The sequence below is a fragment of the Haliotis rubra genome, unplaced genomic scaffold, assembly GCF_003918875.1.
Source record: "Haliotis rubra isolate DU_JTF1 unplaced genomic scaffold, ASM391887v1 Scf1112, whole genome shotgun sequence".
In the NCBI taxonomy this organism is placed as follows: Eukaryota; Metazoa; Mollusca; class Gastropoda; order Lepetellida; family Haliotidae; genus Haliotis; species Haliotis rubra.
The window spans coordinates 78,416-139,363 of NW_025765018.1; the positions used below are offsets into that span (position 1 = coordinate 78,416).

Here is a 60,948-nt window from a genome sequence, read left to right on the forward strand (position 1 = left end):
TCCGACCAAAATAGATCGTCATCTGATAATGAAGCTAATGAAGAGCCTTCGCACAGGCTACCTACATCACAGAGAGGCTTACACCTCCAAGAAGATACAGAGAGACGTCTCAGGACTCAGACCCTCAACAAAAATCTCTCACCTGCGCGAAGGTCGTCAGATAGATCATTAAGAATGTCACCATCACCATGCAGGTCGTCACGGGATTCAACACATAGGAATATATTGCCTTCGCGAAGGCAACCACGGACACGTAGACGCTCACCTCCACGCAGGTCGCCATACAGATCTCCTCTTAGAACTACACATAGTTCTACGTACGCATCTCCACACAGATTGCCACGCAGATCTCCATGCAGGGAGGATACTCAACGATCATATCCAACTGGACATGATACAGAGGACGATGGCGGAATCATATTTTCGGACTCAGAAATAAAATATTGGATGGCTAATGGACTGGACCTAGCGTCACCCGCTAAAGAAAAGAATGAAGCATTCACGTACCTAATGAAGGACGATGATGTAGACACAATCACCCTACCTCCAATTGACCCGGTCTCGGACGTACCTGAGGACCTTGACGCAGCCTTCAGGAAGGCAACAAAGTTCCAGTCTCCAAATATCCCTCAGTTCAACGCAAAAAGCCGCAACACTCTCAGATGCGTCACTACATCTGCAGTCGTCGCAGACCTTCAACACGGGTATTTTTATGCAGCAAATGATGGACCTAATGGACGGTTCGCGCAAGCCTAAAGGACGAAGCTGCGGGAGGTAATCGGCATGAAGAAATGTGTGAAGGATCACGCACTTGACAGTCATGCTCTGCAGTTTCGACGATTAATATAGACGTCTTTGGACCATCCAACTTCACCCTCAGACCTTGATCTCCGTTGTGAGCCTATACGAAGGAACTCTTCAGCATGGAGGAAGAGATCTTCGCCTGCGCAAAGAGAGAGGGACACGTGTTGAAGTTCAAGAGGGGTACTCTTGTCCGAATTCATCACCTGAGCAGATCTTCAGACTGAATCCGGGACGGGATTCACATCGTTGAGAAATTTTAGATAGATATATCTACATCAGAAGATAATAACGGGACTCATGTCCATATAGAGATCTTCACTTGCGTACAGATCTTCAGGTATTCACATTGGCATGGTTAAGCACAGCCTTGCTAAGCCTATGAAGTTACAAAGTCAACATATTCCCAACGTCCAAGCTTGGGAATTCCAACACTCAGCTTTAGAGTCCATATGCACGTCTAAGACAGACTAGCATGAGTGATAAGACCCAGTACTTGTAAGGACGTACTAGTACATAAGAAGGGACGCTTCTCCACTTGATGCATGCATCAAGAGATGGAGTTGTTAAACTCCACATATAATGTTAACAGAAGCAAGGACCAAAAGTTGACAATTGTGGTCCCCCCATCAGAGAAAGCTGGAAGTAAAGGGTAACAGCAGCAGCAGAGCCTAGCAGTAAATTGAAGTGCTACCAGGAAGTTCCTATAGGGGGTTATGCAAGACGTAAATCACCAAATTGGAATCCAGAAGTGGCTTGACCCACCACCAAATCCGTAGGATTCTACAAGCAATAATGCATGAGTCAGGATAAGGAAAAATATGTAATTTTCTGAGTAAAATTGATATTTTATACTTATCCTGACTCATGAGGTAAGCCCTCCCAACCTCCCCGCTAGGCACTTTGGATTTCCCAGCAAATCTAAGTGTCGGGCTTGCAAATCAGAGAGAGTGAAGAGTGGGAAGACGGGTGGCGCCGTTTTCCCGCCAAAACGGAGAGGGAGACAACTCGTGGTGAGTAGTGATTTTACGTCAATGTAAGATTGTAGTGGTATGAGAGCTATGAACCGCTACGGTTGTAAATTGTCCCATTGAGCATTGGATTGTCTGGTCCAGACCCGATTATTTACAGATAGCCGCCATATAGTTGGAATATTGCTGAGTGTGGCGTTAAACAACAAACCAGCTAGCCATAATTTTCACATTGGTGATTTTCGATAATCCATTTATAGAACATTCACAGCAATTTCGCTGTATGCCATCGTATCGCAATTGCGTAGATCGATGTTCATGATGTTGATCACTGGACCAGACTCGATTATTTACAGACCGCCGCCACATAGCTGGAATATTGCTGAGTGTGGCGTTAAACAACAAATAAACAGAACAAATGGAATCACAATGTTGAGGATAGTCAAGACTGGGTGTTCCTTTTTGTACTGACGTTTCTTGTTTAGGTTGAGTTGAGTTGAGTTGAGTTGAATTGGGTTTACGGGGCCTCGGCATTATTTCAGCCATGTAGCGACGAGATCAAGTATTCATTCGTAAGCATTTCAAGTACAAAGTCCATGTTAAAAGACATATAATTTAATTACATTATTATTTAAAAACAGAAAATGTTTCATGTTTAACAGCATTATTTCACACCACACTTCTCTGAAATACATAATGCAATTCTTTCAATAATACCAACCTTCAGCCCCCAACGAAGCTACAATATAATTTATTTTTTAAAAATAATACGTATTTAGAGTATTTACAATATTAACATAAAATGTTCGAATGAATTAATGCAACGTTGCATGAAATCGACTCTCGCGCCCTCTACCGGTTGAACATTATTTAAGCGAACCCCATTAGTCGAGTTATGTCCCTTGGAGTGCATTTTACGAATATCCTAGAACGCCTTGGAGACAGAAATCAGTCCTAAACAAAACATACGCGCAACTTGTGATTGAAACCAGTACGGCTAACACCGACAATATTTACCGTGTGCGACAGTTTTCGATGTACGGAGTAATTGTTTACATTCCATATATGGCAAGTTTTCTGTTTGGAAGCTGTTCGCCTCGAAGTTTCAATTATCGATTTCAGGAAAGTCGTAAGGAATAAGTAAGTATTATATTGCATCAATAGGAAGCTAAAGTGAGTGCATATGCCCCAGTATTTATAATACAGGCGAAACTATTGTCGAAAATGAGTGAAATTGTGTCTTTGAGCAATAAATTGTTGCCGACGATGTAGATGACGCAGACGATGATGCTGTTGATGACAACTGTGTAATGCTTACATGTATATGTTTTCTGTGTACAACCGCCACCCCTCTCACTGTACCTCTTGAGACAAATCGTAGCAAAACACATGTTAACGTCACATTGCTGTAGCTGTAGCCGCGACAAGATCCAGAGTTCAAGCACTTCACACCGCACATTTTGACTCCCATGTTATGAAATATTTCCAAGAGATGAGATTTCATTCCCACCGTCCTCAGACACATCTTGTAGAGAAAGAACAATATCGCTGTACCTTTCAGAGCATGCTTACAACACATGATCCTCACACAGCTGCTTTAGAAGCCAGGGTTGGTACTTGGTACAAAGCACATGTGAATCTGTATTATATCACTTTGACCCGTGAAGATCCGGGTTAGAATTGATCTTCAGTAATCTGTGTTTATCGTAAGAGGCGACTAATCTGATCGGGTCGTCAGGCTCGCTGACTTGGTTGACGAGCCTTGGTTGACTTGGTTGACACATGCAAGTGTATCCCAGTTGCGTAGATCGATGCTCGTGAGGGTGATCATTGGATTATCTGGTCCCGGTTACGGAATAAATCGACGACTGTCAATTCGGAATCCGTACACTGTACCTAAGTGGGGTATCCATGTTTCACTGCGGGTAAACTGATGCCTTGCCCTATAAAAGTGAGTATGGTGCGCAGACATACACACACACATGCATTCACGTCAAAATAAATGGGTACTAATGCCAAATGGGATATTTGGTCAGATTTTCAGAAGCATAATTACTCATAAAGACCTCAGATTATAACTGCCTTAAGAATTATGTGTATTTCCAGTGTTTCATATAAGATAACCTCATTATACTAGCTCGTCTGATTACAAATTGCTCCCTTTTAAGCTAATCGTGGATAAATTATGCATTGTGAACGTATCATTTCTACAGCTATTTCTTTTTATGAGACAAGGATACGGTAATGTCACTTTTAACCCTTAAGTCCATTATGACCAGCTTATGTTCTACTCTCCCCATGGAGTCGAGAACGAAATATCGGGTGCACACTGATCTATTGCTATGCTGTTTCGGGAATACACAAATGGTGTTGATGGTGATTATTATGATGATTATTTACAGATTAAAAATATATGAAGGAAAGCGTCGGGTGACACATGCACAGTTCGGCGCATCGTCAGCTCATGGTCTACCGCCTCTACCCGCAGCTCAGACATCGTCTACTGGAAGCCCCCAAGAACCAAGGAGGATTTGAAGTCTCCTCAACACTGCAGCCTGCGGCATTATCCAAGAGTCTCCAAAGGGCTGTATTCCCCCTCGAGACCAGAGAACAACTTACAGAGTCTGGACCAGACAACCTAGTGATCAACAGCATGAGCATTGATCTACGCAATTAGGATACGATGACATGTGTCAACCAAGTCAGCGAGCCTGACCACCCGATCCCATTAGTCGCCTAAATCTTCACGTTTGGGCAAGGTCTTGTACAGTGTCATAACATTTAAATGACATAATCTACATGTCTCTGTTACGTTTTGATGCAAAACCACACATTTACAGCCTTCATCCTAGCCCACTTCATGCAGGACCGCCGCCATATAGCTGGAATATTGCTGACCCACTCACTCACTCACACATGCAGGACCGCCGCCATATAGCTGGAATATTGCTGACCCACTCACTCACTCACACATGCAGGACCGCCGCCATATAGCTGGAATATTGCTGACCCACTCACTCACTCACACATGCAAGACTGCCGCCATATAGCTGGAATATTGCTGACCCACTCACTCACTCACTCACACATGCAAGACTGCCGCCATATAGCTGGAATATTGCTGACCCACTCACTCACTCACACATGCAAGTCCGCTTCATCCAAGCGAAGGGGTCTGTAGGGTTGCAGTCCTTCTCAATAAACAGCACATACACTCGACGTCGTGGTCATTCAGTGAGCCTTCCCTTGACCATTTGACCCTCTCCCGACTTAACAGGACATCTCACTTGTCTGACACTCATTTCTGTACCGTCCATCCAGCACAGCTCCATCAACAACAACAGCAACAACAACAGCAACAACAGCAACAACGACATTCATATTGTTGAGAGACGAATTCAACCTACCAACACACAACTTTCCAACCCAACATCTCCAGCCTTTGGGGTCTGCTTGTTACAAATTGTGAATTCTACCATGGCTACGTGAAATGCTCGAATTTGATTGGTCAATCTATTAAATCAGACGGTATCAATTTTGGATTGACAATGCGTCTGATTTCACGGCGCTTCACTGCGCACGTATACAACACTGCCGCACTACTTCAGCTTGACCACCAACATTGCTAATATCAACACATCAGACGTGATGTAAATGCTTCCAAAACATTTATTAAAACTCGAAAAATACAATTATATGATTTTTCTCCGCAATTATTAGGGAAATTCACTATCATATTACCTTCTATTATAAAAAAATATTCAAACTCAATACAATACACAGCCCCAAACATAAACAACAATATATAACTTATAAATCAGAAAGCCTTGTAAAAAAACATCCCTATCTATACAAAATTTGCAGCCAAACGTTTGTACACATTTGCCTACCTGGTAAATGGTATATTTGTTTCCGTTTAGAATGGGAAATATTCGCAAGATAACGGCTACGCGTTCGGCTTCAAATGAAATTTAGAGACTATCAATTCGGTGTATCATTCATCTAATTTCCAAACACAGTACGTTTATCTCCTAAGTAGAATCTAGCCACGATTTCAAAGAAAATAACACCTAACTCTTGCTGGAAACAATCAAGACACAGGTAAAGCTTTCACAGTTAACATTTGGAGGGCATTTCCAAATTATTAGCATCAGTAGCTCACAAGGGCCAAATGCAATTCCGTATTTCTCTGGAAACATATGCTCTTCGCTTTTTCGTGCGAACAGTTGGGTAGTATTGGCATGCAGGCTACACTCATAGAACCAGGTACCATCGCTATATATTAGTGGTTTATAAAGACTACCACGGTTCGCGCGCATCAGACACCGAGACCCAGTCTGTATAAAGACCTGCTAATAATATAGTTCGAACCGTTCCCCGCCTCTGCTTAAACGGAGATTTCTTATAAATATCAGTGGGGGCGTCATCTTTATTTATACTATACTTTAACTAAAACAACAAGAAACAGTCTGTCCCCATACTTCAGTATGATAACGGGACCCCTCGGAGCGACGGTCAGACCGATTCAGTTTCGGATACTTCTGTAAAACCTAGAAGTTATTAAAGCTCCATTAAGAAAACGATAAACTTTGTATTATCTACTTTGATGAAGGAAAGTCACATATGTCTAGTTAAAGTATTAGTGATAACCATACTACTCTCAAACTAGCTAGGGTAAAACTCGAATTATTTATTAGCAGCTGAAAATAGTTGAGTTGATATTATATGATACATATAGAACACACGGCCATGCCACCGCTCTGTATTAATATACATGTATTATCTTTTAAGCATCATGTTTGTTTTATGGCAGCGGGTGATCGGTATAATGAATGAGTGAGTGAGTGAGTTTAGTTTTACGCCGCACTCAACAATATTCCAGCTATATGGCGGCGGTCTGTAAATAATCGAGTCTGGACCAGACAATCCAGGGATCAACAGCATGAGCATCGATCTGCGCAATTGGGAACCGATGACATGTGTCAACCAAGTCAGCGAAACTGACCACCCGATCCCGTTAGTCGCCTCTTACGACAAGATAGTCGCCTTTTTTATGGCAAGCACATGGGTTGCTGAAGACCTATTCTACCCCGGATCTTCACGGGTCCGGTATAATGAAACTCTCAAAAAACTGTTTAGTTGTATTGTTTTGTATTGTTTGTGTTCGTTGTGTAACGTCACAAAATATCCAAGCTATATGGCGGCGGTTTGTAAATTATCGAGTCTGGACCAGACAACCCAGTGATCAACAGCACGAATGGTGCTTTCTGTCACAATGTACTGCAACGTGTTTCAGGGAAAGAGGATGGACTATTCAGCCTCAAACAACGAATCAGAGGTGGCATCCTCAACTTCAACCGTCTGCATGACAAGTAAACTCACTGACGCTAGCTTTAAAACTCAGGTCACAGTTCCAAATTTGCACAGAAGTGAACACACTTCACAGTTCCACACCGACACAGACGTCAACACACACGTCACAGTTCCACACACTGACACAGATGTCAACACACATGTCATAGGTCCACACTGACACAGATGTCAACACGCACGTAACAGCTCCATTCCGACACAGACGGCAACACACGCGTCACTGTTGCACACTGACACAGGCGGCAACACACGTCACAGTTCCACACTGACACAGGTGTCAACACACACGTCACAGAACAACACTGACACAGACGTCAACACACAAGTCACGGTTCCACACCGACACATATGTCAGCAAACACGTCACAGGTCCACGCTGACACTGATGTCAACACACATGTCGCAGCTCCACACTGACACAGACGTCAACACACATATAACAGCTCCACACACTCACACATACGTCAACACAGACGTCACAGTTCCACACACCGACACATACGTCAACACAGACGTCACAGTTCCACACTCACACAGGCGTCAACACACACGTCACAGTTCCACACAGAGACAAAAGTCAACACACACGTCACAGCTCCACACTGAAACAAACGTCAACACACACGTCACAGCTCCGCACTGACATAGACGCCAAAACAAACGTCACAGCTTCACATTGAGACAGGCGTGAACACACACGTCACAGCTCCACATACCGAAACAGACGTCAACACACACGCCACAGTTCCAAACAATGACACAGACGTTAATACACGTCACAGTTCCACACCGGCACAGACGTCAACACACACGTCACAGTTCCACACAGAGACAGACGCCAAAACACATGTCACAGCTCCACACTGACACAGGCGTCAACACACACGTCACAGCTCCACACTGACACAGACGGCAACACACACGTCACAACTCCACACACCGAAACAGACGTCAACACTCACGTCACAGTTCCACACACTGACACAGACGTTAATACACGTCACAGATCCACACTGACACAGACGTCAACACACATGTCACAGCTCCACACTGACACAGGCGTCAACACACACGTCACAGTTCCACACTCACACAGGCGTCAACACACACGTGACAGTTCTACACAGAGACAAAAGTCAACACACACGTCACAGCTCCACACTAAAACAGACGTCAACACACACGTCACAGCTCCACACTGACATAGACGCCAAAACAAACGTCACAGCTCCACACTGACACAGACGTCAACACACACGTCACAGCTCCACACACTCACACAGACGTCAACACACACGTCACAGGTCCACACTGACACAGACGTCAACACACACGTCACAGCTCCACACACCGAAACAGACGTTAACACACGTCACAGTTCCACACACTGACACAGACGTTAATACACGTCACAGCTCCACACTAAAACAGACGTCAACACACATGTCACAGCTCTACACACCTATACAGGCGTCAACACACACGTCACAGCTCCACACTGACACACACGTCAACACACACGTCACAGCTCCACACCGACACAGACGGCAACACACACGTCACTGTTGCACACTTACACAGGCGGCAACACACATCACAGTTCCACACTGACACAGGTGTCACCGTTCTACACTGACACCGACGGCAACACACGTCACAGTGTCACACTTACACAGATGTCAACACACACGTCAGTGTTCCACACCGACACAGCCTTCAACACACACGTCAGTGTTCAACACCCGAGACAGACGGCAACACATACGTGACACTTCCACACTGACACAGACGTCAGCACACACGCCACAGTTCCAAGCTGACACAGACGTCACAGTTCCACACTCACATCGACATCAACACAGTCGTCACAGCTCCACACTGACACAGACGGCAACATCACAGTTCCACACTCACACAAACGCCAACACACGTCACAGTTCCACACTGACACAAATGTCAACACACACGTCACAGCTCCATACTGACACAGACGTCAAAACAAACGTCACAGCTCCACACTGACACAGACGTCAACACACACGTCACAGTTCTTCACCGACACAGACATGAACACACGTCACTGTTCCACACAAACAGACGTCAGCACACACGTAACAGCTCCACACTGACACAGACGTCAACACACGTCACATTTCCACACTACGACACAGACGTCAACACACACGTCACTGTTTGACACACGGACACAGACGTCAACACACGTCACAGTTTTACACTTACACAGATATCAACACACACGTCAGTGTTTTACACCGACACAGCCGTCAACACACGTCACAGTTTTACACTTACACAGATGTCAACACACACGTCAGTGTTTTACACCGACACAGCCGTCAACACACACGTCACACTTCCACACTGACACAGACGTCACAGTTCCACACTTACATCAGCGTCAACTCACACGTCACAGTTCCACACACCGACACAGACGTCAATATAGTAGTAGCCATGGGGTGAATGTTGGTGGGTGGGTGTAGAACACACAACATAACGCTACTTGTGGTCACAGATGGCAGCCATTTTATTCATCCAATAAAAAGGAATGTTTGATAATTCTGAAAATATACAAAAATATAATTAACTATTTGAGCATAAAGGCATAACATGCCTTACATATACACGTATTACACGTTCTACATATTCTTAGAATACAGCTAGCCCTAACAATGCATTAGCATAAATATATCTTTAAATATAAATAATAAGATGAAAACTATTCCTTCATATGTATGTATATCATTTATGATATACATGAAGAATATATAGAGAGTTCATTACATACAAGATCATATGTAGTACACTAACCACAGAGTGTAAACAAGGTCTCATAGCAGTCACGGATCATCAATCATCACGGGTCATTCTAAGAAAAGTTAATATACAACCTTGATAATACTAACAATGGTATATAAAACAAGTTATGATAAAAACAATAACTATCACATCCACCCTCACTATTTCTTACTATATTCACACATCACGGTTTTTCACAGAAATTGATACTTCACAACCGTACACGGACACTGGCTGTTACACATACAAAAATATGTATATATAAAATATCAAACAAAACAAGAACGAATAATAGCATCAAAGAACTGTATTCGACGTGAAACACGTCAGCCATCATAACTGCAATATACATCTAGTGATACAGTCGAAGTTGTTATTGAAACGCTAACCAAGAATTGGTGATAATGTCCTGCTTGTACATTGTCAGATCCAAAGGAATACACATAAGCATCTCATATTACAGCATATCACATCATTCACGAGATCAGTTGCTGAAAACCAAAACCAATTGCATGTGACAGTGGTCTTCACTATGAATCAGTGTTTAAAGTGTGTAATTAAGCTCCTGCTCACATTCAGTAAAGGGCAATGGAATGCATTTTTAGACTTGTTCTGTTTTTAGACAGGGTTCTGATAGGTACAACAATCGCATGGGCCTTTCCAGTGTAATCTGACCCAGAGGGTTCGAGAAAGGTTTGGGAGCCTAAGGGGAGCTAACCTTTGTCACAAGCAGGTTACATTATAATTGCAAAATTTAACGTTAGCACCGTTTAAAACACAGACAAAGACTTGGGTCATTTTCGATGTGCGTATGTAACCATGCAATTTTAACCAGCTACCTCCCATAGAAAAGACATTTTGATGGCCGTATCATACTGAAGCACAATATCTACAACTGCAGGCTGTCTGTTTCGTTCCCTGTATGATCTACATATAACTAGCTTTCACATTGTAAAGAGAATATATATTGCAGAACTAAAAGGAATGTACACAGGTTTGTATGGGCTCCATTTGTTTGGCCATACTGCGCATGCCTATATCTATTTGTCTCTATAAACCCTTTACATGTAATAACTCTAGAGGACCAAGGAACTTAATTTATCTATGAGTGTTCCGAAAAACCCATGCAGACGCTGAAGAAAACTTTAGTTAAATCTAAAGCTTAATATGAAACAGTTCAAGATTAGTGAACAGCACATTGATAGACTGTCTCACTGTCCCTTGACCAAGTTATTCTGTCTTCAGTCCTGACCTTTCTCCAATGCTAAAGCCGTATATGAAGCAAAGGTAACATTTCCACACGGTCACGGTACTGTCGGCTCACTTGGGCTTGTTTTCAATATGGAGTTATTTGGTTCACACCAGAAATTAGCTTCATACATTGTACCCATGTTGGTAATCTAACCCAGTCTTCTGGGTGATGACCTAAAACTTTAACCACAAGGCTACCCTACCGCCCAGTGCTACTATATAAATACCGCCCAAACCCTCCCGTTCCTTCTTCCCCCTTTACGTCTGGGTTCCATTGTCTACTTTACAATAATCCAGAATGGCCACAATTGTTCTCGACATCCCCGTGCTCTTCTCTAATTCTGTGCCGAATGGTGTACCGTCTCCAGAGAAGTCACGGATTGATATCTGATAGTTCTGTAGCATACTGCTCAGCTGTTCTCCCATGTCTGTCTCGAACAGTTTTGTCGACGCCCCGTCTGAGTAGCAGCTTCACTCGTTCACACCTGTTGTAGCTGCGGTCAGCAGCAGCCCGGAAAAAGGCCCTGTCCTGGTCATTTTGCTTATGTACATTGACCCCAAGTTCTAAAAGAAGCTCTAAAGTTTCATTTCGTGAAGCCTGTGCAGCGTAGTGTAAAGCTGTCCTTCCTTCGTGATCTTGTATTTTGGGGTTGACCTTCATGACAAGCATCTCCAGCATTTTCATCCTTCTATACTCACACAGTAGTGTTCCATAATCATCTTCGAATTCACAACGGTAAATAGATGTCCTACGAGCAACTGGTTTAGTGATATTATACACATGCATCATGTCTTCAGGTCTGGTATAATCAGCTGTTGGATGAAGAGGTATATCGGCAAACAAATTCTGTACTTCTGTGTAAGCACCGTGTTGAACCGGCTTTATGTTTTTGACTGGCGATTGTTCTAAAGCATAGAGAAGAGCTGTCCTTCCTTTCTTGTCAAGAATATTTGGGTCCACACTCTTCTCCAGCAGTATCTCCAAAATACCACAGCTGTTGTCTTTGGCCTTTGCTGCACAGTGGAGAGATGTCATGCCATGAAAGTCCTGCACATCTGGATCAGCTTCGTGATTTAGAAGAAGCTTGACACTCTCTTTCTTCGAATTTTCTGACGCATAATGAAGAGCTGTCCTTCCTTTCTTGTCAAGAACATTTGGGTCCACACTCTTCTCCAGCAGTATCTCCAAAATACCGTAACTGTAACGATTCTTAGCAGCAAAGTGGAGAGTTGTCATGCCATGTATGTCCTGCACACCTGGATCAGCTTTGTGATCTAGAAGAAGCTTGACACTCTCTTTGTTCGAATGTTCTGACGCATAGTGAAGAGCTGTCCTTCCTTTCTTGTCAAGAAGATTTGGGTCCACATTCTTCTCCAGAAGTATCTCCAAAATATCGTAACTGTAACGATTCTTAGCAGCACAATGGAGACATGTCATGCCCTGTAAGTCCTGCACACCTGGATCAGCTTCGTGATCTAGAAGAAGCTTGACACTCTTTTTGTTCGAATGTTCTGACGCATAGTGAAGAGCTGTCCTTCCTTGCTTGTCAAGAAGATTTGGGTATTTGCCTTTCTCTAGCAGTATCGGCAAAACATCACATCGGAAACGATGCAAGTGTACAGCACAGTTGAGAGCTGACATACCCTGTAAGTCTTGTACACCTGAATCAGCACAGCGATCAACCAGAAACTTCACTGAGTCTGCAGAGTCACATTCTGACACAGAGTGGAGAGCTGTCAATCCCTTCTTGTCAAGAATATTTGGGCCCACACTCTTCTCCAGCAGTATCTCCAAAATATCACAGCTGTTGTATCTGGCCTTTGCTGCACAGTGGAGAGATGTCATGCCATGTATGTCCTTCACACCTGGATCAGCTTCGTGATCTAGAAGAAGCTTGACACTCTCTGTGTCCGAATGTTCTGACACATAGTGAAGTGCTGTCCTTCCTTTCTTGTCAAGAAGATTTGGGTCCACACTCTTCTCTAGCAGTATCTCCAAAATATCATAGCTGTTGTCTTTGGCCTTTGCTGCACAGTGGAGAGATGACATGCCATGTATGTCCTGCACACCTGGATCAGCTTCGTGATCTAGAAGAAGCTTGACACTCTCTTTGTCCGAATGTTCTGACACATAGTGAAGTTCTGTTCTTCCTTTCTTGTCAACAATATTTGAGCCCACACTCTTTCTCAGCAGTATTTCCAAAATATCACAGCTGTTGTCTTTGGCCTTTGCTGCACAGTGGAGAGATGTCATGCCATGTATGTCCTGCACACCTGGATCAGCATTGTATTCCAGAAGAAGCTTGACACACTCTTTCGTCGAATTTTCTGAAGCATAGTGAAGAGCTGTCTTCCCCTGCTTATCAAGGCAATTTGGGTGTATGCCTTTCTCTAACAGTATCGGCAAAACATCAGACCGGTAATGACGCAAGTGTACAGCACAGTGGAGAGCTGACATGCCCTGCAGGTCCTGTACACCTGGATCAGCACAGCGATCAAGCAGAAGCTTCACTGAGTCTTCAGAGTCACGTTCTGAGGCATAATGAAGTGCTGTTCTTCTCTTCTTGTCAAGAATATTTGGATCCACTCCTCTATCGATCAGTGTCTGTAAGGCTCCATAACTATTCGTAGCAGCACAGTGGAGAGATGTCATGCCTTGCAGATCCTGTACAGAAGGATCAGCACCACGATCTAGAAGAAGCTTGATGCTCTTTTTGTCTGAATTTTCTGATGCATAGTGAAGTGCTGTCCTTCCTTGCTCATCAATGACATTTGGGTCAACACCTGATTTTAACAGCATTTGAAAAGCTTCCATATTACATCTATGTTTTGGAGAAGCACAGTGGAGGGCTGTCATGCCCTGTTGATCCCGTAAACATGGATCAGCACCATGGTCCAGTAGAAGCTTCAAACCGCTACACCTGATTTCAGAAGCATAGTGAAGTGTTGTCTTTCCACGGCTATCTTGAACATTTAATTTTAACGATTTCTCAAGTAGAAGTGGAAGTGTATCCTTAAATACTGAGCCTTTTTTGCTAGAAGCACAATGGAGGGACGTCATGCCCCATAGATCTTGAACATCTGGATCAGCACCGTGATCAAGCAGAACCTTGACACTGGAGTTTTCCGAATGATCTGAAGCATAGTGAAGAGCTGTCCTACCTAGCTTATCCGGTATATTTGGGTCAACACCCTTCTCTAAAAATAACTTGAGGAATTTACAATGACCCTGACGAAATATCCCTGTATAATCAAAGTCTGCTTCTAAGTTCTGTAAAGTGCAGCCTCTCTCCGTCACAACTAAATGAAGTGCTGTCATTCCCTGATTGTCTTGTATATTTGCATCAATTCCACTGTCTAGCAAGGCACTTACAGTCATGTATCTTTCGTGTAAAGCAGCCATATGAAAGGGCGTCCATCCCATTCCATCCCTTACATTTGGGTCAACGCCTTTTTCCAGAAGAAGTTTCACAGTCTTAGGTTTACCACAGCCTGCAGCGTAATGAAGAGGGTTTCTACCCGTTATATCTTGAGGGTGTGGGTTCACATCTTGCTCCAGAAGCATTTTGGTCAGCGCGTAGTTTTCTCTTGCATAATAAAACATACAAGGTCTTAGAAGATAGCAATACTGAGAATATGAATATGATTCAGGATCTGGTATATCATAGCGATCCCAAAGTTCAGATTCACTCTGTTCGGTGGCATAGTGAAGACATGTTTTTCCGAATTCATCTCTTCTATTTGGATCGAAATCTCTGTCTGTATTTCCATGCTTGAGAATTAGCTCTGCTGCATTATAATTCACATCCTCAATGGCGTGATGAAGGGCTGTTCTACCACAGACGTCCGTTTCATTCAAATCAACACCCATTTTTACCACTAAATCAACCATTTTCATGATGCTGTCGTGTGTGAAAGGTGTTTTGAGTAAACATATCAAAATGTTGTCTTTACTGGCACCTTTGTGATTCACACTCACCCGTCTGTTCAGTAGGAATTCCAATATTTCAACTCCATAAGTATCGACATGAGTGTCGATTGCTGAAAATATCGCTGTTCTGCCATCCTTGTCTTCTGCATCAGGAAGATGCTTTTTGACATCAATGAGAAATGTGAGTTTCTCTAAAGCATCAACACGAGAGCATGCTGTCATGTGAACAATTGGTCTCTTGTCAGCATCTACTGCTTCAATCCGTGCTCCTGAGATGCACAAGTGCTTTAGTATTTCTATGTCAGCATACTCACAGGCTAGGTGAACAACACTTCTAGTTTGTGAACCGCATTGTGAAAGAATATTCACATCAGCTTCTTTGCTGCAAAGGAATTTTACAGTCTCCAAATCATTACATAGAACAGCCTTGTGAAGAATTGTTCTACCCTTTCCATCCATTTGATTTAAGATACTTTCTGCCACAACTAGAGCTGTCACTATTTCACGATTCACGATTTCAATGACCGACAAAGGTACGAGTCCTTCACGATTTTCCTGGTTGACAGGTGCCTTATGCTGGAGAAGTATTTTCACACATTCAAGGTGACTGTTCTGAACAGCCAAATGTAATGGGGTATTGCCATCATTGTCTTTCAAATCTACCTGAAAACCTTTCACTAATAAGAAATCTGCACATTTATCATTTCCATGTTGTGCTGCCCTGTGTAGCAAGAAGGTGTTTGCGGCAACAACCCTAAAACGCTTGCTTATGTCTTGGGAGTATTCCAACAATATATCCAAGGACTCAGTGCTACCATAAGCTGCTGCCTGTTCTTGAGGTGTTGCGTATTTGGTGGAGTACTTGTTATCATCGACGTAATTCCTCGTCTGCAAAATGTCTGTCTCAAGATTCAGTAAAAGATTCAGAACTGTGGCATCTGAGTGAGCTGAGGCTGACAAAAGGAGATGTTGACAATGAAGTTTACATCCAGTTGCAAGTAGTATCTGAATCATTTCTTTTAAACATTCCCTGCTGCTAAACACAGTGCATTTGGGATGATGTGTTTGCATCTGATCACAGAGCCATGACAATATCTCTGAGATTACATTGAGGTTGTCGTCCTTGTGTTTTAACATGTGCACTGTCAACTTGACAATATATGTGTGTCCCATGTGTACAGCATACTGTAACAATAGTGTCAGGATTGGATCAATTGCATATCCTTTTCCTAATTCTGGACTGTAGCAGAGTTTTTTTTCCCTCAAGTAAGCAGTGACAAAACCATTAAAGATTCTATCAATGACGTCATTCTTAGGACTCGGGCCAGAATTCACAAACAGAGCTTTAAAGCAGTTTTCGTTTGGCTCAGCACCATGATCAAGACACCATTTGACAAAATTGTTACTTCCAACAGAAATTGCACAATGCAAACATTCCTGTATTGTGTCTTTGAATTTCTCAGGTGATGGAATCGAATTTAAAACAACCTGTACCAGATGATCATTACTTTCCATTACAAATTTACTCAATAAATAATCACATTTGAACATCCTAATCTTCTTATCTTCCGAGTTATATGAAACAAATCCTACAAAATGTTTGCACTGCATAATGCTTGTCAGTTGCCCCTTTTTCGCCCACCTTTGCACCAAGAATGATATAAATTCCTTGTGCTTGAGTGAAGGATGTCTCATTATCATTCCACTGCTCTTAGGTTCAGCTGACAAAAGCAACTCTGTGATGCGGTCAGCAAATGCATCATAATTTTCCTCAGGTATCAAGACAATACGTATGTCTCCATCCAGCCTTTCGGTTCTTACCACTTCTCCAAGGACATCACTTGGGCATGTTCTGATGCAAGAGCTGGGATACTGCTCTGAGATGCTTATGAAAACAGACTCATATATAGACTGATGCTGAAAAGCATATCCTTTCTGGCCTTGCTCTAAATAAACACCACAGAGTGAAACTGCTTTTGTTTTGATGTCAAATAAGCTTGGACGTGTGGGTAGATTTGAACAATATTCTTTCATCATCTCAACCATTTCTTTAAAATCAGATGTACATTTTCTTGGATCAAGAGAGGATGCATTAAGAAGCCCATCGCTCATCAATACCAGCAAAAGAACCAGGTAACTCAAACCATCACTTTCCTTGAGTGCATCAACTTCCTTTTGGACGTACTCATTAGGTTTCTTGAAAAAGCTTAACCCCTTCTTTTGCACTTCCTTGCTACTGGCAAAGAAAGTGCAAACCTGTGGGAACCCAAGGGCTGTTTTTATTTTGACAATTTCTTCTATTTCTTTTTCAGAAAATTTGCCATGACAAATAACTTTCAACATTTTTTCTTTTTCCTTTTTCTGAAGAGCATACTGGCCGTCATCGATTAGAAAATGACGGATATTTTTCATGAGGCTGTGTTTGTTTAGTCGGCACTGACACTGTGCGGTGATTTCAGATCTGGATGTTAAGATCAGGAAGATATGGCCAGATTCAATAGATGGCCACATTATATCAAACTCCTTTGTCCAATCGTCAAAATGTGATTGTGAAAAGTTTGTCAGGCCAAAAATGTCATCAATCATCACAATGTAACGTTCACTTTTACTTCTGGACTTCTTCGGAATGAGTGACCATTCATCCGCTGAAGTCAACAGAAGAGGAGTCCTCCCATCCGTCTTAGACATCTCTTCTAGTAACCGCCGACCCAGCCGTGATTTCCCAGATCCTGATATCCCCTTTAGGAAGATACATCCACAATCTGTCAACAGTCTTAGGGCAGACCTCTGAGCATAGGTAGACACGTATTCTGTTTTGTCATGCTTGAGTGAATACTCCGTGGCATCTGAAAGATAATCATAATGCTATAACATGTAGCTGAGAAAACTATTTCAGAAATTATCCAACATATATGTGAGATGGATTTTGTTATGACCTGAGATCAAATTAGAACAGATTCGTGTCCTGATTGGGTCCCGTAAACAGTCACTAACTGCTGACAGAATTTATAGGTATGAGTTATACTTACCGCGGATATTTTTAAAACGATTATCTGGAATAAAAAAATATAAGTTAGAATATGGGTGGCATGTAAATACTTGGACACACTTCTTACAGTTAATGTATTTCTAAATATAAAAGGAATGAACATTTATATAGTACATTCTTCCAAAAGAAGAAACGCACAGTCGTTTTCAGCAGTTAATTTTAATATACTTTGACAGCAATCGTCAAAACAATTCCTATGTTTGAATCCTGTTAAACATGTTGTGGTTGTTGTCTTTTGTGGGAATGATACATGAAAAGTGCAAGCAGGAAAAGGTTTCCAAGTGATAGACGGTCCAAACCATCAGGGAATGCTTTCCGTCCGTAACCCCCATTTTTTATTATTCTATGCGTTTCCTCCTTCAACAACAGGATGGGAGACAACATGTCTATCGACGTCGACACGAACGTTTTACGCGGAGCTGCGTTCGACAGGTTGATAGATTTGATAGAGAAAGCGTCACATGTACAGTAAGTAAACTGAATTAATGCTGGCAATGACAACAATACATGTGTTCATTCGTGTGTCGAATTTCCTTCATCTATGTTCAAGCCTAACGTTTGTTTTTTTAAGAGTTTCTTTTTCCTGTTAGAAGTTGTTTTTTGATTTTTTTTTAATGTCATTTCACCGTGCCGTTTCTAGAAAAGTATGCAAAATATTCAGAATATTACTCCACGATCGAGCTGTTTTCCAACAAAATTAATGGTGTTTATGTCAAGAAAAGATGTATACATCACCAATGTGTTGTGGCGTCACTCCTGATGATCTGGGATGCTGATGTATCATTTCCAATGATCTGGGGTGACATGGCATAACTCTTGATGATGCTGGCTGCTGATACGTCACTCCTGATGAAGCGGGCTGCTGATGCGTCACTCCTGATGATGCGGGCTGCTGACGCGTCACTCCTGATGATGCGGGCTGCTGACGCGTCACTCCTGATGATGCGGGCTGCTGACGCGTCACTCCTGATGATGCGGGCTGCTGATGCATCACTCCTGATGAAGCAGGCTGCTGATGCATCACTCCTGATGAAGCAGGCTGCTGATGCATCACTCCTGATGATGCGGGCTGCTGATGCATCACTCCTGATGATCCAGTGTAGTGATGCGTCACTCCTGATGATCCAGTGTACTGATGCGTCACTCCTGGTGACTCGGGATGCTGATGCGTCACTTCATTTGGTCCAAGCTGTTCCCCCATCATTTCAGATGGTACACTTTGATGTATCACTCCTGATGGCTGGACACGCCCATCTGTATGAATGACTGTGACACCTAATGCACCAGGATCTCTAACAATCAAACCATATGGTCCATATTCAATAACTGGTGCGCCAGGTGGTGATACCAGTGAAGACACATTTGTATCTGGTGTATCCAGTGCTCTTCCATCTTGAGTTGATGTACATGGCTTCTTCACATCCACGTCCTCATCATCATCATCTGGGTCTTCGGTTGAGCCCACGCGGAATTTTCTTTTTTGTGCTTGAGACATTTTCAGTACCTGAAAAAAGCATCACATACGATGACAATAGCTCAACACTAGTCTACTTCATGTTTACTCCACGATATGATCTTGGTGTGTATGATCTTACGCTGGAATACATTAACTTGCTTCTGTGTCATCTGATGACCTGAGCGAACATCGTTTGCGACGGAAACTTGTTTCCACGAAACTTTTTTCACAACAGCTTTCTTATATTTGAAAATATTCAGGACTCCACCAAAAAAGTTCTTTAAGAAACTATCATTAAAATTTTGACACAGTCCACTATTTGTTACGAGGGAGGAGTGCAGAGAAAGGGACAGCCAGGTGTGCGAGAAAGGATGGAGACGCCACAGCACAGGCTGATGAATCAATAACTTGGTGGGCACTTGTGCACGTGCTTCTCTAACACCTGGCTGTCCCTTTCTCTGCACTCCTCCCTCGTAACAAATAGTGAACTGTGCAAGGACCTAGCCCGAAATTTGAAAGTAGAAACTAAGCAAAAGATTAAAAATAGATGAGAATAAGATATTGTCGGCATGACACGGGTTTCATCGCGAAGCTGCTAATTTGATGATTTTGTATCAGGCCATAATTTTGCATCATTTAAAAGGGTATTACAACTTAACAAGTCTGACAGAGTGATATGTTTCAAAAATATATTTACCCCATGACCAGTGACTGTAGAGATTTACTGGCCCGACTGGATGTTTACTATCCACGGGCCAGCGGGCCGGTGGCTATTGAAACGTGGCAAGGTAACTAATGGTGGATTGGTCAGGTTACAGGGGGGAGGAGTTATTGAGCATCTTGTGAAAGGTCAGGCCTACACCTATCTTGGAATGCAAGTTCGAGACAAGCTCCCAGATCCAAGACAAATTTCGGGCCGAGTATAAATCTCACTTAAAGAAAATCTGGAGCTCAGAGCTAAATCCTCGAAACAAGGTCAAAGCTACCAATACTTTTTGCCGTACCAGTCCTTTCCTATTCCTTTGGAGTAGTTGGTTGGATAAAACAAGACATCCAGAGTCTTGACCGCCTGACCAGAAGGATCATGTCTGATAACAGAGCTCACCACCCCTGTTCCTCTCTTACCCATTTATACATGTCAATCAATTCTGGAGGTCGGGATTTGATTAATGTGGAGGCTCTTCGTGATAGAATTTTATTGTGCACCTGTGCACATTTATTTATCGGAAGATCCTCTGGTGATGCATGTGAAGAAATGGAATTACACAGCAAGGAATTACACAGCTATTTTATGCGTGCCATGGCTGTTGGACAAAATCTGAAATTTGAGGTTGATTTTGTTGATGGCGATGTACTGCTGGACGGTACAGCGATGGGAGTAAACCAGGTGAAGTCCTTCACCAAGTCTGCCCAGAGTCGGTCATTTGTGGAGAAGATTTCTGAGAAACCATTGCATCATGTATATGTTAGCGTCAATAAGGAAACTCCGTCAGTAGCGTGACTGCCTAGTCAATAAGGTACAGCCAAGTCAATAAGGTACTGCCTAGTCAATAAGGTACTGCCTAGTCAATAAGAGAACTGATGTTAGTAAGCTTATTGACAGAGTCAATAAGGATACTGCCTGAAATTTATAGTAGGCAGTAGCCTTACTCCCTAATACATAAAACAATAAGAATACACATTAAAAAGTTGAAATTTATTGTCTCATCTCACATACACAGAAGAGTAAATTGATTGATTACATATTCATATTACATAAAAACTTGAAGACATGATAAATGTGCATTATATATTAGAGCATGAACTGGAATTATGACAACGACTTGTGCAATTTCTCCCACTTTGTTTGCCCTTACATCTCAAGGTTAGACACTTTGCACTTGATGTACATTGCATTTCTGCATGCCCTGACCACCAAACAATAACTCTTTCCTCACAGCTTCTCTTAGTGTAATAGCACAATCTGTACCCGTATCTGTATCAGCATCCACACCAGCATCGCCATCTGTACCCGTATCTGTATCAGCATCCACACCAGCATCGCCATCTGTACCCGCATCTGTATCAGCATCCACACCAGCATCGCCATCTGTATCAGCATCCACACCAGCATCGCCATCTGTACCCGTATCTGTATCAGCATCCACACCAGCATCGCCATCTGTACCCGTATCTGTATCAGCCTCCACACCAGCATCGCCATCTGTGCCTGCGTCAACAACATCTGACACTGAACTGGATTCACTGCGACAACCATGCCTACAATTAATCAATGCAACATACACTCATGATAATAATGATCAATCGGAAGCCACAAACGCGTACCATAATAACTTTATTACGAGTAAATCGGCTAAAATCCAGGAAGACGGGAAGCCTGCGAACTGGCTGACCGTGATTACGTCTAAAAGTGGAATCGTTAAACGAACGGGATTTAAAACGTATAAATACTTAAGCCAATTCCGATACACATTTCCGTCGGCCCGAAAATGTTTTTACATATCTATATCCAATCACATACCACCCCATAAATTCACTTTTCATCGTATTTAAAGCACGCCCACATTTAAATGATACGATCTCTTCCCCACACTCTCAACATTATCTCGGCCACAATTTTCCGCCCGGCTTGACTCGAGCCGTCAAAAGCAACTTAAACGTAACACACGTATCTTGTGTTTAAATCCATAGACTGGTATTATATCTACCTAATATCGCTTTGTAATGTTATAAAATGCAACATGTAAAGATAACTGCTCCGTTAAAGTGAAGCCCTTGTCTCTCATTTTTCAGCATAGCCTCAATCAAAAGTGTTTGGTCTCTGTTCAGCCCGACTTGGCCGGAGATGTCAAAAACACCTTAAACCTCACACATGTATCTTGAAATGTGTTTAAATCCATAGATTAGCATTATATCTACCTAAATATCACCGTGTGATAAATGGTTCGTTAAAGTGAAGCCCTTTTCTCTCTCCATTCACAACATAGCGTCAATTAAAACGAACCAGTTATCTTTACATGTGACATTTTGTACCATCACACGGTAATATTTAGGTAGATATAATACTAATCTATGGAATTAAACACAAATCAGGACATATGTGGGGGTTTAAGTTGTATTTGAGAACCCGGGCCAAGCCGGACCGAAAGCATGACTGTGATACTGTGTGGTTGTTGAGAATGTATAGAAAATAGGGCTTCACTTTAAGCAACGTGTTTGCTTCCAATACAATGCTTTGAGACTCTATGAAGACGTACTTTGTTAGATATAACTGTATTCTAGAGATATAGACAGAAATCAGGATACATGTGTGAGGTTTAAGGTGTTTTTGACAGCACGGGCCGTGTCTGGCTGAACGGTGGGCAAACAATAAGCTCACTGGGATAAAAAGCCCTCGAACAAAAACCCCCTAGGCTAAATGTCCCCAGGACAAAAAGCCCTTGCAAATTTCAACCCATAGGATAAAACACCCTCGGTGTATATTTTGAGTTGACAGGTGATAACATGATGTGTTCTAACCAATTCTTCCCACTGCTCCTCAGTGACGATGTTGTTATTTTAACAATGGAATGAAGTCTGCTAAATGTTGTTTCAGAGAACTGGCTTAAATTGGTCACTTCCTCTTATGTTTGATTTTGTTGGGCAGGTACTCATTGTGGCATGTCAATGAACATGGTGTTTATTAAGATGGTCTATTAAGATGGTCAGCGCTATTATTATTTAAATAAATTGCTGATTTCCTGCTACCTTCTTTAAAGTTTGGAATCCAGCGGTCGGCTATTGGTGACGGTGTTCCCAGCATTCGCTTTTGACTGGTATAGGACACAATATTAGACTGGTAAGAACTGTAGTACAAGTATCAACTGCACAACTGCATTTAATATGTGCTTGGTGATTTACATTTGTGAAGTATGTGCTAGACATTTACGACTATGAATATGATCGCTCATATTGCCAAGTCATATATAAACATAATATAGTCTTAGACGACATACCTTTGTATCATTTAATGTCAATAATACACTTTTGTCATTCTGAAGTTCACTGTTGTCCATATCGGACGACAGGCGGCCATTGTGCACAACTTGGTGACGCCATATGTTTACGTGGTATTTCCTCCAGCACAGCACATGTCACAATGTTACGCATTGTCAACAGCCGATCCGGGAGTGTCAATGTAGGTTTACAGTAATATCGAAGTTGTTAAATTGTAATACAGTAAACGATTTTGTAGAATTAACACAATAGTCACATTTCTTTAGCATTAATAGACATAAAGTTGCATTAGTTTTTAATAGTAGATGACTGTATGTACGCAAATTGATGAAAGTCTGAACATATTGCTCAGAGCTGTGCCGATCAACTGATGGACGTAAACAATCGATAGGTGGTGCAGTTTGGCGTGTGGCTCGTGAGAAATTATGTCATTAGAAAATACCACGGAAACGTAGGTACCACGGAATCATATGATTACATGATTTAATGTTTAATGTTATATTATATTGTATTCACGTGGGAATGAAAAAAAAGATTTGTTGGTATTCTATTACATCTCTTCATTGAGGACCTTTTGTCCTACCCATTGAGGGATTTTTGTCATGGGGGCATTTAGCCTAGGGGTGTTTTGTCTGAGGGTGTTATGTCCTTGTGGGCCTATTGTACTACCATCGGCCGAACAGAGATTAAACACTTCTGATTCAGACTATATTGTGAATGAAGAGACAAAAGGGCTAACTTTAACGAAACAGTTATCTTTACATGTGGCATTTTGTAACATCACACATTGATATTTAGGTAGATATAGTACTAATCTATGGATTTAAACGCAAATCAGGATAAATGTGTCAGGTTTAAGTTGTTTTTGACAGCAGGGGCCAAGCGAGGCCGAACAGCGACTAAACACTTTTGATTGAGGCTATGTTGTGAATGGAGAGAGAAAAGGGCTAACTTTAACGAAGCAGTTTTCTTTACATGTGGCATTTTGTACCATCACACGGTGATATTTAGGTAGATATAATGCTAATCTATGGAATTAAACACAAATTAGGACATATGTGTGGGGATTAAGAGCCCGGGCCAAACCGGACCGAAAGCATGACTGTGATACTGTGTGGTTGTTGAGAATGTATGGAAAATAGGGCTTCAATTTAAGCAACGTGTTTGCTTCAAATACTACGCTTTGAGACTCTATAAAGACGTACTTTGTTAGATATAACTGTATTCTAGAGATATAGACAGCAATCAGGATACATGTGTGAGGTTTAATGTGTTTTTGACAGCACGGGCCAAGTCGGGCTGAACAGAGACTAAACACTTTTGATTGCGGATTTTGTTTTCCGAGGACTTTATTTTCCTAAATCGTTGGGAATGGGGAGAAAATGGGGCTTCACTTTTACTTTACTTTATGAAGTGGTATTTAGGAAGATATAATACCATTTTGTGTTTCATGTGTATTAGTAAATATAAGCATATGCATACGCGCTGGCTATCTGATTTGGGATGGTATTATTTACAATGAAAAGACATAAGAATTTTTGTGTTTGTGAATGCATACTTTGTTTGATCCTTTATAACATATTACAAAATTTTCTGATTTCAAATATTTCTTTTAATATACATAATCATGTCGTGCCCATTGACACTCGCCGATATCCACTTCTGTTTAACATAAACAACATCCTGTGCTGATTCAGCCTGAGACAATAAAGGTTAATTAGGGAACCTTAATATCTTAATTAAGGAAAGAAAAGCAGTCAAAACACTGTCACTTCCAGCCCAGGACCCCCGGATGTCACACGCTAAGAGAAGTAAGCAACCTTCCCTCATAGACATATCAAGGAAAACACATAACAAGACGGTGTCTTTTCTACAGGAATCTCGGTATGTAGTCATTGTTGTTGTGTGGGTTTTTTCACCACTAACTATACATTGTCAATCAAACTATGCATTCGTGAAGGCGGGAAGTGTATCGACCCAAATGTGCAGGTTTCGTTTTAATATTCTGCAATCCATTTTTAGTATTACCCGGTGGCCCGGCCCGGCCCGACTGGGGGATGGTATATAACCATTTAGGGTCCATGCAGGAAGACTGTAAGTTCCCATGGTCCCTAGTATGGTGATCTACCTTCAGTTGTTGGCGATCTATAGCCCGATGTTATATTGTGTTGTTTTGAAATGAGTTAACATTTTACACTGAACTGAAGCTAGTTTTAATTGAATTGTGCTATCTATTCGTTATACTGTCCTTCGCTGGCAGGTTTGTAAATAAGTATACATATGTTTATTCTTAGTACATAACTTTTTGTCGTCACAATATGGCTAAAATGTTGATATTAACTCACTCCGTACTGTCTCTGGGCTTTGCATTTAGCCCAGCTTCAGCTTTAGTACAGCCTAGGGGCAAGCCCAGCCAGGTCTGCGAGACCGTAGCGCTGTGTCGAGGGCCGCGTCCCTTTGCTATATGGTGTCTAATGTTACCAATACTCACTGTCTAGATGTGCTGTGACAACCCATTCCAATTCTTTGTCCGATTAAGACTATTTTTAAACAAGTGTCTGTCTGTCTAACGCACTCGGACTTAGTGCTAAAGTTTGTTCAACAGGTCGAATTCCTGCTACGGGACCATTTATAATTAATTAATGGATAGGGGGTGGTGTGTGTGCGTGCGTGCGTGTTTTGTTTTTGTTTTTTATTTTAATAGGTGGGGACACCCATTCTGTTCTGGGGAGGTGGGTCCATAAAAATCATCACCAACCCCATAAGCCATAAATCACGTACGGTCACTAATCATCCCTTTGTGGTAATCAAAGACATATACACAGTATTGTTCTCGCATCTGTGGTAATTTGTCCAATCCAATAAATATGGAATTACAAATCCAGGTTGCTGTTGTATTGCTGTTGTATTGCTGTTGTACACCTGTGTATTTGTACATGGATGTGTTGTAAGTTAAGTATGCCAACCTGTGACAATATCATGAAGTATTGACACAACGAGACGGGGCATCTGGTGTGGATATATACCGATGAGAACAAATAAGAAAACGCATGAAAGTATAGCTGATCCAATATTCATTTCCAGGTCTCTTTGCAGTGTGGATGAAAATCGTGGAATGAATAAAGGAAAGCGTCTACACATGCAGCAGTGTACATGTGTACACTGGATCAACAAATCTTGGCAGAATACTACAAGTTTGACAGTCATGAAGTGTTTTTTAGTGCCTGCGGGTTGTCAACTCCATTAAAATCTGTGTACCTCGGACTGCTGTCTAATTGGGACTTTTTAGTCGGTCCCAAGCCGGTCTGAATTAGACAGAGTGCACTGTACTTTAATTTGTTCCCTTATTTGTTTGCATCAGTATATTTCACCAGCACATGCATGAGTTTTAACATTGGGTAAAATCTAAAACCATTACTGTTCCAAACTAGACCTTACCTTGAGACTCAGCTCATCTGGAGATTGCGCAACAGGTTCAAAATCTCGCCAGGTCCCGTCTCTGTTCACGCAACATAGATCAATCAACAATACTTGTGCCACGTGACACAATACCAACGTAACGTGAAGTTTCATTGGTCCAAGCTGTCGATGGTTTCCTTGCTCTTGAACAATGTCAGTGTTGATTCGTTATTGAATCTGACTATATAATAACGACTGCACTCCAATCGACTTTTGTATCGAAGGGTGGTTAGGGCTGTATACAAGCAATAACGTATAGCGTTTCAAGCCCCTGTGGAGCAAACAGACATGTGAAGGCCCAAACCCCGTTACAGAAAGCTACCGTAGTGCTACGGCCGTCGTAAGTCTATGCTACAGACACGACAGTCGTGGCGCTACGATAGCTTTGTGAAACGGGACCCTGGGTTAGTATTCATCTACGACAAATGAAATCGGGTCAGACAAATTTAACACGCCATATTACTTACCCGAGTAGATCGATGCTCATGATGTTGATCACTGGATTGCATTGGCGGCTACGCAGGCTTGCTGACTTGACTGACGTGTCATCGTATCCAAGTGGCTGATTGATGTATGCTCATGATGTCAATCACTGGATTGTCTAGTCCAGACTCGATCATAATCATCGTCATATAACTAGAATGTCTAGTCCAGACCCCATCATGATCATCGTCATACAACTGGATTGTCTAGTCCAGACTCGATCATAATCATCTTCATATAACCGGATTGTCTAGTCCAGACTCGATCATGATCATCGTCATATAACTGGATTGTCTAGTCCAGACTCGATCATGATCATCGTCATATAAATGGATTGTCTAGTCCAGACTCGATCGATCATCGTGATCATCGATCATATCACAATGTAACTGGATTGTCTATTCCAGACTCGATCATGATCACCGTCATATAACTGGAAAATTAACAAAACTGAGAAATTATCACATCTGTACTATAATAGGATATTGACTAGGATGTTGGTGACATACGTTACGTGTAGGCAATATGTTAAGTAGTGAGTGAGTGAGTTTGGTTTTAGCAATAATCCCGGAATATCACTCAGTTTGTCTCAAATCTAAAATAGACAAAATTGTTAACACTGCAAGTAAAATTGCTGGAGTCAAATCTGAGTGTTTATCATCAATATATGAGCGGCAAATTGTGAATCAAGCTGTCAGAATTATATCTTACCCAACCCACCACTTACATTAGGAATACAACCTCCTCCCTTCAGCCCGCCGCTAAATTCCAATTGTGAAAACTATGAGAGCCCGGACATATATTATTCCAAATGCCATATCTCTTTTAAACAAATGTGAAGATGCTTACTATCATGGCGGGGGAAAAACAGACATGTTCTTCATACATTGCACCCATGTGGGGTATCGAACCCGGGGCTTCAGCGTGACGATCGAACACTTCAACCGCTGGGCTACCCTATCGCGCCCTATATGCAAAGTATAATACTCAGGTATACAATTTAAGTGTAGTTACGTTCTGATAGCCACGAAAACGTTATGATGTTACTTTAAGGTTGCAACTAGTCTTAAGTAAGCTGTGTTGTTCGTAAGAGGCGACTTGTTTAGCCGAACTGGTTATATTAATTCTACGTACCCCGACAGTAACTTGCTCATAATATCAGTCACTGGTTTGTCAAGTGTAAACAATATTGTATGAATGATGTGGATGATGAGTGTAGTTATATTTTTAAATGTACACATATTACAAAAGAAAGATCAGTGTATATACCAGCTTCCTTTATAAAAAACCAAATATGTTAAAATTTAAATCACTCTTTACATGTAAAAAGATATATGTTATGAAAAAGCTCAGTAAATTCTGTTAATATATCATACAAATTGTCAAATCTTCCGGCGAACTACTATGCCGCCATTATATTATCATATATTGTCATTTGCACCTCATATGCCGAGAGGGCGGCGGAGTAGCCTATATGGTTAACGCGTTCGCTCGTCACGCCGGAGACCCGGGTTCGATTGCCGACATGGGTACAAGGCGTGAAGCCCATTTCTGGTGTCCACCGCCGTGATATTGCTGGAATATTGCTAAAAGCGGCGTAAAACCATACTAACTCACTCAGTTACTCATGCCGAGGATATCGGCCTGAGCGTAATAAAGTTCTGTTTTGTTTTGGCCATGGTCCCGTTTCACAAAGCTATCGTAGCGCTGCGACAGTCGTACCTCTACTGTAATTCTATGCTGTACATTCTGAGAAACCTTAGATCGTTCAATGTTAGCACATCCACGTTTGTTTTATTTTACAAAACGTTTATCCAAAGTGTTCTTTGTTTTTCCATGAAGTGTGGTCGGGGGCTCTCACAATAAAACAAAGAAACAAATTTTCCAAAATAATAACTCAACCAGACAAAATTTCAGGAACATCCTTCGAGTACATCACATGTTTAGGCAAGCGGGCAAGTCAGAAACCTAGCACACCAAATTTGTACAAATTCGATCCACTTTCTTCATCCAGCCCAGACAGCGAATGGGACTTCTCCCAGGAAACACTGCCTAGTCGAACCCACCAAGAACTTTTCGGAGAATATGAAGGCTCCCCAACACTGCAGCCTTTTGCATTACCCAGAGTGTCAGAAGGGCTGTGCTCCCGGTGGAGAACCCGGGCACTCTCCTGATCTGCGCCAAGAGATCAGGAGGTACCAAACCAAGGGCACCGAGAACAATTGGGAGTCTGACGACAGTGTACTTGAGATGCAAGCGAGACATTTCAAAGGCGAGGTCCGCATATTTATCATGCTTTTCCGGAATCTTGCCAATCAAATTGCTGTCAAAAAGACAGAAAATTCATTGATATAAATAAATTCATTGGCTTTATAAAAATGGATGGCGATGGGAGTAAACAAGACAAGATCAGGTTTGTTGGCAGGAATTCATCTGAGGCTGTATATGGGTCTATTCCACAGAAATTTGAAAGCATCATTTTCCATGACGCCCTGGACATGTTCAGGGTCGTACCATGGATGGACCTCGGAGTCAAAGCCACAGACATGGCGGAGACGGTAGTAAAAGCAACGAGCCATGTCATCATGTCGTTTAAGATATGCTGTTTGTGCCAAAAAAGGGCATCCACTGACAAGGTGTTGGACAGTCTCTGTAAATTCATTACATAGTCGACATTTTATATTGATATTCTCTTTAAGAATCACATATAGGCGATTGCGAGTGGGAAGTGACTGGTCGTGAACAGCAAAAAGGAAGCCCTCAGTTTCACATTTAAGACCAGCCGACTTCATCCAGGCAAAGGAGTCGGTTGGATTGCTATTCTGTTCCACACACTGCATGTACACACGATGCAATGGTTTCTCAGAAAGCTTCTCCACAAATGACCGACTCTGGGCAGACTTGGTGAAGGACTTCACCTGGTTTACTCCCATCGCTGTACCGTCCAGCAGTACATTGCCATCAGCAAAATCAACCTCAAATTTCAGATTCTGTCCAACAACCTTGGCACGCTTAAAATGACTGCGGAATTCCTTGCTTTCATCATGAGTCTTTACATGCATCACTAGAGGATCATCCGATAAATAAATATGTGCAAAAGTACACAATACAATTCTACCATGAAGAGCCTCCACATTAATCAAACCCCGACCTCCAGAATTGATTAGCATATGTAAACGGTTGAGAGAGGAACGAGGGTGGTGTGCTCTGTTATCAGACATGATCCTTCTGGTCAGGCGGTCAAGACTCTTGTCAAGATGTCTTGGTTTGTCCAATCAACATTTCCAAAGGAATAGGGAAGGACTGTCACAGCAGAAATATTGGTAGCTTTGACCTTGTTTCGAGCATTTAGCTCTCAGCTCCAGATTTTCGTTAAGCGAGATTTGTACTCGGCCTGAAGTTTGTCATGAATTTGGGCATTCTGGAGCTTGTCTCGAAGTCGCATTCCATTATTATTATTAACATAGACTTACCCCCTATACTGTCACATACACTTACGACAGTCGGAGCGCTACGATAGCCTTCTGAAATGGGGTCCAGAGTCGATTATTTGCTCACAGCTGTCATGCAGTCCAGATCTGAATTGCATTGGAACGTTGGTAAATCTATTGCATATTCTTTTGTTTCAACTTAGGCATATGTTAATGCAAGATCCATATAGTTGATATATACTGTGTACAATTTTCTCATGCAGATTGTGGCGGTGGGGTAGCCTAGTGGTTAAAGCGTTGGCTCGTCATGCCGAAGACCCGGGACATGGGTACAATGTGTGAAGCTCATTTCTGGTGTTCCCCGCCGTGATATAGCTGGAATATTGCTAAAAGCGGCGTAAAACCATACTGATTCATTCTCATGCAGGTATTATCACATAATTTTCATATGCATCATAAATGTTTTTCTTAATCTGTACTGCCTACGTATCACAGTGCAGCTGTAACTTCATACCAGTGACAGATATCTATCAACCTTTTTAGTAAACCAGCCATCTAGGGTTCAAGCTCAGCTTTCAACAGAAACCTTTGCAGATTTCTTAAGTTATGTTTCATATCCCATACTACCACTTTCCTGTCATGTGACCAGAAAAAGCACATGTGGAACTGGGACCCCATGCTTCAGTGTGTTAGCAGCCTCCATACTGTCAAGAGGTCTCTTCTGACTTAAATCTCAACGTAGCACACAGGAACACAATTAATGTGAGTCGTGCATCTTTATTATCTCACTGTTACTGTTTAATTCTATTAAATATAGAATATAATGTTTAATAGTCTTCTTTGTTGAAGTTCATGGCCTCACTAGACTAGACTAGACTAGTTTATTCAATACTACAGGCCTTATGACCTAAGGTACAATTACAGCAGAATATTATAGTTTGTCACGTGGATGTTATATAATAAACACAACTTATAATTAAGAACGGCGTGGATTAAATACATGCTTCAAATATAATGATATTAATTTGATTGTTTGAGGATTTTGTGAAGAAATAAGTTTGATGAAGTTACATTTGTTTGGCACAACAGAAGTTAACCAAGGTAAATATTTCATTCGAAGTACAGAATACTTTGGACAGGAAAATAGTACGTGAACTTCATCTTCGATGTTGAGATCCATGCAATGTTCACAGCAGATGGTATAGTCGTACTGTTGTTTCTCCTTCCTGTATGCATTTACCTTCAGATTGTTCAATGCTATTCTGAATTTACAGAATGCACGTACCAAAGACTTGTCTTGGAGACAAGTAATATATGTTTCTGTGTTAAAATCAGTTTTAAATCCAGAGTATAATGACAGATAACTGGAGGTAGAAATAGACAAATGCCAATCCTGGATAAAGATATCCTGTAACCTTTGTTTGAAAGTGCTGATAAATAACTTCTCGTCACCAACTTGTTGTGATAACCAAGTCCATGCAAAACCTGTTGAAAAGAGCAGAGATCTAACCTCTGACACCCAGTTAAGTCTTCCATTATCGTCTAAAGATTTGAGAAGAAGATAGCTCTGCCTTGGATATCTAGAGGAGTTCATTCGTAGTAGTTTCCTCACATTGCTATTGTTACACGCAATATTGCTGAAAGTGTTCAAATAATGTTCAAACGTTTTCAAAGTTGTTGAACATGAATTCAGCGATGATATTCTGTCTAGAATTTTATAGTCAAATTATATTACAAATTGTTTCTGTTTATTCTAGTTTTCCAAACCTCATCCGCTCATCCACTCATGTAGTTAGGCTTTCACACAATGGCTAACAATCAACGTGGAACGTATATTCTACATTTGTCAATGTACGCCTAACGCATCATTGTTTCCCATGAAAAGAATAAAATCCTGTTGATGCGAGTTACTGGAAAATTGTCATTCTTGCGTCTACAGGATACAATCAGTAAGAAAAACTTGAATGGTGAACAGTTTCCAATGGCAGTAATGACATCACTTCACTTGCAAAGTCACATCGATTGTTTCAGAGACCATATGATAAATAAATATGTGGTCTCCTATTTTATTCTGTATCCTATATAGTCATTTCATAAATATATATCGGAACAGAATAGAGACGTAATACAAGTATGCACAGCTGCACGACAATATGCTGCACCGAAAACCGCCCTTATCATACAAAATACAATTACGCTTACGAAAATCCATATCCTGAATTGAAATACAATTTTATCGTAAGAGGGAATTCGAGGACACGTTTTGCCAACCAACCGTTCACGTGAGTAAAATAATTTCCACCGTGATTAAAATATTACGTTAATTGATATCTTGATATTCGTTGTATAGTAAATTTGTATTATTCTTTGTCAGTTGTAAATAATTTCCCCCTCCCTCCTTACTCGCTGAGTCTTTCCGTGAGGAAACGAACACTAGATCTAACTGCGATATGTAGATCAGCATTTCCGGAAAATGTCGAGGAGATCGGACTGTATCGCCAAAGGGAAGCAACTCTCAAACGGTTGACTACGTGGGAAAGGAACAAGGAAGTGTGGATATATTGTACATTTATCTAAAAACTGTTCTCATTTCAAAGGATACAAGTGTAAGTATCAGTTATAGTGCTTAATGGTTTACAGTCCTGCTATCCAGTTTATTATCATAGTGAAAGAAAGAAAATATATATTTTCGATGGAGACCCTCGATTTTCGCTCACACGTTGCACAATATCTTAGAACTCCGGAACAAACATCATAACACCCTTCATCACTGTTTTAGACGCTCTAAATGATATTCTTAATGTCACAATTTGCTACGATATTGGACGTGCCTAAAAAAATCTGATAAATGCTGTGTTGTGAATTGATGCAAAGAATATTTTAAATTTAGTTTTTATTTTTAGAAGAAAACGTTCTGTTACAAAGTTCATGTTTAATAAATGGGTAAAAGGATAAAACACTTATCACTAAAAGCAAATGTTTATAACAGATATCCCATATACCTGAGCTGTTATTTAGCTGTTATACATATATTATATTTTATAATAAGTCTGTCGTAAAGTGTGAAGTTATCCCACAGGTTATACTGGGACTCTCTATTATCGCGGCACGCGAAAACATCGGGAAATCAGAAACACTACACCCCGCATCGGCTGTTTACATATGCAAATTACGTAAAATATATTCATCGCTCTTGAAAAAGTCATCGATTTCATTTGAATGTTATGTGTAATCGGAGAAATATTAAAGCATTCATCTTTTCAGTAAGTTCTAGAACATTTTGAAACTAGCATGACCCCTACTGCCATTACATCTAGCATGAATCAAAACTTACTTCATCAAAAGCAATCCTGCGACAACTAGAGCGATAGAGGCAGTAGCCGGACACATAACAGTGAAAACTGAACAACTCACAGCGATACCCATCGATTTGGACTAGACTTATAAGATATGAAGGGAGACAACTGCTGTTTATAATGAAATCTACGTAAACTCTGTAAACTCCTTAGTCTGACTGAGATTTACACTACCGAATAAAAACAATCAAGTTTTGGGCCTCCACCTCTGATTAGGCCACCGTGTGACATTCTACCCGTATAAAAGGGTGTTATACTTAATATTTTATTGTCCCTAAACAGTGGACCAAATACTGATGTCAATTGCTGTGGTACGAGCCCGACAAGGGCTCCAGCGATATCGCGTGCAAGCTGTCTATTTGGCCCTGGCCGAACCTCAGCATCTAAGAATATGCTTGGTATCTCATATGCTTCTGGTACAGTGATTTTTATAGCATTCCTATCGAACCTGTTGTGAGGTTCAAGATCCATCTTCAAGGCCATGAATGGCAGGGGTTTCACATGAAGCATGTGGTACCTATAATAAAGTAGGAAAAAAGTGAATTTTGTGTAGACATGATAAACACGTAACATACATACGTCTCCTTGCTACTAGTACAATATTTTATGTCTATAGCTTTTTTTTTTGGTCAATAGCTGTAAATTTTACATGTTTGTCTTAAGTGTTAACTATGTTTCGATTTTATATTGAGGATACACAGTGATATTAAACGTGTCATTGATAATGTTTTTCAAATCCAATTACCCGGTTATACATGAAATTACAGCAACTGGTTTTTTACTGATTGTGTATTCAAGGGCATTCGTATTTATTCCCATTCCTGGTGGCCCACTGTAGGCATGAAGTTGATTGAACAGCACTTCGAACGGATAGTCCATCTGTTTAAACATAACAAATAATAATCAGTGTGTGTTTAAATGTCTTTTATGTCTCACAAGCTACTAACATTAAATTAGTGAGAACATATGAGTAACATTCAAACAGTGAACATTGTCTAACAACTGTGTTAGGAAATGTGTTAAAAACATGTTATAGTCAGCACAATTGACATTTGAAGTCAAGATCGATGATCTGGTCTATGGTCAAGGTGTCAAGATAAATGCAGCTCTGGTGAAACCACCGTGGACAACCAGAGCACCCCACCCACTCATCACCATCAATGTCGCCAAACAAACACGCGCCAGAACAAATGTCCTCATCATCCGCGCATACACATCACCATCCCTCGCCCTCAATTCGTCATCGTATGGAATTTCTGAATCAGACATGTTCTCGTCACTGTCTCTGTCAGTTGCATTATGTCTTTGTAAGTTCCATAAAACGTTCTGCTTTCTTCTGTTCAGCAATTCGTTTTTTTAATTCTCTTTCGATCTTTTTCTCATCGCGAATTGCTTGGCGTGCAATTTTTTTGCTGTTTCTTTTTCTCCTCCCTTTCTTTTTTCCTTTTTTCTTTCATTTCATTTTCTGCAGTAAGTTTCCTTTGTTTCTCGAGTAGGATTTCTCGTATATCCTCACCTAACGCAGATTTCGGTAGGAGAGTCCTTACTCTCTTGTTGGGTCAGTTTTGGACCTTTGGGAGAGTGAGATGTTTATCAAAATCCGTTGGGGGAGTGGTATTGCTCTGTGGAGTATCCTGGGGGTTGGGGGTTGTACCAGAGGGGTTGGGGGTTGTATGAGGAGAGACATGGGCTATTCCGGAATGTGAGGGTGAAGAAACGGTTGTCTGAGTTTGCTTGTTAAAGACGTAGCTTGGGGCCAGTTTCAAACTTGAAGTAACCTTCGATTTGTTAAAGGGAAAGAGGCCAGATTCATTAAAACCTTTTATTGCATTTTCGGCAGTTGCTGCCAACTCCCACGCACCTCTGAACACTCTCGCACCTCTGAACACTCTCGCACCTCTGAACACTCTCGCACCTCTGAACACTCTCGCACCTCTGAACACTCGCACCTCTGAACACTCTCGCTCCTCTGAACACTCTCGCACCTCTGAACACTCTCGCTCCTCTGAACACTCTCGCACCTCTGAACACTCTCGCACCTCTGAACACTCTCGCAAAGACTGCTTTCATAACAGTCTCACCAACATGCTCATCCTGATATTGCCTTACAGACTGACGCCATGTGCGCTTCAATGAGGAAAACAGACAGGTCTAAGGGCTGGATAACATGTGATGCATGTGAAGGGAGACAATATAAGATGATGTTATTATCTATGCATGCATTACATGCATCCAAAGTGAGGTGAGTGGAGTGACCATCGACAAAAAGAACCACTGGCTTTTTGACTGCACAGCGATTGATATGTGGTATGAACACAGTGTGCAGCCAAGAAGCAAACAGCTCAGAGTCCATCCAACCACTCTCACTCCTGCCCAAGACGGCAGATTCAAATCCCTCTAGAGGATTATAATGAAACCTACTCCCGGGATATACTATCATAGGAGTAACGTACGTCCCAGCTGCACTAGCGCAGGCCAGAACCGTTACCTGAGATTTGTCTGAGGATGAGAAATTATACACATTTTGGCATCCTTTCTCTGCAAGAACTTTGCCACTTTTTGGACAAAGGGGAAACCCTGACTCATCAGCATTGAAAATGCGTGATGGTTTGCTTAGTAACTGCATATCTGCATTTTGATTTAAATACTCTGAAAGCGAGTCAAACCACTGGTCAATTTTTTCTTTTGTAACCATGGCCCTTTCCTTTGCCAACTGCATAGGTGTTTGATCGACAAAGTTGGGTTGCGTCTCAGAAAAGCAGGAAACCAGTCTTTTGCTGGTCTGTTATTTTTAAAGGGGTTGGGGCGATTTGTTCCCTTTAAAATGTTTTGAACTGTGTCAAGGAGCTGCTCCCTAGTCCGCCCGTACCCAATCTGGGACATCTGGATAGCCCAGAGAGAAAGTTTCTGCTCCTCCTCGTGTGACAGGATAGGGGGAGGGTCCTTTTTGAACTCAATAGGGACCTTGTTCATTAGTTTATCGTGAAGAGTACTTCTTGGGATACCATAACTTGTCGCAGCTTTCCTAACGGAAATCCCTCGGGTATTAATGGCGTCTATCGCCCTTCTCACGTTATCAGCGCTGTAGGTTGGTTTATTAGCGTTCCTTCCCCTGTTCATTTTGTTGCAGAACCTACAATTCGTTAGAACATAAATAAGGAATAGAGCAAAAGATTTATGTAAAACGTATTATTTTCTTCATATAAGATTATATAATGTTATTATGATTAATGTTAAATTTGATTTGATTTATAAATTAGTTGGATTGAATTTGTTTATTGAAATGGGGATGAGATTGTTATTTCAAATGTGTCAGTTTAAATGTGTCTGAGTACTGCCTTCCCACTGTCACGCACTGAGGCAGTAGCCGGACAGGGCACAAAACGGGCCATTTTTAGAATTTGGTGCCATAGTACTTCGAAGCCGGCTGCATGCATTCACTAGAGTTCTTATGTCAGTTACATTTCATCTAAAACAAGTTGTAAGTAGTACATGATCTTAAAACCGGAAACGGTGTTGCTTAGCGGAAATGTAAGACTATCAGGGGGCGTGGCAATCAAGTAGGAAGGCAGATATTGGACGCTTTGCACATGGGTGTTACCTCTAGCAGACGATTTTTTTCGTGATGCAGGGCGGAAGAGGAATATTTATGCGCGTATATGTTGCGCATTAACGCTTAACCTAATTAGCTATAAATATATGTTTAACGAGAGGCGTCGAGTACTGCCCGTGTCCGGACACTGCCGCTACCGCTCTATAAGGTCATTTGCGTATTTTCCATGCTAAAAATATAACAGGAAGTGACGTATTTATGCAACTTCACTCTGCACACGGCACCAACTTGTATGGTACGTTTTAAGCCGGAAAAACAATATTTCGTAACATTATTGTTACCTTGTATCCAAATGAATAGAAGTTTCAGATGTTTGGGTTAAAAACATGATGATATTACTAATGTGAATGAAATTCCTAAATATTTTTAAATGATCAAATTATTTAGATTCGTTACTTGTCTTAGTAAACGTTTCACAGTGTCATCTGCTTGTACCGCGTGCCATGGTAAGAAAATAGCAATACCGCAATAATAGAGAGTTGCTTCAATTTCCGGGTCAAACGAGACAATCGGAATTGCCGCAATGGTATTAAACGAGTTGCGACCATGTGTCACAGTACTTGTGACAGAAATGAAGATTAAACATCAGTCAACTGAAAATATATATAAAATGCTAAATGTCAGTAGCTGTTCATAATCCCGATGGCGACAACATTAACTACCGCGATAATAGAGGGTCCCATGATAAATGCGTACTCTGTCAATTTGCTGAAGACATTATTCTCCTTAGTCATGTAAACAAGGCATACAGCTCGAGATAAGAAGTCCCATGGTTCGAATCCCAGAACATGACTCAGAATTTACTTGTATCATTGTATACCAGCTGCATGGAACAATGCTCATGATGTCAATCACTGGATTGTCTGGTCCAGACTATATTTGTAGACTGTGAGACCACCGTCATGTAGCTTGAAAAGTGCTGATTGAGGAGTTAAACTTAAAAGGAACAAATGTGGTGTGTCATTCTATAAGTATTCTTAAAAGGGTAACTTATTTGACACTTTTACCATCATGATCACAGATATATCTACACCTGCTCAGGGACCAATGTTAGTCCAGCCAAGATGTGCAATGAGGTCCAAGCTAAGAACCTGTGAAGATCCGGGTTACAATGGAACTTCAGTAACCCATGCTTGTAGTAAGAGGTGACTAACGGGATCAGGTGGTCAGACTTGCTGATTTGGTTGACACATGTCATCGTATCCCAATTGCGTAGATCAGTGCTTGTGCTGTTGATCACTGGATTGTCTGGTCCAGATTCAGTTCTTTACAGACCACTGCCATAGTGTGGTGTAAAACTAAACTCACTCACTCTTAGGTTAGACATGACCTTACATGTAGGTGCAGGTGAATTTTTAACCAACTATTTCATAGCCATGACAATTTGTAGAGACCCTCCACTTGTAGACAAAATTCACTCTGAACTTGTAGATAAAACACAAATGGGAAATATACCTGAATAATGGTCTATTACAAATACTTACTGAATTATTATGTGGAAAGGGTTTAGTTATCAATACAATGTAAATTAGAGCTACAGATAACTGATTTCTGTACTCGCCTGTGTTCATCTCAGTTGGGTTTCCTAATTTTCCTTTGAGTAACCAAATATATTGTACTCACCTCATTCACTCTCAATTGGGTATTTTGCCATTTTCCATTAATTTTAAAAATACAATAAAGTTTAAATGTTAGTGTTTGTTATTTATGTTTGATCTGTAATATGAGAAACAGTAAGAATGACTGCAAGTTGTCAATTTCATGTCCTGAAATAGAACCTCTCAGTATATTTTATCTATTCACCGGTACGCACGCAAGCTAAGATTTGCCATTTTCGTGTGTACACATGTATGATCACATTTATTGAGTATTTACCAAAATTCAAGCGTACTTGCATGCGTAATTTTCGCAGATACGCAGCTTATCTCTTCCTCTGTAAATTATCATTTCAGTATTTTATTCTTTTTATGTAATGGTATCAACATAAAACTATTTTGCTACGATATTGAGTGTATCTTGGTAGAATCTGATAGACAAGTCATGTTGTGAAGTGATTCAAGGAATATATTAGTTATTTTTTAAAAAGAAAATGTGCTGTTACAAAGTTAATCAACATGTAGACAAAACTGACATTGAAGTAATATACAAACCCAGAATTCGTAGAATCATGTTCTAGATTGGAAAACTGCTACTGAACTGTTTTTTTCTACTATTATGGTATTGGTCGTGTCGCTTCACAATAAATGGCACACCTTGATTTGCATATATATATGTTTCTAAAAGGTGTTTTTGCAGGTTTTTTCGTGAATAAAGTGTTGATTAAAATTGATTGATTATTGAACTTATTATTATTATTGTTTTTTTGCAAACCGTACACCAGGCTGTAATGTAATTAGCGAATTTGTTAATCTGTGTGATGTATCAGCTTTGAATTAAAAGATAAAGCTACTCTGTTTTCAATTTTGCGGTCCTTTTTTATTGATTTAAGACCCATGTCAGACATGTTTCTTTACAAACAAAAGAGTCAACGAGTTCATTGTATTCATACGTGGTCAATCGGTCACTTTAATTAAGTACGGTTTTAATGAGTCTTCAGCTCTCAGAGCTCTCAGAATCGAGTATCACACAATAATGATGCACTTTACTGAGAAACTGTAATCCGAAATATAACCTGTGATGGAAAGGACAACAGCTTAATTTCTATATAGTACAAGTTACCTCCCTTAGCAATATTTGCTCGTTTGGCAAAATGTTAATGAAATTTAAGAAGGGGGTGGGGGGACAGGGTTTTTCGTGACCCACAAATGTGCGTCCAGTACACACGAATGTAGAGAATGGATGCAGAAGAAAAATCACTGCGTTCAGAGGGACATTATTCACTATACCTACAAGTTTCAACACATCTATGACTTTGTAAAGTGTTTGGTTGTTTCGTTCAGAGCAGTAGTGTGCATCATTTCATCCATCAGTCCACATGATCAATGATTCATTCCAAATTATTAAAACATACAGTTCCCTACACTGTAACTTCAGAAGACCTTCATATTGCCTGCAACTACCCCTGAAACTAATAATTAGGGGTCCCCAGGACCCCCATGTTTGTGAGTCGACTAAAACCCTGGGGATCACAGAAATTGATGTGGGGGTAAGTGTAGGTTTACCCAAATGTTAGCCCTGGAAGTACAAAGGGTGCTGACCTACTGAAGGGACCGCCTCCGTGGTGTAGTGGTTACAGCGTCTGCCAGGAGAGTGAAAGGTCGCAGGTTTGATCCCCGACGCGTCATACCAAAAGACGTTAAAATATGGTACTTGTTGGTCCCTGCCTGGCGTTCGGCATTAATGGGTACAACTAGGACTGGTCGGCTCGGAGTCAGTATAATGTGTCTGAGTGGGGTATTCATGCTTTACTGCGGCATGGTATCTCAGTGGGCTAGCACTATAAAACCAGCTTAAGTCTGGGCTAGTACAAGCAGCCGCACATACACATACACACGCATTCACATAGTCATATGAGCGAAATATTCTCAAGTACGATGTTAAGCCCAATTTCACCTCACCTGTACTGAAGGAATAAACTCTCAGCCCCATCACTGGTCATTAGGGCTGCGCAATATAACAAGTTTACTGGTATTTACCGGTTCAGACATGAAAATGATACGTATTGTGATACATTGATCGAAAACCGGTATTTTGACATGCATTCGGAAAACTTCATAACACTCGGAAATCTAGGGACATTTCCGTTTTTCACACCGGATCTCAAGCGTTTGTTGTAAAATGGTGACCCCAATAACAAAATTTTTTTTGTGGTGCCAAATACTAGGGCAAAGGTTTCAGCATGGCAGCATTTGGGGCTGAACCACTGTGTTGATGTTAAATTGTTCTTTTCCTTGTTTCATTTGCGCCAAATATTATTTACTGTTTTATTTTTCATGATTAAAAGTGTTTATTAAAGCTAAATTAAGCATAGTGATTTTGTTGTTTTTTGCTCTATGAATCAATCATAAACTCAATTATAAGTATTTTTTGTTGAAAAAAACTACTTTCAGTATATTGCAATACATATCGCAATATATGCTTTCGCATTGCAACATATCGCAATATGAAAATTCTCTGCAATACCCACCCCTCAGGGGTGGAAATAACCCATTGCCCGACGCCCGAGTCCAGTGTTTTTTTTTCTGTCGGGCAAGCAAATTTGTTTATCACACTGTACCGGTGTCCAGTTGATATTCAAATGTTAATTATGTTGTTTATTTAAAAAATCAACAAGCTAACGGCCGGTATAGTGGAAAAATGATCAGGGCAAGTGATTTTACATGTGCCACTGTATCGGAGTACACTAGCAATTTGAAGGTTATTTCCATCCCTGCCCCTACTGGTTATGCAACATTTACTAAATTTTGTTTGATTTTCTTTTGCAGGACTACTTAGGACATAGAATGAAGTAGATTCACATGTTTGGGAATTGTGTGTTGTTCCTCCCAAGACATTATGAAGCACACTTCACAGCCTTTAGGTCTTTGGAGAAAGGGGTTGTCACTAGCCATCACTGTCAATGTACTGATGAGTGTGACCTTGACCCCATGCCAGGGGAAGGTCATCAAACTCAAGTTGCATCATGGCCGCCAACAGACAGACCTTCGTGCCTGGTCAGCGCAGCAGACGTGCAACTCAAAACCTTCATGGTCAGTCTGGCGAGGGTTACTATATCGAGATGAACATCGGTACGCCTCCGCAGAAGGTCAGTGTATGGAAGTTAGTGAGTGAGTTTAGTTTTACGCCGCATTGTATTACAAGGGAGTATGCACATTAAGTGAAACACCGAGAACATGTATGTTTGGTCGAAGTTAATGCTCATCACATACCACATGTGCATTTGTTTCACTCTTCCAACTACTGCGCTTACCCCCTTGTAATACAAACCAATAATAGCAATCTGAAACTATGATCATTTGTTAAACAACTTTTATTTTAAGTTGAATAAAATTCTGAGATTTAAATGTTCAATCAGCAAGGTAAAATTATGAGGATTCACAATCTTAGTTTCATTTTATTTGATATACTTTTTTGTTTAAAGTGAAATTCATACGTTTGCACTGCAAACAGACTATAGGAGCTGTATTTTTTCTGTGAAATATTTTCATTTCAGAGACTAGATGTTAGGCTATTAAGTTGAATGATACATGGACATATTAAAGATCCCAAACTCTGTGACCTTGACAGGCTAATTTGGAAAGAAATCATTTTGTACAATATTTTGATAATTGTTTGGTCTAATAGTTATTTTAGCATGTAATTATATAAAATAATATCAGTTCAGGGATCGAAATAGTGCTTAATGTGCCTGCCATGGCATGGTAGGTATTGAAATGACCCGGATTAAATATTTTCAGTGTGCTTCGGCTGCACGATTTAAACTATAAAAATAGTGCTCATCATGTTTCATTTATGGAAAATGGGATAAATGTGGCCAACTCAAATGATTCAAAACTATTATTTGCAACTGATAAAACTTTTTATGGGTTACACTCTCAATCTTGCAGCTTAACATGGGTGCGGCCATTTTGAATGCCAGAGCCCATAACAGGAAATCCTGTTTTGTATGATAACATATTTTCTGGGTTTGTTTATCTATCCAGGACACATACCAAGCTGAGTTAATCTTGCAGTCATAATAGTGTTCATCAAATCCTGTTCTCAAGTTTACAACCCGTGAAGATCCGGGTTAGAATTGTTTTTTTCTAGATTAGTCACGTTATTTCTAAAAAAACAGTAAAAAAATAGGTACTAAGTCAGGGAGAACAGAGGTCATTTTAGGGCCTCAAATATAGCTTGTTGTCTTGCTGATTTCTGGTGCCAACCATTTTATATTTTTCAGTGATACTCGCTGCTTTTGACATTGGAAAGAGAATGCATGAAAATACAACATGTACACAGTAATCACCAGAAATATTCCTTGTTTGCTGTAGTTCACACCATACACTTTATGTATTCATATTGAATCAATTGAATCCAGCTCGGTTACAGCCTACTGGGAAAGTTTATGTATGCACCTGATGATCATGTGTCATGCCCGATACATTATATCTCTGTTACCATAGTTTCTTCTATGTTTGCAGTTAAATGTCCTTGTTGACACTGGCAGCAGCAACTTTGCCATCGCAGCATCGCAGGATGATGAAATCAGCAAGTTTTTTCACACCAACGAGTGAGTACACCATGCATTATACGTTGGTTAACTGATGATCTTACTTTAGAACAATAATATTTACATATCTGTCTTGGCGGCCATTTTGAAAAATTCATTTTAGTTCATTGGTGAGCCATTTGTGTATGTATCAAGTTATGAAATTTGTGCTTGTGGTAAAACATGTGCCTTATTCACCATATTAAGCACTTTGCTTCAAGAAGCACACCTTATTCCGTAAATCTTTTAGCATCCTAGATCTTTATTACAGTGAATATGGTTAAATGTTTTAAGGAACTTGTGTTACATTTGACCACTTTCTTAATGGCATTGTGTATTCACAGAAAATATTTGTACCGCATACAAGGTATACTAAACTGTTGAGCCTACTCACACCTTTCATATACTGATATATTTTTGAACCAGCAACAGGCTGACCTTCACCTTCAGTCTGACCTTCACCTTCAGTCTGACCTTTCCATGTCGCTGAATGAGCTTGTTTTCTTCTGATATTTTACAAACTTTGAAACTGATACCAGCTCAATTGTCTCCATCCTTGATAATCTCCAGTGTATACGTTCTCCAGGGTAAATCTCCACTATACCCAGGATGCATCTGCGGCTTGAGCCGATGATTTTATTACATCCCTTGGTTTGCTGTTTATCCAATCATGTGTCTACGCTTGGAAGCTGAGCGTACCAATCACAACTCACTTTCGCCTTTTAAATTATCTAACCGATTAAACTTGGCAACACAATAATATATTGTTGCAAAGGTACTCTGAAAGAGGTAGAAGGGGTTCTTGCATATATTTTTGCATGATTTTAGACCTGTCAATTTTTCGGTATGTTTGTCCCCCAAATCTGAGTTGCACTGCGAACAAACTTTCGTGGCTGTGACCGCTATCTTTGTTGACACTTCCAAGCTCAGTTGTAACGGCGTCTTATCTGATTGGCTACTGTGAGAATGCGGAGCCAGCAAAGGGAGGTAATTTAATCATCGGCTCAAGCAGTAGATGCATCCAGGGTATAGTGGAGATTTATTGGAACGTATACACTGGAGATTATCGAGGATGAACTGTCTCCAAAACACAGAATTTTAATCCATTTGTATATGTGTCGCATCACCTTTAGCCCATTATTGCCATTTCTCAATAAATATACACATTTTGTAGACGTGACTTGATATGCAGTTTCTAGGACGAGCATGAAGATTCTGTGTTCACCTTTGTTTGGGCAGTGGGGTAGCCTAGTGGTTAACGTGTTTGCCCACATGGGGTACAACTGCTGTGTCCCTTGCTGTGATATTGCTGGAATATTACTAAAAGCAGCATAAAACTAGACTCGCGCACCTTTGTGACTTGAGCATCTTTTCTGTGTTTTTCTGGCATCAATTTTTTTTTAACTGAACAGAACCCACACTGTATCTCTTTATCATCAAAAACTGGCAGGTGCAGGGGGGTAGCCTAGTGGTTATAGCATTCGCTCGTCACGAGGAAAGCCGCGGTTCAATTCCCCACATAGATACAATGTGTGAAGCCCATTTGTCGAGTCCCCTCCCGTGTTGGTGGAATATTGCTAAAAGCGGCGTAAACCTCAGACTCGATTGCTTGCAGTGACAGCGGTTAGCAAATCTGTCAATAGCAACCTCCAATTCAAAACAATTTCCTGGAGGTTCATGAAAAATATCTTTTACAATGACCGAATTACTAAAGGTCGATTTTGAACAGTGACAAATGCTGAAATCTTACTTTGATATGATGTTTTAGAAGACGAATGCACAGGCGATTTCCATCTCTGTTGATACAGAATGTATGTCTGGACTTTCTAACAAGACAAACGATTTCATTTGATGATATTTTCAGAAGAACGGATCAAAATGAGTGTTACAAACATAACTAGCTGTGTTTGTTTCTTTCTGTAGTTCATAAAGTGTACAGTTACATAGTGAAATTCATGCGTTAATCTACCCGGTTCACTCGCAACAATTGACAGTTAGATGCTTTCTGGTACGCATTTGTTTTTTACCGGTAAGTCAGTGTACGCAAGTCAACAACTAACTGTAATTTCCTGTGCATATCTGGGATGCTACACATATATTTTAGTGTGTATTTCTGAAATTTCAATGCATATCTTACACAGATACGCAGCTTATCTAGACTTTGTCTACATTGTAGACATCGCAACAGTTGAACTGTCATAATAACTGATGAAGAATGATTTTGGATAATGAATACAATCTCACCCTCGTGTCTTCTGAAATCAAATGCATAACACAAGTTGCTTAAAGTTGCAAATATCCAAGGCTTGCCGATTTGTAACTTTAATCAACTTGTGTTATATATTTGATATAAGAAGACACTTGGGTGAGATTCTCTATATGTTGCTGAAATAATGCTGATGCGATGTCAAATTTTAAGGGGCGGTGGGGTAGCCTAATGGTTAAAGCGTTGGCTCGTCACGCCAAAGACCCAGGTTCGAATCCCCACATGGGTACAATGTGTGAAGCCCATTTCTAGTGTCCCCTGCCGTGATGTTGCTGGAAGTATTGCTAAAAGCGGCGTAAAACCAAACTCAGTCAGTCAGTCAAATTTTAGTTCAGGCACTATCATCATCATTTTCATCATCACCATCATCATCATCATCATCATCATCATTATATCATCTGTGTGATCAGGTCCTCCACGTATGAGGATAGTGGGAGGTCTGTGTATGTCCCTTACACCCAAGGGGACTGGACAGGGGAGCTAGCCACTGACATGGTCAACCTCCCATCGCTGCCCAACATCACCGTCAGGTCCAACATTGCCTTCATCACAAGGTCTTCCAACTTCTTCATCAACACATCAGACTGGCAGGGCATCATCGGATTCGCATATCAGGAAATTTCACGGGTAGGACTCAAGCAGGTGCTTCAGATGCTTGCTGAAGTGTCCTTGGTCAAATTAAGAAAAATTTTTTTTAGGTATTATGCTTTGCTGGTCCTGTGAACCTTGAACAGCATCCCTGTGTGGAGTATGTTTACTTATGATGATTGTAGACCCGTGAAGATCCGAGCTAGAATTAATCTTCACCAACCTATGCTTGTCGTGAGAGGCGACTAATGGGATCAGGTGGTCTGGCTTGCTGACTTGGTAGACACATGTAATGGTATTCCATTTGGGTATATCGATGCTCATGCTGTTGATCACTGGATTGTCTGGTCCAGACTCGATTATTTACAGACTGCTGCCATATAGCTTGGATATTGCTAGGTGGCATTAAACAACAAACGAACAAACAAACAAACAAATCTGATGGGTCAAAGGTGGACCAGTAGTCGGGATCTAGGACTTTGTCATCACACCTCAATTTTTGGGACAGTTGCTCATTATACCAACCACTTAATTGTCTTCTTTTCTTTTTAATAGCTGAAATATTGAGTGAGTGAGTGAGTTTAGTTTAAAGCCGCACTCAGCAATATTCCAGCTCTATGGTGGCGGTCTCTAAGTAATCCAGTCTGGACCAGTCAATCTAGTGATCAACAGCATGAGCATCTATCTGCGCAATTGGGAACCGATGACATGTGTCAACCAAGCCAGCGAGCCTGACCACCTGATCTCGTTAGTCGCCTCTTACGACAAGCATACCAGTAGTCGCCTTCTGTGGCAAGCATGGGTTGCTCAAAACCTATTCTACCCCGGATCTTCACGGGTCGAAATATTGATGAGAAGCGGTGTTAATCAACAAGTAACACAGAAAACATCTCCTCTTGCAAAACTGAAATCTAAATCAAGAATCCTCCATGATTTGCTAGATACCAGACAGATATTTCTCAACTAGTACATAAACAGTATTAAAAATTTAAATTTTATTGGATGTGTGTAGACACTTGGGAATAAAAACAGAACTTAAATGGAATTTCAAATTTTAGTCCCTTTTCAAATGTTGTCACGTGTGGTTAGAACGTCAACCTGAACTAGTGTTGGGAATTGGTTAAAATCTCATAATTGATGATTGGTTAATTACAACCGATCAATCATCGAAAATAATTGGTTAGCGTCATTTATGAAATGTGTTAATGCACACAAAAATAAGGAAAAAACGTAGTTCTTTCGATTTTTTTGGGCAAATTTCACATCTTTAAAGGATGAACCAGTATGGAAGAACATAAATTTCCTGGAGTCTTTAAGATAAATTCAATCATGACTTGGAACGAGCTTGTAGTGCTTATGAAATGTAACAGACAAAACCAACCTAGTGAAAAATATTGTTAATGAAAACAGGTGTTCTAGAATTGTTTTGAATGAACAATGGTTAAATAAGGCGGAATTCTTCCAATAAGTCCTTTATTAAATAAAGTTGACAGATTCTGCAAATTAAACAAATGTAGAAATAAATACACACTGCATTGATAACACAACAATAGTACAATAAATATTACACTTACAACCCTGGTCCTGATCCACAAATACATTTAGTCTACAATAATACCCATTAAATAATGGACTCTCCCAAAATGGAAATAACTCTCAAATGCAAATACACTACTGAAAATACATTGCAAATATCATTATCACTTCACTTAAAAATATGTATCAATATCTTGAAAATATTTCTTATAGTTATCTCAAATTATTGCTCAAAAGCACATGGCAAAATGTAACCCCTATGGAAAAAATGAACTCTTCCATAAAATACAAAGATGAAAATATGGAGAAATTAACCGAAAACACTTTCGTTATTCCTACATGACATTATGATATACTAAATACTTAACTGAATTACTCAATGAAACAATATATTTAGGCATGGGTAATGAAGTAAACAAATAATCTGCCCTTTAGGTGTAATGCAATCTTCCGTGAAGCATGAATGAAAACAGTCTTCAAAAAGTACTTAAAATTACCTGTAATTATGACTAGGTAGGAAATACTACTTTACAGTGCATTTAGACTATAAAGAAATGAATATATGTACCTGAAGAGTGAATTTTCCGCCTCTATACAACAATACAGCTTTCATCAACCTGCAGTGCATCTCGGCACACCATGCGGTCTCTTCAGAGCAAACACAACATGAAAAGCTTGTTCAAAAAAGGGAGATAATTCCAACCCTACACTAGACAACCTACCGCTAACAGAAAATACTGATAAAACGAAAGTCTTTCATAATATTCTAAAAATGGTCACTTTTCAAAATGTTTGTGTTCGATTGAGAAAACATGATCGATGGTTGGTCGTTTAGTCACTGCGACCAATCTTCGATTATTTCAATTAATCGGACCACCACTAACCTGAACTAGGATCATCCTTATTCAAGCTCACGTTGTACTCTCTTGTTACCATGGTTACTCAATTGTTGCAGCCTGATGGGGATGTGGAACCATTCCTTGACAGCCTGGTGAAGCAGGGTCATGTCCGGAATCTCTTCTCTATCCAGCTGTGTGGGGCTAAAGCACTGCCCAATTCGGTTTCTCTCAACATGAGCACAAACTCAATGGATGGGACAATGGTGAGTCTTGTTTACTCAGCTATAATGGACTGAAAGTCCCTCGTTTTGTAATTCATCAAGTTTGTGACATCATTCTGTGTTTTGTTATGTGATATGGGGGGATGGTGGGGCAGACTAGTGGTTAAGGTGTTTGAGGTTAAGGAACCGGGTTCGAATCCCCACATTGGTACAATGTGTGAAGCCCATTTCTGGTGTCCCCCGTCGTGATATTGCTGGAATATTACCAAAAGCGGCATAAAATTAAACTCACTCACTCACTCACTCTGTGATGTGGCCAATTCTAAGTTAGTGTCCTCCATCATGGTATTTTTTATGCAGGCTCTAAACTTATGATGCTGTTTATATTTATTTTGTTGTTGTTCATATTAGGATGTTGTTCTATCCATTTGAACTTAAACGACTGACATTATATTTATTTTTCCTTATCCTGACTCATGATCTTTTGCTTATCTCCCTTTCCTCTTTGAATTGATTAAATCGAAGATTGGATAAATCAATACAATAAGTACAGTGCAAGCTGGAGGAACATGGATTTATGCATGAAGGACATTGGGGGTGAGGATCAGCCACGGATAACCTGCAAACACTGCAGGATTTCATGAAATGTCAACAAAGTTACATAACAATGAAAACACAACTCAAATGTAATTAATTTCTACAAATGTTTTTACAAATACTACATAAGTAGTTATAGTCGAATCCATATACATCGTAATTTTGAAAAAATAGGACTTAAATATAAAAGGATATAATGCCGTATACGGGAGTCCAGTAATCGCCATCCGCTTGGGCGAAAAGAGAGAGAGAGTGACAAGTAAGGAAGGTCACCTGACTGGTTTGCGCGGGAAAGGGCAAAGGGAGGTAACTCGTGGGTGAGTGTATTTATACGTCCGCTTCGGGAACTTCAAGGGATTCAAGTGTTCCACTACCATTCGAAGAGGAAAGGGAGATAAGCAAAAGATCATGAGTCACGATAAGTATAAAATATCAATTTTACTTAAAAAATTACATAGTTGTATTATCACCTTCAGAAGCTTTCTACGTCATCATATGAGCAAAGTATTATCAAGCACGACGTTAAACCCAATTTCACCTCACCTCAGAAGCCTTCTGTTCTTCCTCCCTCCTTCATCAGCGTTTCCTGACTTCAGGCTTCTGCAAATGATTATCACCAGAAAGATAACATTACCAATTTTTAGACACACGCAACACAACCATGCTACATGTCAGTTGTATGTTGTAATCAGGTGAGGATGGAGTTGAGGTGGGCAGGGCGGGTTTGTTTGACATTGTTTGATGACAAAATAACACTATGACCCCCAAGCTTACACTACAAGTAACTAATGTTTGAGTGAACCCGTAAAGATCCGGGTTAGCATTGGTCTTCAGCAACCCATGTTTGATATAAAAACAGGATCGGATGGTCAGGCTCACTGACTTTGGTTGACACGTCATTGTATCCCAATTGTGTAGATCGATGCTCATGATGTTGATCACTGGATTGTCTGGTCCAGACTTGATTATTTACAGACCATTCTCATATAGCTAGAATATTGCTGAGTGGCTTTAAACAACAAACTAACCAAATCTTCAGTTCACTTGTATTGCTAGTGTTTAGGCAAAAGTGGTCAAACCAGCCTTAGTACCATAGTGTCAAGTATGGGATTTATTATCACCTTAGCGCGCTAAGATCTTCTTATAGGATGCGTATTTGTGAGTGAGTGAGTGAGTCAGTTATGCCACACTCAGCAATATTCCAGCTATATGATGGCGGGCTGTTAATAATCGAGTCTGGACCAGACAATCCAGTGATCAACAGCATGATCAGTGCTCTACACAATTGGCATATGACGACATGTGTCAACCAAATCAGCGAGCCTGACCACCCGGTCCTGTTAGTCGCCGATTACGACAGGCATGGAGACTGAAGATCAATTCTAACCTAGATCTTTACAGGAGGCAAGCATGGGTTGCTGAAGATCAATTCTAACCTGGATCTTCACGGGTCAGATACATATTCAGCCAGGTTTCTATCTGTTACAGCTGTTAGGGGGAGTGTCAGGCTCTCTGTATAAAGGCAACATCTTCTACACCCCCATACACCGGGAGTGGTACTACGAGGTCGTCATCGCAGACATCCTCGTCAACAACAAAAGTCTCAAGCTGGATTGTAAAGAGGTAAACATTATTTTATGAAAGTCACTCACTAAACTAAATCAACAAACATATTTTCAAAGTCATTTAACTTGCTTTGCAGGGAAGAATAAAGAGGGTTTTTTACACAGACTTTTAAAAATGGGTGTCATGGTGACTCACAATATATATTTTTGGGAGTCATTTTCAATATTTGGGAGTCATGAAAATGTTACTATTTCTTTGTGTGAATCATTCTCAGTATGTAAATGTATGTCACACCACCAAATGAAACTACAGCATTGTTCAATTCAAACAGTCAGGATTACTGTCTCCTCTGAGTTCCCTGGAACAGTCTGACAGCTCTGTAAAAGTCAAACTACTATCAAACAATATCATATTTTGCTTATCAAATTGATTTTATTGAACTGAATTGTGAGGGCCACCCATAAAACTTGCGTCATGCTTGACTTCCTTTGATAATGTTTTGAGAGTAGTTTGCAAAATTGTTGCGTCAAATACGTAGGAATCACGCGTCATGTAAAACCCTGGTGGTATATCAATTTTAACATTTTGAAGGAGTTCCTCTTTTCTATTTCAAAACAACTGTGTCACACAAATGCATTGAATTGTAATTTAAGCCATTAATTCTTTTTATTCTGTGCTCTCGGTGAGTTGCATGTGATGTAATTCAAGGTAACAGCTGACGTGTCATTATTCTCTGTACAGAGTTGCTTCCCTTGGGCATGCCAGGAAGCTATGATTGTTTATTTACATCCCTTTTCCTAAGTTTTGTATTTAAGTCTGGCAGCACCATACCAGTGTTCATGAGTTTCAGTGAAGTCGTAGACAGCTCGTATGGCTTTCCTCCTATACTGACCGCCTCCACGGTGTAGTGGTTAGAGCGTCCGCCCGGAGAGCGGAAGGTCGCGGGTTCGATCCCCGACCGCGTCATACCAAAAGATGTTAAAATATGGTACTTGTTGTTCCCCGCCTGGCGTTCAGCATTAATGGGTACAACAAGGACTGGTCGGCTCGGAGTCAGTATAATGTGTCTGAGTGGGGTATTCATGCTTCACTGCGGCATGGTATCTCAGTGGGCTAGTACTATAAAACCAGCTTAAGTCTGGGCTAGTACGAGCAGCCACACATACACATTGCTCGGCACGCCGAAGACCTGGGTTTGATTCCCCACATGGGTATATTGTGTGAAACCCATTTCTGGTGTCACTTGCCGCGATATTGGAATATTTCTAATAAGCGGCATAAAACTCTCACCCACTACCACATTGAGCTGTGAATCCGAAATATGACTGGGATAGTGCTCTAAACAGTAGGGTAGTCAGGTAGTAAAAGTGTTCACTGTTTGTCCATGAGGGTACATAATATGTGATGGGAAATTCTGGTGTCCCACAAAGTGAAATAGCTGGCATATTGCTGAATTGCTGACTCTGTTTTCAGTACAACTATGACAAAACCATCGTGGACAGTGGAACTACAAACCTGCGTCTCCCGGACAAAGTCTTCCAGGCCCTGGTGGAGGGCATTCAGAACAAACTCAGTGTAAGTGACAACAAATACCAGGGCAGGTAGGTCAGACACAGTGTAAGTGACAACAAATACCAGGGCAGGTAGGTCAGACACAATGTAAGTGCCAACAAATATCAGGGCAGGTAGGTCTGACACAGTGTAAGTGCCAACAAATACCAGGGCAGGTAGGTCAGACACAATGTAAGTGACAACAAATATCAGGGCAGGTAGGTCAGACACAGTGTAAGTGACAACAAATACCAGGGCAGGTAGGTCAGACACAGTGTAAGTGACAACAAATACCAGGGCAGGTAGGTCAGACACAGTGTAAGTGCCAACAAATACCAGGGCAGGTAGGTCAGACACAGTGTAAGTGACAACAAATATCAGGGCAGGTAGGTCAGACACAGTGTAAGTGACAACAAATATCAGGGCAGGTAGGTCAGACACAGTGTAAGTGACAACAAATATCAGGGCAGGTAGGTCAGACACAGTGTAAGTGACAACAAATATCAGGGCAGGTAGGTCAGACACAGTGTAAGTGACAACAAATACCAGGGCAGGTAGGTCAGACACAGTGTAGAAAGTGACAGCAAATACCAGGGCAGGTAGGTCAGACACAGTATAAGTGACAACAAATATCAGGGCAGGTAGGTCAGACACAGTGTAAGTGACAACAAATATCAGGGCAGGTAGGTCAGACAAAGTGTAAGTTACAACAAATACCAGGGCAGGTAGGTCAGACACAGTGTAAGTGACAACAAATACCAGGGCAGGTAGGTCAGACACAGTGTAAGTGACAACAAATACCAGGGCAGGTAGGTCAGACTCAATGTAAGTAGGGAAGTGACAACAAATACCAGGGCAGGTAGGTCAGACACAGTGTAAGTGACAACAAATACCAGGGCAGGTAGGTCAGACTCAATGTAAGTAGGGAAGTGACAACAAATACCAGGGCAGGTAGGTCAGACACAATGTAAGAAGGGAAGTGACAGGTCCTGGTGGAGTGCCTTCAGGTCAGACACAGTGTAAGAAGGGAAGTGACAGGTTCTGGTGGAGTGCCTTCTGGTCAGACACAGTGTAAGAAGGGAAGTGACAGGTTCTGGTGAAGGGCCTTCAGGTCAGACACAGTGTAAGAAGGGAAGTGACAGGTCCTGGTGAAGGGCCTTGAGGTCAGACACAGTGTAAGAAGGGAAGTGACAGGTCCTGGTGAAGGGCCTTCAGGTCAGACACAGTGTAAGAAGGGAAGTGACAGGTCATGGTGAAGGGCCTTCAGGTCAGACGCAGTGTAAGTAGGGAAGTGACAGGTCATGGTGAAGGGCCTTCAGGTCAGACACAATGTATGTAGGGAAGTGACAGGTCCTGGTGGAGTGCCTTCAGGTCAGACACAGTGTAAGTAGGGAAGTGACAGGTCCTGGTGAAGGGCCTTCAGGTCAGACACAATGTCAGTAGGGAAGTGACAGGTCCTGGTGGAGTGCCTTCAGGTCAGACACAATGTAAGAAGGGAAGTGACAGGTTCTGGTGGAGTGCCTTCAGGTCAGACACAGTGTAAGAAGGGAAGTGACAGGTTCTGGTGGAGTGCCTTCAGGTCAGACACAGTGTAAGAAGGGAAGTGACAGGTTCTGGTGAAGTGCCTTCAAGTCAGACACTGTGTAAGAAGGGAAGTGACAGGTCCTGGTGAAGGGCCTTGAGGTCAGACACAGTGTAAGAAGGGAAGTGACAGGTCCTGGTGAAGGGCCTTCAGGTCAGACACAGTGTAAGAAGGGAAGTGACAGGTCCTGGTGAAGGGCCTTCAGGTCAGACACAGTGTAAGTAGGGAAGTGACAGGTCCTGGTGGAGTGCCGTCAGGTCAGACAGTGTAAGTAGGGAAGTGACAGGTCATGGTGGAGTGCCTTCAGGTCAGACACAGTGTAAGTAGGGAAGTGACAGGTCCTGGTGGATTGCCTTCAGGTCAGACACAGTGTAAGTAGGGAAGTGACAGGTCCTGGTGGAGTGCCGTCAGGTCAGACACAGTGTAAGTAGGGAAGTGACAGGTCCTGGTGGAGTGCCTTCAGGTCAGACACAGTGTAAGTAGGGAAGTGACAGGTCCTGGTGGAGTGCCTTCAGGTCAGACACAGTGTAAGTAGGGAAGTGACAGGTCCTGGTGGAGTGCCGTCAGGTCAGACACAGTGTAAGTAGGGAAGTGACAGGTCCTGGTGGAGTGCCTTCAGGTCAGACACAATGTCAGTAGGGAAGTGACAGGTCCTGGTGGAGTGCCTTCAGGTCAGACACAGTGAAAGTAGGGAAGTGACAGGTCCTGGTGAAGTGCCTTCAGGTCAGACACAGTGTAAGTAGGGAAGTGACAGGTCCTGGTGAAGGGCCTTCAGGTCAGACACAGTGTAAGAAGGGAAGTGACAGGTTCTGGTGAAGTGCCTTCAGGTCAGACACAGTGTAAGTAGGGAAGTGACAGGTCCTGGTGGAGTGCCTTCAGGTCAGACACAGTGTAAGAAGGAAGTGACAGGTTCTGGTGGAGTGCCTTCAGGTCAGACACAGTGTAAGAAGAAGTGACAGGTTCTGGTGAAGTGCCTTCCAGGTCAGGCACTGTGTGAAGGGGAAGTGACAGGTCCTGGTGAGAAGGGCCTTGAGGTCCAGAACACAGTGTAAGAAGGGAAGTGACAGGTCCTGGTGAAGGGCCTTCAGGTCAGACACAGTGTAAGAAGGGAAGTGACAGGTCCTGGTGAAGGGCCTTCAGGTCAGCACACAGTGTAAGTAGGAAGTGACAGGTCCTGGTGGAGTGCCGTCAGGTCAGACAGTGTAAGTAGGGAAGTGACAGGTCATGGTGGAGTGCCTTCAGGTCAGACACAGTGTAAGTAGGGAAGTGACAGGTCCTGGTGGATTGCCTTCAGGTCAGACACAGTGTAAGTAGGGAAGTGACAGGTCCTGGTGGAGTGCCGTCAGGTCAGACACAGTGTAAAAAAGTAGGAAGTGACAGGTCCTGGTGGAGTGCCTTCAGGTCAGACACAGTGTAAGTAGGGAAGTGACAGGTCCTGGTGGAGTGCCTTCAGGTCAGACACAGTGTAAGTAGGGAAGTGACAGGTCCTGGTGAAGTGCCTTCAGGTCAGACACAGTGTAAGTAGGGAAGTGACAGGTCCTGGTGGAGTGCCTTCAGGTCAGACACAGTGTCAGTAGGGAAGTGACAGGTCCTGGTGGAGTGCCTTCAGGTCAGACACAGTGAAAGTAGGGAAGTGACAGGTCCTGGAGGAGTGCCTTCAGGTCAGACACAGTGTAAGTAGGGAAGTGACAGGTCCTGGTGAAGGGCCTTCAGGTCAGACACAGTGTAAGTAGGGAAGTGACAGGTCCTGGTGGAGTGCCTTCAAGGTCAGACACAGTGTAAGAAGGGAAGTGACAGGTCCTGGTGAAGGGCCTTCAGGTCAGACACAGTGTAAGTAGGGAAGGTTTAACTATATGAAGAGTAAGGGAGGTAACTGTGGTATGTATTTGTTTGTACTTCGTCTTATTATAGAAGCTTGGAATATAAAAGTATAGTGATATGGTGCCACCCAACAAACTAACCATTTAATCAATCACTCTATCACTTATTCAACCACTGATTCAACCAGTCAATGTGTTTCAGGTCCCCGACTGGTATCCGTCTCAGTACTTCTGGAGCGGCACAGAGGTGGTGTGTTGGACTGACCTGGCCATCGCCTACACGGGCTTCCCCACAGTGTCTGTGGCTCTCATCATGACCAACAACACCTTCTTCCATCTCACTCTACTACCTCAGGTAAGTTGTCATCATCATCATCATCATCATCATCATCATCATCATCATCATCATCATTATCATCATCATCATTATCATCATCATCGACCCGTGAAGATCCGGGGTAGAATAGGTCTTCAGCAACCCATGCTTGCCACAAAAGGCGACTATGCTTGTCGTAAGAGGCGACTAACGGGATCAGGTGGTCAGGCTCGCTGACTTGGTTGGCACATGTCATCGGTTTCCAATTGCGCAGATCGATGCTCATGCTGTTGATCACTCGATTGTCTGGTCCAGACTCGATTATTTTCAGACCGTTGCCATATAGTTGGAATATTGCTGAGTGCAGCTTAAAACTAAACTCACTCACTCATCATCATCATCACATCGACGTCGTGGTGTAGTGGTCAGAGCTTCGCCCCGAGAGCGGAAGGTCATGGGTTCAATCCCCGACTGCGTCATACCAAAAGACGTTAAAATAAGGTACTTGTTGGTCCCTGCCTGGCGCTCGGCATTAATGGGTACAAGAAGGACTGGTCGGCTCGAAGTCAGTATAATGTGTCTGAATTGGGTATTCATGCTTCACTGCGGTATGGTATCTTAGTGGGCTAGCACAATAAAACCAGCTTCAGTCACGGCTAGTACAAGCAGGCACACATACACATGCAAGCACGTCGTCATATGAGTGAAATATTCTTAAGTGCCCCAGTTCACATCATCGCCGTCATTATCATCATCATCATCATCATCATCATCATCGCTATGTTGTCGTCATCGTCGTCATCATCATCCTCATCATCTTCACCATCATTGTCTAGCTTGGTATACAATGCATCTTCTCTTTACTTCAGCATTACCTGCGTCCAGTGCAAGATCCCAGTGATCCAACTTTGAGCGGCTTCTGCTTCAAGTTTGGCATCGCCTCGTCTACAGCAGGTGAGCTGCTTACTTCTACTTGATCAGACAAGACTCTTACCTGTTCATAAATCCTGTCAGCAACTGTTGGTGACAGCATGACCGGGCAAGAATTGGTCTTCAGTAACCCATGTTGTTGTAAGAGGCGACCAACGGGATCGGGTGGTCGGGCTCGCTCACACGTCATCGTATTCTAATTGCGCAGATCAATCTTCATGTTGTTGATCACTGGATTGTCTGATCCAGACTCGTTTATATACAGATGCAGCCATATAGCTGGAATATTGCTCAGTGCGGCATAAAACTAAACTAAACTCACTCACTCACTCACTCACTCACTCACTCACTCACTCACTCACTCATGATCACTCACTCACTCATGATCACTCACTCACTCATGATCACTCACTCACTCACTCATGATCACTCAGTCACTCACTCAAGGTGTCAACTAAGTGTCCTTGTCTGTTCCAGGAACTGTACTGGGGGCTGTCTTGATGGAGGGTTTCTACGTGGTATTTGACCGTGAACACAAACGGATCGGCTTTGCAGAGACAACGTGTCCTCCTAGAGATCCCAGCTCCATTGGACCTGATTCCAAAATCTCCGGCCCTTTCACACAAGCAGGTAAAGTGGAACATTATGTCCAATATACAAAGGTCAGACAAACTCTCCAGAACCTGAACCCAGAGCTGATTTGAATCTAAATGACTAACACTTAGTCTCAGAATGTATATAATTTTGATAATAAATAAACCCATTTAAATTGAAAAGCAGTGAGATGGGAGATTCAGAACCAGAGGACATCTAGATTTGATCTTTGTCAGAAACTGCTAGGCAGCAGGGAAAATAATGTGCTTCAGGGTTCTGTGTGACAGACTAGAGTTGTGGTCAAATGGAGAGCAATGGTGTGATTCATTCAGGATTATTGCATGCACTCAGAGATTTGCAAAAGATAAATATCTTCCTTGAGAACATCAACAGAGGGTTTTCTGTTAATGTGAATTTAATTTGGCCTATAATTATGGGCTAGTTTATGGGTTTGATTGGTGAATCAGGTCTGAAAGTTTGCTCCAGACTTGGTAATGAAAGGTACCTTCTTTTGACATCTTATGATGCGACTGGGAATCTCTTCAATCAAAACCTGTGAAGGTCCGGGTTAGTATGTACTTTCAGTGACCCATGCTTGTCGTAAGAGGCGACTAACGGGATTGGGTGGTCAGGCTCGCTGGCTTGGTTGACACATGTCATCGATTCCAATTGCGCAGATCGATGCTCATGCTGTTGATCACTGGATTGTCTGGTCCAGACTCGATTATTTACAGACCGCTGCCATATAACTGGAATATTACTGGAATAAGTCCAGACTTGCGAAATCATTCTGGACTTGAGTAGGACTCATATCTAAATTATGCTCTTGGGTCTTGGAGACAGGCTGGTGGGGTAGCCTAGTGGTAGCCTTCACTCGTCACACCGAAGACCGGGTTCGATTCCCCACATGGGTACAATGTGTGAAGCCAATTTCGGGTGTCACCTGCCATGATATTGCTGGAATATTGCTAAAAGTGTCATGAAACTAAAACTCACTCGCTCTTGGAGACGGACTGAGGTCTTGATTAACCTTCACCTTGTGTATATTTCAGATAAGCATCTGATGAACCAGTGTGCATACAAGAAGCCAGACCAAAAGAACGGCAGCCTGATGGTGGTGGCCTATGTAATGGCAGGAGTGTGTTTCCTCTGTGTCACGCCTCTGCTCGTCATGGTCATACAGTACCAGGTCCGCAAATGTCGAGGTCGACCAAGGGGAGACAACTCAGATACAGGGAATCTTATAAACAGATGACAACCACTAAAAACTATTGAATAATGTCAAGTCTTCACATATGCGGGCAAATATTGAATTATTTTCTTTAAATACAAGGGATTATTGTATTTCATCAATTCCAAGTGAAATTTAAGGCAGATTTCCTAAGTTTCTGCTGAATGTTTTTAAAGAAGGTGCATTGGCAACAATCAAATTAGGATTTACAAATTAATTAAGATTTATGAATACCTGTGGCTAAGGTGTTCTATATAGTTTGTTCTTAAACAGATTTAACTGTTTAAAACACAAGTAACTAAAAGATATTTATCCAGGTCCTTTTTACATCGAAACAACTTTTTTTTATGTTAAATAATGGATTCCAAAATATGGTAAACATAATTTGTTTTCAAAGAGTCTTTCACTGTTATCATTATGTCAGGTGTCTAAGCAATAATGGTGACCAAAAATGATCAAATCCTGGTAACGGTCTGTTTGCAAGTAATTTACGACACAATGTTAAACAATTTTTTTTAGATCATGATAGTATTTAATATTTCTCATGTGGACAGTGAACCCCACAATATGAACTTGGAAAATGTTTATTGGGAAATATATCAGAAATTCTATTTATTTATGAAAGATAGTCACAAAATTATGGTCACTGATGTCAAAATATGTCTGTCTCATGTTGCAGAGATGCCAACCACTCTGATTTTCAAATACAAAATCCACTTTCCAATTGTCTATAAAAACTCCGATTTTTTTGAAAATACAAATATGTTTATAAATATAGAATGTTTGAAAGAATTTTAGTAAATAGCTGTTTACATATGTTTATTTGGTCCCATGAGATTCAAACAACAGGTATACATAAGTATTATCTGGTTTAGTATGCCCAGAAATTGCATATTTCCAGGATAAATCTAAAGAATAGGGGAGGCCCCAAGACATACCCCGATAAGTTGAATTTATTACGATCAAACTGTATGTTCGGTTAAGTATTATCTGGTTTAGTACCCAAAGAATTTCATGGGGAGGCCCCAAGACCCCCACCATCAAAACGGGCCGGAGCCCCCTCTCACACTCACCCCCAACTAGCACCTTCAGGGCTCGGGAATTGCTTTTAGCAGGGCATGACTCCGCTTT

At 41.4% G+C, this 60,948-nt stretch overlaps 4 protein-coding genes across 4 annotated transcripts; 2 read left to right on the top strand and 2 right to left on the bottom strand.

The window, feature by feature from the left end:
• Window positions 1-11,589: 11,589 nt before the first annotated feature.
• On the bottom strand, window positions 11,590-17,835 carry LOC124288698 (serine/threonine-protein phosphatase 6 regulatory ankyrin repeat subunit C-like). The gene is made up of 2 exons (XM_046725262.1): window positions 17,292-17,835; window positions 11,590-16,100 (listed from the first exon to the last, which is right to left on the bottom strand). Exons 1-2 carry the CDS (start codon window positions 17,833-17,835, stop codon window positions 11,590-11,592), a joined length of 5,055 nt encoding a protein of 1,684 aa, XP_046581218.1.
• A 1,180-nt stretch (window positions 17,836-19,015) lies between these two features.
• Window positions 19,016-19,462, top strand: LOC124288715. The gene has a single exon (XM_046725263.1). The coding sequence runs from the start codon at window positions 19,016-19,018 to the stop codon at window positions 19,460-19,462; it is 447 nt and encodes a 148-aa protein (XP_046581219.1).
• Window positions 19,463-33,530: 14,068 nt separating this feature from the next.
• LOC124288635 (beta-secretase 1-like) lies at window positions 33,531-60,637 on the top strand. The gene is made up of 11 exons (XM_046725191.1): window positions 33,531-33,627; window positions 42,415-42,734; window positions 44,113-44,201; window positions 46,857-47,073; window positions 49,526-49,672; window positions 51,716-51,850; window positions 53,267-53,368; window positions 56,949-57,101; window positions 57,932-58,016; window positions 58,470-58,622; window positions 59,639-60,637. The coding sequence occupies exons 2-11, from the start codon at window positions 42,612-42,614 to the stop codon at window positions 59,839-59,841; spliced, it is 1,407 nt and encodes a 468-aa protein (XP_046581147.1). The 5' UTR covers window positions 33,531-33,627; window positions 42,415-42,611; the 3' UTR covers window positions 59,842-60,637.
• On the bottom strand, window positions 36,506-37,497 carry LOC124288731 (MFS-type transporter clz9-like; the record flags this gene model as incomplete). Its single annotated transcript, XM_046725265.1, has 2 exons — window positions 37,213-37,497; window positions 36,506-37,090 (listed from the first exon to the last, which is right to left on the bottom strand). Coding segments are annotated over exons 1-2 (870 nt in total), but the record flags the coding sequence as incomplete, so codon positions are not given.
• Window positions 60,638-60,948: the final 311 nt, after the last annotated feature.

Coding starts and splice junctions, on each gene's coding strand:
- LOC124288635 (XM_046725191.1), top strand. CDS start 42,612: ATGGCCGCCAACAGACAGACCTTCGTGCCTGGTCAGCGCAGCAGACGT. Junction 53,369..56,948: donor GCATTCAGAACAAACTCAGT/GTAAGTGACAAC, acceptor AATGTGTTTCAG/GTCCCCGACTGGTATCCGTC. Junction 58,017..58,469: donor CATCGCCTCGTCTACAGCAG/GTGAGCTGCTTA, acceptor TGTCTGTTCCAG/GAACTGTACTGGGGGCTGTC.
- LOC124288698 (XM_046725262.1), bottom strand. CDS start 17,835: ATGTCTAAGACGGATGGGAGGACTCCTCTTCTGTTGACTTCAGCGGAT. Junction 16,101..17,291: donor TGCACTCAAGGAAAGTGATG/GTTTGAGTTACC, acceptor TCCTTTTGTCAG/CCTCAGCTCACTCAGATGCC.
- LOC124288715 (XM_046725263.1), top strand. CDS start 19,016: ATGATGCTGGCTGCTGATACGTCACTCCTGATGAAGCGGGCTGCTGAT.